Raw genomic sequence first — 72,089 nt, forward strand, 5'->3', positions numbered from 1 at the left:
TTCAATGCTCATCCTTGAGTATACTCCTTTTCTACAACGAAGACATCCAATCTTCCATTATTCCCCAATGCTCAAACTTGAGCATTTTTCCAAACGAAGGATTTACCACCTTCAATAGTTTTGAAAAATATTTCCATGTTTTTAAAGAGTAACTCACCCTAAAAATATGCTTCAAACTTCTGTCATTGTACCAACAATGACTTGGAATCCCTAAACCTTTATAAAACCCAAAAATTTGAAGTTTTGAGGTTTAAAAGATTCAATATTGAAACTAACCTCGTCCTAAACTTCAACCTAGTGTTCCTTAACCATTGCTCCTTGTTTTCATCATGAAAACTACCCTTAGATGTATATAAATATATTCCAAGGGTTTAGGAATGGTTAAAGGGGCTAAAAATGGCTTAAAGTGTTGAAATCAGACTTTTCCAGCCAAAATTAGTCTTTTCAATTGATTGGGTTGGGGCTCAATCGATTAACACTTGCTCAATCGATCCACTGATCAATTCAGCAAGCTTCTGCTCGCAGAAAACCTACTTGAATCGATCAACTGATCGATTTAGCTGGGGTTGAATCAATCAGTTGATCGATTCAACGAGCTTCTACTCGTGACTTACCTCTCTCAATTGATCGCCTGATCGATTGAGACACTCCAATCGATCGGGTGATTGATTGAAACTCTAATTTCTTGAAATTCAATTTCAGCGAAATTCGGAAATGCCCTAAGAATTCTAAAAAATTTTAAAAATTATAAAAATTGTTATAGATATTATTTAGGGTGTATACTATCAAGAAAAAATAGTTTTCTAAGAAAATACTTCCTATTTTCAAAAATTGACATAGAATAGGAAACTTTTAAAAACTTCAATATTTCTTCCAAGTTTGTATCTAACTTTTCAATGATGAATACTATCAAAAGATAGTCTTCACCAAGGTTTTCCAAAGTATATTTAAAATATTTTTCAAAACTAATTTATAACCATGTTTTTTGGGCTCAATGCACATGACTTGTACATTAACTTTCCCAATGATTGGAGTACATATAACTATGTGTTTAGATGAATTCAAAACTCAATAAAATGCACTAAATCAACATCTTTAAGTCTTGTTCATTATCCTAACATCTCACTTATATCTAATGTGTACTAAAACAAATACAAGTCATCTTATAGTTTTTGTGAGATGTAGATTTTGGTTTTGCCATAAACTAGGGATCATGCATATCTATCTAGGCATTTTAGAGATTTTGAACATCTACCTAGGATGTCACTTGTTAGTAAATGTCATTGTCCTTAATTGTAAGGAAATTAAAATAATGCATGATGATTTTATGGCATACACTAAAAAGAAATAATTTTCAAAAGAAAATATACTATTGCTACATGATGTATGTATTACATGACATGATATTTTATTTATTTTTCGTAATAAATATGAATGCAAAATATGATGTCATGGAATATGATGGCCAAACAAAGTATGGCAAATTAGCATAAATAAACTATACCTAGATAATCTATCTAAGTATCCTTAATCCTTAGCTAAACCTAAAATTTATCCTAGATTTGCCCATATCTTCACAAGAAAATGTCAAACTCCAACTTGGCATTTCTTTAGCCTTTCCTTAGTTGTGCCAATTTAAATTAAGTTAAATTCCTCAAATTTTGGCACATTTTACTCTTCCAAAGAGTAAACAATAATCCATTTTATTATCAAAGATTAACAAAAACCTTGAAAATGTCTCCAAGTGCCAACCTTATCAAGGTTGGGTTAACCACCCTACCCTTTTAGAGTTCACACTATCTAACCCTCTAGGGTGTAGCGAATATGCTCCTCAGAACCCAAAACCAATTTGTGCTCCTTGGATGATTTAGGCACTCACTAGGGATAACTTCCCTAGATACTTTCCTAATGACCTTTCTATGCTTCTTAGAAGCCTTGGTCATTTCCTCTCGATCAACTTGAGGGATAGCTTCCCTTGTAACCTTTTTGGCAACTTTCTTGGACTTCTTAGAAGTCTTAGTCACATTTGTTATTATAAAGATACTCCTAGGGATAACTTCACTTATATCCTTGACTTGACTCCTAGACCTAGGATTGGTTCCATAGGTATATGGAACCCTATGATATGACGTTACATCCCTCTTAGCCTTAGGTTTGTATCCCAAACCTCTATGGGCATTGGATGACTTTTGGTTTCCTAAACCTAGGTTATGCTCTTTTTGTCCTTTAAGGATACTTTCCATCCTTTTTAGGGTCTTTTCAATTTTGTCAAGCCTTGACCTTGATGTGCATAAATATTATGATCATTTATGCATGTTTTAACACACATTCACTTGATTTATATGTATATATTCTTGCATGATCATCTCTTTTATCATATACTCATCATATATACTCTTTTGTTTGGATATCTGCTCTTTGTTTGGTTTTGTGTTGATAGGAATAACTTTCGGAGCAAAAACAGTGATTGTCGATGCACTGGAACGAGCCAGAGAACACGGTCGTGCAACCTCGCACGCACGTGTGGCCAAACAGAAGAAGGAAAGTGCATGGCCATGCAACTCTTGCACTGTCGTGCGGCCAACCCAAAGGCAGATCAGAGCATGGTCGTGCATACTTGCACGGTCGTGCCCCCACGATCGAAGCCAAGCAAGGAACAGTCGTGCAACCTTTCACAGCCATGCCCCAGGAGCCGAGCCCAAAGTTCACATGGTCGTGCCAATTGGCACGGTCGTGCAGTGCAGCTAGAGACAAGAAAGGGCACAGTCGTGCCATATTGGCACGGTCGTGCCGCCGCAGTCGCGCCTTAGCCTATAAAAGGGTTTTAACCCTTTTCCTCAAGGGGGGGAGAGCCGGGAAGCGAGCCGTCAGAGAGAGAATCGGCTTGGTGTCGTTCCACGCCGTCTAGGACTTCTGTCCAGCGATCCTTTATCACCACATCAACCCCAGAAGCAAAGGATTGGATCTGAAGATCACTCATCATCGTTGGATAAGCGTCTTTTCTCTTTCTCTCTTCTTGTTTGAGAATTGTATGCTTAACATTATGTCTTCAGATTTTTCTCCGGCGTCTATGGAGTAGATTACTTGTTCTAGGATGAGGGAGTAGTTGTGGATTGGTTTGATGTACGACTCATACTTATGCCTCTATCTCATTGGATGATTTCTCTTGCTTTGTTTGGACTACTCGATCTCTATATCGTGTTAATTGATTGTGTAGGAATTGCCTATCTCGTAGAGAGAATATCTTAGATTGTACATGTTGGTTGGTCCTAGGAAGATCGTACCGGTTCCACTGTACAAAAATTTTGTATAAGTGTCGAACCTTTCCTAAATAACCTATTGTGTTCTTTAGAAGTTAAATTAGGAATAGCAAATGGAACTTAACATTATTGATTCCAAATTTAACTTATCTGCTCTTAATAGTTTAGACTTGGATCACAAGCGGAACTTACACTATTGATCCAAATCTACCTATGTTATAAATTCAATTAAATATTAATTTCCAAAATTGGCTTCCAGGACTGCATTGCGAGGCACATGACCTTCTTGGGTATGGGAGCATCCACCACCGCTTAGACAAAACCTTTTAAGGAAAGCTAATATTTAATTTCCTTATATAACTCTAGGTTTAACCAAAAAGAACAATCGAATCACAAATTCAAAAAACAAAGAAAAACACAAACATGAATTACTAATTCGAAAAACTAGATCTAATGCCTCTTGTGTTTGGAATTCATACAAAAAAAAATAACTAGCATGATGTGGAAAACAGTTGCTAATTATACCTTCTCTTTGTATTCTAATAACCTCGAGATCTTCTACCGTATTCCTCGCCTCGCCTTGGACGTCGTGTGGGCGACGATCCTCCAAGATGAACACCACCCAAAGAACTTCTCCTTCTTCTCTATGTTTCGGCCACCTCCACCACCAAGGAGCAAAAGAGAGCAAAGGGAAAAGAGAGGGAGAGAGAGGGTTGACCACCAAGAGGAACTCCACCAAGAGAATAAGAATTATTCTCATGAGGCCTCCCCTCCCCTTCTTTTATATTACTTGTCCAAGGCAAATAAGGAAAGACTTTTTACAAAAATTAAAATCTTCCTCTTATTTTTCCTTTTCCCTTTTTATTTTTCCTTTTCTTTCCTCTTGATTGATTCAATCACCAATCATTGATTGGTTTTATTTGGCCGGCCCCTTGCTTGGGCACCAAGCAAGGGTGGTCGGCCCCAATAGGACAGAAATAATAATTTTGTAAAAATTTTATAAGCCAAGAAGAAAACTTCTTATAAAATTTTACAAGCTCTCTTTTAATTTCCTAAAGTGGAAGTTAAAAAAGGAAAGTTTTAAAAAATTAAAACCATGTTTTAAAAATTTAAAACTTCTCTAAATTTTCTTTTTTAACATGGTTACAAAAATAGAAAATTTAATTTTAAAACTTCTCTTCCTTTTTCTAAAACCATGAGGATGGTTAAAAAAGGAAAATTTTAAAACTTTTAAAAATCTCTATTAAACCATGTGACCTAATTCAAATAAGAAAAGTTTTATATTTTAAAAACTCTCTTTTAAAACTTGTAGTTTTCTACAAAGAGATGATTTTAAAAATTCAAAACACCCCTCCTATTTGAATTAATCATGGCCGGCCCCTACTTGCTTGGTCACCAAGCAAAAGGGTTGGCCCCCATAGAGGAGGATGTGGCCAGCCCTTGCTTGGTCACCAAGCATTGGAACGGCCCCCTTCTTGGACACCAAGATGGGCTTATATTTGGATGGACTTGAGGCTTTAATGAGACTACGACAGGGACCTAGAGGAGAAATTGGTTTTGACCTTCCGATGAGCTTGAGTATCCCGTGTTCGCCCTGAACACACAACTCAAGTTCATCAACAATAACTCATTCCACTAGAGAGTTATTGTTGCACTACCGCACCAATCCCAAATTACATTTATGGGCTCCTTCTTATCATGAGTGTGTTAGTCTCCTTGTGTTTAAGATAACAAATATCCACTAATTAATTAAGTTACTGACAACTCACTTAATTAATATCTAAGTCCAAGAGTAGTACCACTCAACCTCATTGTCATGTTGGACTAAATCCACCTGCAGGGTTTAACATGACAATCCTTATGAGTTCCTCTTGAGGACATTCTCAACTTAGATAACTAGGACACAGATTCCTTCTATAATCAACAACACACTATAAGTAATATCATTTCCCAACTTATCGGGCCTATTGATTTATCAAACTAAATCTCACCCTTTGATAAGTTAAAAAAATAAATACTAAATATATGTGCTTATTATTATATTAGGATTAAGAGAACACACTTCCATAATAACTAAGGTCTAGTTCTTTTATTAAGTCAGTATAAAAAGAACTTACCTAAAATGGTCCTACTCAATACACTTAGAGTGTACTAGCGTAATTTATTAGTCAAGATAAACTAATACCTAATTACACTACGACTATTCCAATGGTTTATTCCTTTCCATCTTAGTCATGAGCAACTGTTTATAATTTATAAAAAACTGATAGCATGATCTTCTGTGTGTGACATCACACCATGTTATCTACAATATAAACTAATTAAACAACTACACTTAACAAATAAAATGTAGACATTTGACCAATGTGATTCTTTTTATTTTCAAAAATAAATGTTTACAAAAGCTTGGCTTTTAGTATACACTCTAACAGTACACCCGAGGGGCCCTAGTGACAGGTGTAACCCGTTCACTGACATCTAGGGTACTTCCTTGAAAGGAGAGGTGACTCCTCCACAAGGAAGTAAGAGACCAAACTAAGCTCATTATCTCTATCCTTAGTAACACCAATTAGAGTAGTGTTCTTGTGATCTACCGAGTTGCCCTAGTGACAGAGGTTAACCGTAATAGGATTTTATAGGGATCTTCTTTATTTGGTACCTAAGAATAGATACTTCAGCTTCCGGCGAATGCATGTTGATGGACAATGAGTAAAGGATAGAATGTGATACATCAATACCACCACAATGAAACCAAACTCCTAGGACTCTTCATAAACCAAGTCTGTTACTTCTTCTTTGCTAGTTCTCGTTTCTGTTTCCAAATCTCTTTTCTTTAGATAACCTACAACCATCGGTAGTTTAGCTAATCCTAAGTGAGACATCGCTAGTGCTTATAACCAATCCTAATGGGATCGATAATCTTTATTACTGACGATGAATCCGTGCACTTGCGTAGTCGTAACATGTTTTTGGCGTCGTTGCTGGGGACTGTGTCTATAACATTAGCGAAAGTCATATTAGATTAGACTAGACTTAGTTTCTTTTTCCTTTATCTTTCCTTTTTCTAGTATTTTGCATTTAGAGATAAATAATTTTATTCTTGCTTTTCTATTCTTTTTTGCATTTTTCATTAAAATGCTAAAAAAAATATTATTATTTTAACTCTCTTCTTTACTATATTTCATATCTTGTTTTTGCATGCGAAGAGCTAATCTTTCAGGGCAACTTCTAACATTCGATCTAGAGATCGATAGGAGTTTCTTGAGAAGAAGAAACCTTCAAAAAGCATTTCAAGCAGTACAAGAATCTTCATGGATTTCTGACAAACTGTTGAAGGACTATGCAGTACCTTATGCACGAGGGGTTCGGTCTAGCATCACTCGACCACCAATCGAAGCCAACAATTTTGAAATCAAGCCTGTAGTAATTCACATGGTTCAGCAGAATCAATTTGGAGGAGGACCACACGATGATCAAAACCACCACTTAGAGCTTTTCTACGAGATTTGTGGAACCATGAAAGTGAACAGAGTCCCTTCAGAATCAGTAAGGTTATTGCTCTTTGGATTTTCCCTGAAGGACAGAGCCAAGTAGTGGCTAAATTCCCTTCCAGCAAACAGTATAACATCTTGGGAGCAGTGTGAGCAGAAATTTTTAGATAAACTTTACCCGCCAAGCAAAACTGCCCACATGAGGAATTTTATTGCAAGCTTCAAACAAATAGACTCAGAATCATTATTTGAAGCCTAGGACAGATTCAAAAGTATGCTGAGACAGTGCCCCTATCATGGCCTTGAGAAATGGTTGGTTCTACACACATTCTACAATGGAATCAACTATCACACGAAGGTGTCCCTCGATTCTGTAGCAGGAGGAGCACTAATGAATAAGAGCCTTGATGAAGCTAAAGAGATCATAGAGAATGTGGCACAGAACCACCATCAGTGGGCAACTAAAAGATCTGGTAGTTATTTCTCAAGAAATCCAATAAAGGCATCAGGAAAATTTGACGTAGATGCAGTCACACTCATGTCTGCAAAGCTGGACACTCTGACCAAGAAGTTTGAGGCCATGGGAAACAACACGGCCAATGCCATAGTTTGTGTTTGCGAAACTTGTGGAAGTACGGATCATGCTCAAGATACTTACCCCCTAGGGCCAATACAAGCACAGATAAACCAACTTGAGCAATGCGATGCAATAGTTAGTTACAACCAAAAGCAAAATAATCCGTACTCCAACACATACAACCCCGGATGGAGGCCCACCCAAACTTTTCATATCGTAATAATCAAGACCAAGGGCCAGGAAAACAAAGCTATCAACCTGGGCAATAGAGCTACCCATCTGGACAACAGACTTATCAACAGCAACCTTCACAGCTGTCCAGAATCGAAAAGATGCTTGAAGAAGCCCTCTCAAAGCAAAAGAGATGAAGAATGAGATCAAGCAACTGACTCAAAGACTGGAAAATTCAGAAAAATATCAGAAGATGCAAGACAACTAGATAGCCCAGATAACCCAGTCTTTTGCAAGAGCATAGGGAACATTTGAAGGGAAGCATGATATAAACCCAGTAGAACATTGCAACCGCATCGAGCTGAGGAGCGGACGAACTTTGGGAGACCCCCAAATCACTATTTAGAAAGGACCTGACTCAGAGGAAGAGCCCTCTCCACCATTGCCCAATCAGATCCAGAACAGGGATGGAGAGGAGATCACCAAGAAAGTTGAAGGAACTTTTCAAATTCCCCTACAAAGTCAAACAATTCCTTTCCCTCAGAAACTGATAACATCCCAAAAGGAAATTTACATAGAAGTACCACTGATAGATGCACTACACCAAATGCCGAAGTTCACAAAATTATTAAAGGGTATTTTATCTAACAGGAGGCAGAAGGGCGACTTCGAGACTGTAGAATTAATAGAAAATTGTAGTGCTCTACTTATGGCAAATATTCCACAAAAACTTCAGGATCCAGGAAGTTTTTCCATACCTTGCAAGATTGGTTCTGAACTCATACAGAGAGCTTTCTGTGACTTGGGAGCCAGCGTTAGCCTACTTCCATACTCCTTATGTAAGAAGCTAGGACTCCAGAACATTAAACTGACTACTATGATATTGCAATTGGCTGACCATTCATGTAGATATCCAATGGGAATAGTGGAAGACATGCTAGTAGAAGTAGGCGGATGCATCATCCCCATAGATTTCATTATCCTGGATATGGAGGAGGATCCCAAGATACCGATCATCCTTGGAAGACTATTCCTTGCCACAGCTGGAGCCCTCATTGATGTGAAAAGTCATAATTTATCCTTGGAGATCGGCAAAGAAAGGATTGAATTTGATTTATCTGATTCTTCTATCTGCAACCCCTCTTCTCAGGGAAATTCTAGCAAGATGAACATACACAAAGTCGAGGAGTGCAATTTCCATGAGAAATCCCCTCCAGCAAGCAATAAGAAGTACGTTTGTCCTACACGAGCGAAACTAAAGGTGCAGACCAGAGCATTAACCCTAGGAGGAGAGTCATGCTTCCATGGGTTTAGTCCACATTAACTGAAATGAGGTCGAGCTAAAGACCTAAAACAAGCGCTTTTTGGGAGGCAACCCAAGGGTTTTCTTTCATTTTAGTTCATCATTCCTTTTATCATTTTATTTCTCTAATAAGTTCATGTTGAGCATTTTTATTATTTCTTTATTTTTGAGTATTCATTTTCAAGATGTGCAGAGCCTCCACAAGCTGGCCGTGAGCGTTTCATGAGCGTGGACATGTCAGAGGAATCAAAATGGTGAAAGGTGAGTCACCGTGCGCTTAAAGGAGTCAGTCGTGTGACCCCACACGGTCGTGTGAAGCTGACAGAGAGATAAAGGCCACGGGCAGTGCAACCTTGCACGACCATGTGGCCTATACAGAGAAGAGAAAGACCCTGTGCCAATTGGCACAGCCGTGCAAGAAGACCAGTGGAGAAGGGAGCACAGGCCGTGCAAGAAGACCAGTGGAGAAGGGAGCACAGGCCGTGCCGATTGGCACGACCGTACGATCAATGCAGAGAGGAAGAAAGAGCTGGTCGTGCCAACCGGCACGACCGTGCGACTTTAGCTGAGTAGAGAAGTGAGGGGGTCGTGCCAATTGGCACGGCCGTGTAGAAACCATACCTAACCTGGCCGTGTCTATAAGACACGGTCGTGCCCCTACCCGTGTCCGCCGCCCACCTCTCTAAAAAGCCCTATTTCCATCTCCTTCTCTCCCAAAAGCTCTCTCCTCCCCACTACACCTCACTAAACCCTAATCCCCACCTCTAGAGTTTATCTTTACTTAGATCTACACCTAGATCTAACACTTCTTCAAGCCAAAAATCTGGAAAGAGAGAAGCAACTCCCCTATTTTCCTTCTTTCTCCCTCCCCCTCCCATCCTCAAGATCCATCTCCACAAGAAATTTCTCAAAGCCTTGCACATCATGTTGCAAATCATGAAGAAACCTCGTCGAGGAAGTGGTGGATCTGGCGAAGGAGATGCGTCGGGAGGCGACAAGGGCAAAGGGAAGGCTTCTTCTTCAAAAGGCAAAGGAAAAAGGGTGGCATGCGACAAAGGTAACGAAAATGAGTTTAATATTATTTTTAGAAATCATAAACATAAAGCTAGATATGATATCCTTGTTGCTAGAAAAATTACATGCACTAAATATATGGATCACATTACTATGGATATGCTAGGAATTAGGGATGGTGTAGATTGGATGATTAGATCTTTAGACTGGAATGATATCATGTACGCCCATTCACCGACTTACCCCCGCCTAGTCCTTGAATTTTTGAGCTCACTTGATGTTAAATTTTCATCTGAGGATGACTACGTAGGGGTCATAACTTTTAGGATAATGAATAAAGAAGTTCAGTGGACTTTTAGTGATTTTTAATAATTGTTTTGGTTTACCCATTGGTGGTGCCCATGGATTTGATGATGAGATTAGATGGAATGAATTTTGGATGTCGATAACTAGATCAAAGGACCCTTACAAACCTTCTAGAGCTAAGGCATCCCGCATGCAAAACCCAACCTTTAGATACCTCCACTGAGTGATGAGCAAAACGATCTTTGGTCGAGGAGAGAGTGATGGGGTGGTTAGAAAGGTAGAGCTCTATTATCTTTGGGCGATGTTGAATAAGGTGGATTTTAATTCCGGATTTCATTTCTTACAGAATTTATTGAGAGTAGCTAAAGCATCTTTGGGGATGATAGTGTTTGGTGGATTGATCACCCAAATAGCATTCAATCTGGGTTGTGAGATTGATGGATTAGAGGTCATTCATGGCAATGACAAGATCGACATCGATTCTTGTCTTGCAATGAAGATGATTTGTCGGGATGAGAATGGGTTTGCCTTCCCTCGGAATAATGGTTTTCCATTACCCCTTCCTTACCCCGAGTGCACTTCAGTTTGCAACCCCGCGAACTGGGTGATTATTGATTTACACCCCGAGATTGTTCCCTCCATTATAGAAGAAATCGAGTACCACTAAGAGCCCTCATCATTAGGATTCCCGCACCCTTCCGAACATCCGGAACCTCCTAGGCACTCTTTTACCTATGGTACGGGACCCTCTAGATTTATTTTTTCTGACTTCCGTGCCTCTTTAGACTCCCTTAATGAGAAGCAAAATACCCAACAATGATTGTTAGAGGGTCACTTCAAGCTATCTGACGATCAGTTTAGGGAGGTACATGATCATTTTTAGTTTACTAGGGACTTTCATAGTCAGGTGACAGGGTTCATTCAGGACTATGAGGTTGACCAGGAAAGAATGAGGAATTTCATGGATGATATGGATATCACTAGACAACAAGTAGATACCCTTTATCAATATCATCAACACCTTGGCCATCTTCCTGGTATGCCTAGATTTTTCCTTGGCACACATCAGGGACCCCCTTATCCCCCACCCCGCCACCGTATTGATTTCATCGGGACAATGAAAAATCTAAGTCTGGGGGGGGTGTTGTGTCTGGCTGCACAACCTGAGTCGAGTCGAGTTTTCTTTTCTTTTTGCATATTTTATTTTTTTTCTATTTTGCATATTTTATTAGTCTGCTTTATTTATTTATATTATATTAGTTTCATATTTCTATTTGCATCTCATTTGCACTTTGCTTTATTTATTTGTTTCATGTTTCTAAAAAAAATAGTTTTGAGGAATATTTGAGAACATCAAACCTTCTACTTTTTCTGCTACTTGTCCGATAGCAAAATGTCTAGCATTTTCTTAGTTCATGTGTTGTCAAGATAGTGTTAGTATGTTTGGTATATCTCCTTTCTCTATCTTTAGTAGCATGAAATAAGCTAAGTATTGTATGGAATTTGGTATAAGTTTTGGCCTAACCTTAAGGATCTTATTTTCACTGCACTTAAGTACTTAAGCTTAAATAGTAGAAATATTTTTGAAATAGTTATGATTCATCCAAATTGTTTAGTACTTTTGTTCTCATGGTAATTTCTTATTTACATTTTGGTTACTAGATAACCTCAGATCATGGAAGCTCATTTGGAAAAATCTAAATCCCAACATATGCATCTCGCATTTGTGACTAGTGCTACACCTCTTTAGCACCAAAAAAAAATTATAATATTGAATAAGGAATAAAAAAAATAGTTGTCATGAGTGGAAACTAACAATTCACCCCTTTGAGACCGAGTTAGGTTACTGAGGAAATGAATGTTATGTTTCTCTTAATTTCGAGTAGTATCCTTTGAGACCTTATGTAATTTAAGGAAAACAAACAAAGTGTGTGGCAGGTAAGTGCCTATCACCGGGAACATTAGGAACTCAATTGTATGACGACTTAACTAGGACAGAGAATTGAAACTTGAAGAGTTTGAGTTACTTATTGCACCGAGCATAAAGAACTTATGATTAGGTCATACTTAGGTTACTCCACAATCGACCTTATCAATGAAACTAGTTGATAGAGTTAGATGAATGCACTAGGGATTATGAAATACTGCCAGGAGCTCATGAACATAGTTTGCAGCATTTTTCTTGAGGGCAAGCAAAGGTTCAAGTCTAGGGGTATGATGTGCATAAATATTATAATCGTTTATGCATGTTTTAATACAAATTCACTTGCTCTATATGTATATATTCTTGCATGATCATCTCTTTTATCATATAATCATCATATATACTCTTTTGTTTGGATATCTACTCTTTGTTTGATTTTATGTTGACAGGGACAACTTTTGGAGAAAAAATAGCAATTGTCGATGCACCAGAATGAGCCAGAGAACATGGTCGTGCAACCTCGCATGGTCATGTGACCAAACAGAAGAACGAAAGTGCACGACCGTGCAACTCTTGTATGACCGTGCGGCCAACCCAGAGGCAAATCAGAGCATGGTCGTGCCCCCACGACCAAGCCAAGCAAGGAATGACCGTGCAACCTTGCACGATCGTGCCCCAGGAGCCTAGCCCAAAGTTCACATGGTCGTGTCAATTGGCACAGTCGTGCAGTGCGGCTAGAGACAAGAAAGGGCACAACCGTGCCATATTGGCACGGTCGTGCCGCCATTGCCACACTCTAGCGTATAAAAGGATTTTAACCCTTTTCCTCAAGGGGGGAGAGCTGAGAAGCGAGTCATCAGAGAGAGAATCGACTTGGTGCCATTCCATGCCATCCAGGACCTCCGTCCAGAGATCCTTCATCACCACATCAATCCCAGAAGCAAAGGATTGGATCCGAAGATCACTCGTCATCGTTGGATAAACGTCTTTTCTCTTTCTCTCTTCTTATTTGAGAATTGTATGCTTAACGTTATGTCTTTGGGGTTTTCTCCGACGTCTATGGAGTAGATTCCTTGTTCTATGATGAGGGAGTAGTTATGGATTGGTTTGATGTAAGACTCATACTTATGCCTCTATTTCATTGGATGGTTTCACTTGATTTATTTTGACTACTCGATCTGTATATCGTGTTAATTGATTGTGTAGGAATTTCCTATCTCGTAGAGAGAATATCTTAGATTGTACACCCGAGGGGCCCTAGTGACAGGGGTAACCTGTTCATGAACATCTAGGGTACTTCCTTGAAAGGGAAGGCAACTCCTCCATAAGGAAGTAAGAGACCAAACTAAGCTCCTTATCTCTATCCTTAGTAACACCAATTAGAGCAGTGTTCTTGTGATCTACCGAGGCGCCCTAGTGATAGGGGTTAACTGTAACAGGATTTCATAGGGATCTTCTTTATATGGTACCTAAGAATAGATACTTCAGCTTCCGACGAATGCATGTTGATGGACAATGAGTAAAGGATAGAATGTGATACATTAATACCACCACAATGAAATCGAACTCCTAGGACTCTTCATAAACCAAGTCTATTACTTCTTCTTTGCTAGTTCTCGTTTCCGTTTCCAAATCTCTTTTCTTTAGATAACCTATAACCATTGGTAGTTTAGCTAATCCTAAGTGAGCCATCGCTAGTGCTTATAACCAGTGCTCGTGAGATCGATAATCTTTATTACTAACGACGAATCTGTGCACTTGCGGAGTCATAACAGATCACAAGACTTGATTTTCTTTCCATAAATGTCTAGATTTTGATTTATCATTAAATCCTTGAGCATTTCTATTTTGGGGCTTGTATCTATAGTCCTTAGTGTTTTGGCCCAGATGATTATCTACCTTCCTAATCCTAGGTGAGGTAGTCTTAGCATGATAGGCTGTTATGCTTCCACAAGTGCACGGATTCGTCGTCAGTAATAAAGAATATCGATCCCACGAAGACTGGTTATAAGCACTAGTGATGGCACGCTTAGGATTAGCTACACTATCGATGGTTGTAATGTTAGAGTATATACTAAAAGCCTAACTTTTGTATATAAACATTTATTTAGAAATAAGAATCACATTGGTCAAGTATCTACATTTATATGTACTGAGTGTAGTCATTCAATTAATTTATATTGTAGATAACACGGTGTGTGGTGTCACACACAGGAGATCGTGTTATCGGTTCTTTATAAATTATAAATAGTAGCTCATGACTAAGATGGAAAGGAACAAACCATTGGAATAGTCGTAGTGTAATTAGGTATTAGTTTATCTTGACTAATAAATTACACTAGTACACTCTAAGTGTATTGAGCAGGACCATTTAAGGAAAGTTCTTTTTATACTGACTTAATAAAAGAACAAGTCCTTAGTTATTATGGAAGTGTGTACTCTTAATCCTAATATAATAACAAGCACATATATTTAGTATTCATTTCTTTAACTTATTAAAGGGTGAGATTTAGCTTGATAAATCAAAAGGCCCGATAAGTTAGGAAATGATATTACTTATAGTGTGTGTTGTTGATTATAGAAGGTTGATAATGTCTCCAAGAGTAGCTCATAAGGATTGTTATGTTAAACCCTGTAGATGGACTTAAGTCCGACATGACGATAAGGTTGAGTGGTACTACTCTTGGACTAAGATATTAATTAAAATGAGTTATCAGTAACTCAATTAATTAATGGGCATCCGACATCTTAAACACAGGGAGACTAACACACTCATAATAAGAAAGGAGACCAAAATGTAATTTGGGATTGGTGCGGTAGTTCAATAATAATTCTTTAGTTGTATGAATTATTATTGATGAAATTAAGTTGGGTGTTCGGGGCAAACACGGAAAGCTTAATTTCATCGGGAGACCAAAACCAATTCCTCCTCTCGGTCCCTATCGTAGCCTCTTAATTATAGAGAAATATACCCACCCTTATCCACCTTCTTACCCATCCTAATGGGGTCGGCCAAGCTAGCTTGAAGCCCAAGCTAGGGTCGGCCAAGAACAAAGGATTGAGCCAAGTTAATTGGTCGGCCATGGCTTGGAGCCCAAGCTTGATTGGCCGGCCATATTAAAAGGAATTTTATTTTTAATCTTTTCTTAATGTGGATATCATGGTTTTAAGAGAGAGTTTAAAATTTAAATCTTTCCTTTTATAGCTTTCTACAAAAGATTAAGAAAAGACTTGAAATCATTCCTTATTTGTAGATTGAAAGGTAGATTTTAATTTTGATAAAACTTTCCTTTTTGTAACCATGTTCATGATTTAAAAGAGAGTTTAAAAAAATTAAATATTTCCTTTTATAAGTTTCTACAAAAGATTAAGAAAAGATTTGATATCTTTCCTTATTTGTAGATTGAAAGGAGATTTTAATTTTAGAGATAACTTTCCTTTTTGGAAATCATCCACATGTTTTAAAATAGAGATTTTAATTTAAAGAAATTTCCTTTTATAACTAACCATGAAAGGATAAATTATTAGAGAAATTTTTTATAAATTTCTGGAAACAAAATTAGGAAGTTTTAATTCTTGTGTTTTTAAAACTTTCCTTGCTTGGAGATTTGGTTGTGGCTAACCATGTTGTTTAAGAAAAGGGAAATTGATTTTAAATCAATTAAAATTTTCTTTTCATGGTAAAGGAATTAAGGAAGTTTTTATTTAAATTTCCTTATTTGCCAAGGCCAAGGATTATAAAAGAGAGGGTAGAGGTGCCTTCAAGGGTAACAACTCTATTCTATTTTTCCTCCCTCTCTTCCTTGGTGGTGGTCGGCCCTAGAGCCTCTTCTCCTTCTCCTTCTCTTCTCTTCCTCCTTTGTGGCCGGCAGCATCAACACAAGAGGAGTCCATGGTGGCCAATTCTAGCTAGGAGAAAAAGGAGAGAAAGGAGGTTTTGTTTCTAGCATCCCTTGGAGCTTGGTGGTGGTGGCCGAACCTCACATCTCTTGGAGTTTTTGTGGTGGCCGAAACTTGCTTGGAGAAGAAGGGTTTGGGTGGTTCTCATCTCGGAAGATTGTTGCCCACACAACGTCCAAGATTAGAAGAGGAATACGGTAGAAGATCAAGAGGTTATTTGCTTACAAAGAAAGGTATAACTAGTCATTGTTTCCCACATCATACTAGTTTTCTTTGTATAGTTATTTTTGGAAATACCAAACACAAGAGGCATATGATTCTAGAGTTTCGAATTTGTAATTCAAGTTTATGTTTTTTTTCGATCTTGTGATTTGATTGTTCTTTTTGGTTAACCCTAATGTTATTTTAGGAAATTAAATATTAGCTTTCCTTAAAAGACTTTGTCTAGGAAGTGGTGGTTGCTCCCATATCCAAGAAGGCCTAGTGCCTCGCCATGTTTAACCTGAAAGCCAATTTTGGAAATTAATATTTAATTGAATTTATAACATAGGTGGATTTGGATCAATAGTGGTAAGTTCCGCTTGCGATCCAAGTTTAAATCATTAAGAACAGATAAGTTAAATTTGGAATCAATAATGTTAAGTTCCGTTTGTGATTCCTAATTTAATTTCTAAAGAACACAATAGGTTGTTTAGGAAAGTTTCGACACTTGTATAAAATTTTTGTACAGTGGAACCGGTACGATCTTCCTAGGACCAACCAACATGTAAGTCATCTAAGAAAAGTGATTAGAAAGCGGAAACAAGAACTAGCAACGAGAAGTAATCAACCTGGTTAATGAAGAGTTCTAGGAGTTCGGTTTCATTGTGGTGGTGTTGATCTCATTATCCATCAGCCTGCATTCGTCGGAAGCTAAGGTAATTATCCTTAAGCACAAAACAAAGACAATCCTTATAAAATCCTGTTACAGTTAATCCCTATCACTAGGGCGCCTCGATAGATCACAAGGACATAACTCTAATTGATGTTATCAAAGATAGAATTAAGGAGCTTAGTTTGGTCTCTTACTTCCTTGTGGAGGAGTCGCCTTTCCTTTCAAGGAAGTACCCTAGATGTTCGTGAACAGGTTACCCCTGTCACTAGGACCCCTCGGGTGTACGATCTAAGGTATTCCCTCTACGAGGTTGGCAATTCCTACATAATCAATCAACACGACAAAGAGATCGAGTAGTCTAAACAAAGCAAGCGAAGTCATCCAATGGATATAAACTTAATATGAGTCTTACATCAAAACCAATCCACAATTACTCCCTCATCCTAGAACAAGGACTCTACTCCATAAACGCCGAAGAAAAACCCAAAGACATGATGTATATAAACATACAAATTCTCAACACGAAGAGAGAGAAAGAAGAAGTATGTTTATCCAACGACAACGAGTGATCTTCGAATCCAATCCTTTGCTTCTGGGGTTGATGTGGTGATGAAAGATCGCTGGACCGATGTCCTGGATGGTGTGGTACGACACCAGAGTGATTCTGCTATTGACGGCTCTCCTCCCAGCTCTCCCCTTTTTGGAAAAGAGTTAAAACCCCTTTTATAGGCTAAGGTACAGCGCGGTGGCACAGTCGTGCAAGGATGGCACGGTCGTGCCCTTTCTTGGCTCTGGGTGCACTGCACGACCGTGGTCTCGGTCATGGGGGGCACGGTCGTGCAAGTATGCACGGCCATGCTCTGATCTGCCTCTAGGTTGGCCGCACGGTCATGCACTTCTCCTCTTCTGTTTGGCCACACGGTCGTGCAAGGTTTGTACGGTCGTGTTCTCTGGCTCACTCTGGTGCGTCAACAATCACTGTTTTCGCTCCAAAAGTTATCCCTGTCAATACAAAACCAAACAAAGAGCAAATATCCGTAGAAAATAGTATATATGATGAGTACATGATAAAAAAGACGATCATACAAAGAATATGTAGATATAAAGCAAGTGAATGTGCATAAAAATATGCATAAACTATCATAATATTTATGCACATCACACCCCCAGACTTGAACCTTTGCTTGTCCTCAAGAAAAATACTACAAACTATATTCATGAGCACCTGACAGTGTTTCATAATCCCTAGTGCATTCACCTAACTCTATCAACTAGTTTCATTAGTAAGCATGATCGTGGAGTTACCTAAGTATGGCCTAAGCATAAGTTCTTTGTGCTCGGTGCAATAAGTAGCTCAAACTCTTCAAGTTTTGATTCTTTATCCTAGTTAAGTCATCATACAATTGAGTTCCTAAGGTTCCCGATGATAGGCACTTACCTGCCACACACTTGGTTCGTTTTTCTTAAATTACACAAGGTCTCAAACGATATCTCAGAATCAAGAGAAACATAACATTCATTTTCCCAGTAACCTAACTCGGTCTCGAAGGGGTGAATTGTTAGTTTCCACTCACGACAACTGTTTTTTATCCCTTATTCATTTTTTTATTTATTTTATTATTTTTTTTGGTGTTATAGTGTAGCACTAATCACACATGCAGGATGTATATGTTGGGATTTAAATTTTTCCAAATGAGCTTCCATGATCCAAGGTCATCCAGTAACCAAAATGTAAATAAGAAATCAACATGGGAATAAAAGTACTAAACAATTTAGATGAATCATAACTATTCCAAAAGTATTTCTACTATTCAAGCTCAAGTACTTAAGTGTAGTGTAAATAAGATCCTTAAGGTTAGACCAGAACTTATACCAAACTCCGTACAATACTTAGCTCATTTCATGCTACTAGAGATAGAGAAAGGAGATACACCAAACATATTAACACTATCTTGACAAACATAAACTAAGAAAATACTAGTCATTTTACCATCGGACAAGTAGTAGAGAAAAGTAAAAGGTTTGATGTTCTCAAATAAATAAAGCAAAGTGTAAATATAAATATGAAACTAGAAAAATGTAAAACAAAATAAAATACAAAAAGAAAAGAAAACTCGAAAACTCGACTCAGGATGTGCAGACAGACACAACACCCTCCCAGACTTAGACCTTTCATCGCCCCGATGAAATCAATACGGTGGCGGGGGCGGGGGATAAGGGGGTCCCCGATGTGTGTCAAGGGGAAATCTAGGCATACCAAGAAGATGGCCAAGGTGTTGATGATATTGATAAAGGGCATCTACTTGTTGTCTAGTGATATCCATATTATCCATAAAATTTCTCATTCTTTCTTGGTCAACATCATAGTCCTGAATAAACCCTGTCACCTGACTATAGAAGTCCCTAGTGAACTGAAAATGATCCTATACCTTCCTAAACTAGTCATCAGATAACTTGAAGTGACCCTCCAACAATCGTTGTTGGGTATTTTACTTCTCATGAAGGGAGTCTAAAGAGGCACGGAAGTCAGAAAAATCAAACCTAGAGGATCCCGTGCCATATGCAAAAGAGTGCCTAGGAGGTTCTGGATGTCCGGAAGGTTGTTGGAATTCTGATGATGAGGGCTCTTGGTGGCACTCGATTTCTTCTACAATGGAGGGCACAATCTCGGGGTGTAAATCAGTAATCACCCAATTCGCGGGGTCGTGAACTGAAGTGTGCTCAGGGCAAGGAAAGGGTAATGGAAAATCATTGGTCCTAGGGAAAGCAAATACATTCTCATCCCAACAAATCATCTTCATAGTAAGACAAGAATCAATATCGATCTTGTCATTACCATGAATCACCTCTAATCCATCAAGCGCACAACCCAGGTTGAATGCTATTTGGGTGATCAATCCACCAAACACTATCATCCCCGAAGATGCCTTAGCTGCCCTTAACAAAGTTTACAAAAAATGAAATCCAAAATCAAAAACAATTTTATTCAACATCACCCAAAGAGAATAGAGTTCTATCTTTCTAACCACCCCATCACTCTCTCCTCGACCAAAGATCATTTTGCTCATTACTCAATGAAGGTATCTAAAGGTCGGGTTTTGCATGCGGGATGCCTTGACTATAGAGGGTTCATAAGGAATTTTGATCCGGTTATCGACGTCCAAAATCATTCCATCTTATTTCATCATCAAATCCACGGGCGCCACCAATGGGTAAACCAAAACAATTATTGAAATTACTAAAAGTCCACCGAACTTCTTTATTCATCATCCTAAAAGTTATGACCCCTACGTAGTCATTCTCAGAAGAAAATTTAACATCAATCGAGCTCAAAAATTCAAGGATTAGGCGGGGGTAAGTTGATGCATGAGCGTACATAATATCATTCCAATCTAAAGAGCTAATCATCTAATCTATATCATCCCTAATTCCTAGCATGTCCATAATAATGGGATCCATATATTTAGTGCATGTAATTTTTCTAGCGACAAGGATATCAAATCTAACTTTTTGTTCATGATTTCTAAAAATAATATTGAACTCGTTTTCGTTACCTTCGTTGTGTGCCACCCTTTTTCCTTTGCCTTTTGAAGAAGACGCCTTCCCTTTGCCTTTGTCGCCTCCCGATGCCTCTCCTTCGCCAGATCCACTGCTTCCTGGACGAAGTCTCTTCAAGATCTACGACATGGTGCAGGGTTGAGGAATTTCTTGTGGAGATGGGTCTTGAGGATGGGAGAGGAGGAGAAGAAAGGAAAATAAGGGAAGTTTCTTCTCTCTTTTCGGATTTGTGGCTTGAAGAAGTGTTAGATCTAGATGTAGATCTAAGCAAAAATGAGCTCTAGAGGTGGGAAATTAGGGTTTGATGAGGTGTAGTAGGGAGGAGAAGGCTTTTGGGAGAGAAGGAGATGGAAATAGGATTTTTTGGAGAGGTGGGCGGCACGCACGGGTAGGGGCACGACCGTGTCTTATAGACACGACCGGGTTAGGTAGGGCTCTACACGACCGTGTCGATTGGCACGACATCCTCTTTTCTCCCCTCGGCCAAGGTCACACGGCTGTGCTAATTGGCACGGCCCAGTCCTCCCTCTTCTCTAGTCATGTCTCATGGTCGTGCCAATTGGCACGACCTGAGCCTTCTCCTTCTCTAGCAGTCTCGCACGACGTGCCAATTGGCATGGCCTATGTCCTTCTTCTCTCTGCATAGGCCACACGGTCATGCAAGGTTGCACAGCCCGTGGCCTTCATCCTTCTGTTGGCTTCGCACGACCATGTGGGATCACACGGCCGACTCTTTTAGGCTCACGGTGACTCGCCTTTCGCTCCTTCGGTTCCTCTGACGCCTCCACGCCCATGAAACGCTCATGGCCAGCTCGTAGAGGCTCTGCACATCTTGAAAACGAATACCTAAAAATAAATAAATAATAAAAAAATACTCAACTAAACTAAAACAACAAACTAGAATGAAAAACCCTTAGATTGCCTCCCAAGAAGCGCTTATTTTAGGTCTTTAGCTCGACCCCATTTCAGCTAGTGTGGACTAAACCCGTGGAAGCACGGCTCTCCTCCTAGGGTTAATGCTCTAGTCTGCGCCTTTAGTTTCGATCATGCAGGACAAATGTATTTCTTATTGCTCGCTGGAGGGGAACTCTCATGGAAACTGCACTCCTCGACTTTGTGTATGTTGATCTTGTTAGAATTGCCCTGAGAAGAGGGGTTGCAGATGGAGGAATCAGATAAATCAAATTCGATCTTTTCTTTGCTGATCTCCAAAGATAACCTATGACTTTTCACATCAATGATGGCTCCAGCTGTGGAAAGGAATGGTCTTCCAAGGATGATCGGTATCTTGGGATCCTCCTCCATATCCAAGATAATAAAATATGTGGGAATGATACATCCACCCACTTCTACTGGCACGTCTTTCACTATTCCCATTGGGTATCTGCATGAATGGTCAGCTAATTGCGGTGTCATAGTAGTCAATTTAATATTCTAGAGGCCCAGCTTCTTACATAAAGAGTACGGAAGTAGGCTAACGCTAACCCCCAAGTCACAGAAAGCTCTCGGTATGAGTTCAGAACCAATTTTGCACGGTATGGAGAAACTTCCTGGATCCTGAAGTTTTGGTGGAGTATTTGCCATAAGGAGAGTGTTGCAATTCTCTGTTAGTGCTATGGTCTCGAAGTCGCCCTTCTGCCTTCTATTAGATAAAATACCCTTTTAGAACTTTGCAAACTTCGGCATTTGGTGTAGTGCATCTATCAGTGGTACTTCTACACAAATCTCCTTGATCCTCTTCAAGAATCGGTTGAACTCTTCATCCTTCTGGGAGATTATCAATTTCTGAGGGAAAGGGATCGTCTGACTCTATGGGGGTACTTGAAGAGTTTCTTCCACTTTCTTAGTAACCTCCTCTCTATCCCTGTTTTGAGCCTGATTAGGCATTAGGAGAGAGGGCTCTTTCTCTGAGTCAGGTTCCTTCTGAGTAATGATTTGGGGGTCTCCCAAAATTCATCCGCTCCTCAGCTCAATGCGGTTGCAGTGTTCCACTAGGTTTATATCTGACTTCCCTAGGAATGTTCTCTGTGCTCTCGAGATGGATTGGGCTATCTGGCTGTCTTGTATCTTTTGATGTTTCTCAAAATTTCCCATTCTTTGAGTTAATAGCTTGATCTTATTCTTCATTTCTTTTTGCTCTGAGATAGCTTCTTCAAGCATCTTTTCAATTCTGGACAGTTATGAAGGTTGTTGTTGAAAAGTCTGTTGTCCAGATGAGTAGCCCTGCTACCTAGGTGAGTAGTTCTATTGTCCAAGTTGATAACTTTGTTTTGCTGGCCCTTAGTCTTGATTGTTCCGGTATGAGAAGTTTGGGTGATTCCTCCAACCAGGATTGTATGTATTGGAGTACGAATTATTTTGCCTTTGGTTGTAGCTGACTATTGCATCACACTGCTCAAGTTGGTTTATCTGTGCTTGTATTGGCCCTAGGGGGCAAGTATCTTGAGCATGATCTGTACTTCTGCAAGTTTTGCAAACATAAACTATCACATTGGCCATGTTGTTGTTGTTCCCCATGGCCTCAAACTTCTTGGTCAGAGCGTCTAGCTTTGCAGACATGAGAGTGACTACATCTACGTCGAATTTCCCTGATGCCTTTATTGGATTTCCTGAGAAAGAACCACCAGATCTTTCTGATGTCCACTGATGGTGATTTTGTGCCACATTCTCTATAATCTCTTCAACTTCATCAAGACTCTTGTTCATCAATGCTCCTCCTGCTACAGAATCGAGGGATACCTTCATGTGATAGTTGATTCCATTGTAGAAGGTGTGTAGAACCAACCATTTCTCAAGGCCGTGATGGGGACACTGTCTTAGCATACTCTTAAATCTGTCCCAGGCTTCAAATAATGATTCTGAGTCTACCTGTTTGAAGCTTGCAATCAGATTCCTCATATGAGCAGTCTTGCTTGGTGGATAGAATTTTTCCAAGAATTTCTACTCACACTACTCCCAGGATGTAATGCTATTTGTTGGAAGGGAATTTAGTCACTGCTTGTCTCTGTCTTTCAGGGAGAATCCGAAGAACAATAACCTTACTGATTCTAGAGGGACTCCATTCACTTTCATGGTGCCGCAGATCTCATAGAAAAGCTTTAAGTGGTGGTTTGGATCATCATGCGGTCCTCCTCCAAATTGATTCTGCTGAACCATGTGAATTACTGCAGGCTTGATTTCAAAGTTGTTGGCTTCGATTAGCAGTCAAGTGATGCTAAACCGAACCCCTCGTGCATAAGGTGCTGCATAATCCTTTAACAATTTATCAGCCATCTCTGAAGATTCTTGTACTGCTTGAAATGCCTTCTGTAGGTTTCTTCTTCTCAGGAAAGTTCTATCGATCTCTGGATCAAACGGTAAAAGTTGTTCTGAAAGATTAGCTCTTCGCATGTAAAAATAAGATATGAACTATAGTAAAGAAGAAGAAATGAAATAATATTATTTTTGGTGTTTTTAATAAAAATACAGAAAGTAAAGAAAAACAAGAATAAAATTATTTATCTCTAAATGCAAAATAAAGAAAAGATAAAGGAAAAGAAAACAAAGTATAGTCTAATATAGTATAACTATCACCAATGTTATAGACGTAGTCCCCGACAATGGCGCCAAAAACTTGTTACGCTTCCACAAGTGCACGGATTCGTCGTCAGTAATAAAGAATATCGATCCCACGAGGACTGATTATAAGCACTAGTGATGGAACACTTAGGATTATCTACTCTATCGATGGATGTAAGTAATCTAAGAAAAGAGATTAGAAAGTGAAAACAAGAACTAGCAACGAGAAGTAATCAACCTGGTTAATGAAGAGTTCTAGGAGTTCTGTTTCATTGTGGTGGTGTTGATATATCACATATTATCCTATACTCATTCTCAATTAGCCTGCATTCGCCGGAAGCTAAGGCAACTATCCTTAAGCACCAAACAAAGACAATCCTTATGAAATCCTATTATAGTTAACCCCTATCACTAAGGCACCTCGGTGATCACAAGGACACAACTCTAATTGATGTTATCAAAGATAGAATTAAGGAGCTTAGTTTGGTTTCTTACTTCCTTGTGGAGGAGTCGCCTTTCCTTTCAAGGAAGTACCCTAGATGTCTGTGAATGGGTTACCCCTATCACTAGGGCCCCTCGGGTGTATGATCTAAGGTATTCCCTCTACGAGGTTGGCAATTCCTATACAATCAATCAACACGACAAAGAGATCGAATAGTCGAAACAAAGCAAGTGAATCATCCAATGGATATAAACATAATATGAGTCTTACATCAAAACCAATTTACAATTACTCCCTCATCCTAGAACAAGGACTCTACTGCATAGACGTCGGAGAAAAACCCGAACACATGATGTATATAAACATACAAATTCTCAACACGAAGAGAGAGAAAGAAGAAGTATGCTTATCCAACGACGACGAATGATCTTTGGATCCAATCCTTTGCTTCTAGAGTTGATGTGGTGATGATAGATCGCTGGACCGGTGTCCTGGATGGTGTGGTATGACACCAGAGTGATTCTCCTATTGACGGCTCACCTCCCGGCTCTCCCGTTTTCGGAAAAAGGGTTAAACCCCCTTTTATAGACTAGGGTGTGGCGCGGTGGCACGGCCATGCCCTTTCTTGGCTTTGGGTGCACTGCACGGTCGTGCCAATTGGCACGACCGTGTGATGCTGGGACTCGGCTCTGGGGACACGACCGTGCAAGGTTGCACAGCCGTGTGCTACTTGGTCTCGGTCATGGGGAGGCACGGTCATGCAAGTATGCACGGCCATGCTCTGATCTTCCTCTGGGTTGGCCGCACGGTCGTGCAAGGGTTGCACAATCGTTCACTTTTGCTCTTCTGTTTGGCCACACGGTTGTGCAAGGTTTGCACGGCCGTGTTCTCTGGCTCGCTCCGGTGCGTCGACAATCGCTATTTTCACTTTGAAAGTTGTCCCTATCAACACAAAATCAAACATAGAGTAGATATCCGTACAAAAGAGTATATATGATGAGTACATGATAAAAGAGGTGATCATACAAAGAATATGTACATATAAAGCAAGTGAATGTGCGTAAAAATATGCATAAACTATCATAATATTTATGCACATCATAGGCCACATAATTTTCCTTAATTCTATCATGTTTTCTGTTTTCATGATAAATAGCATTGTCATGATATAAGTTAGAACTAGCTTACTTTTTACCATGATTTAAAGGGATAGACTCAATAAATGATACCTTGGATTTTACCTTGGAAGCTTCCCCTTAACTTGTGCTTCCTCCTTTAGGCTTGACCGATTTCTTCCCCTTTGAATATTGGCTCCGGTAATGTCCTTTTTGATGGCACAAGAAACACACAATGTGTTCCTTGCTCTTCTTTGTCACGGGGTCTGTCCTTTTGAGCTTCTCCTTGTCCTTGGATGCCTCTTAGCCTTTCTTCTTGGCCAATTTAGGGCATTTACTCTTGTAGTGCCCATGTTCTCTACACTCAAAGAATATAATATGATTTTTATTATTAATAATTGAAATTATTATAACTTTGTTTATAGAGGTGGCACATGATCCTCCATTTGATTTTTCTTGACTTGTGGAGGTGGCACCATCTTCTTCTTCACTTGATCCGGAGGTAGAGGCTTCTTCTCATTCCGGAGTCAATGATCTACACTCCCCCTCAATCCCAGAGGTAGAGGCTTCATCATCTTCATCCTCTTGCACATGAAACAAAGAGTATGCTCCCTCTTTGCTCTTTTGGTTGCACTCCTTTGAGGATGAAGCTTCTTGGACTTCTTCTTCGGAAGTTGAGCATCTCTCAACTTCGGAGTCCTCTTCCTCTTGGTCTTGCTCCAATGAGTCACCCTCTTTGTATTTCTCTTGATTTGGTGTAGTGGAGGATTCTTCATGAAGCTTGGCCAATTTGCTCCATAATTCATTTGCAAACTTGTATTCTCCAATTTTGCAAATGATTGTGCTTGGCAATAGACTAACCAATAATTTGGTTACCTTGTCGTTTGCCTCGCACCTTTGAATTTGCTCCTTGCTCCATTTGCTTTTCTTGAGAATTTTGCCCTTTGAGTCTTTTGGAGCTTCAAAGTCTTCCATTAGAGCAAACCATTGTTCTATCTCCATCATGAGAAAATTTTTGATCCTTGATTTCCAAGAATTGAAGCTCATTGATATGAATGTGGAGGCACCCTCGTGTCGAATCCAAGTCCATCTTGGAATTCCATTTAAAGTTGATCCTTTGATGAATCCTTCGACTTGTTGAAATTTGCTTCAACTTCTTCTCCCTCTAGCTTGTTGCCCCTTTCGGTGATGATTCCGGTGAAGAGCGACCTCTGATACCACTTGTTAGGGTCAATTTGTAGCTAGGGGGGTGAATTGCTCATCACGCTTCGTTGCTTGCTCCTTGATGCTAATATGCAGCAGAATGTAACTGAAGCAATACTAACACTTGGATTTACTTGGTATCCAACTCAAGATAAGGTGCTTAATCCAAGGATCCACACACGTGAGCACTCTCCACTAAGAAAACACTCCTTCTCAGTAACTACCGGAGGTGGAGAAACCTGGTACATGACTCACACAATAATATACACTCAAACAAGAAGAAAATACACAAGTGTATAAATAAAAACCTTCTCGTGCTTGATCTTGTTGATGTAGATCGCCTCTAGACCCTTTGGAAAGTGCAACAGCACTTCTCTTCCAAGCTTGAAGTCCGACGGTGAGTGTCGGAGAGAATCGTAGTAAGATCGGGGAAGAAGCGTTGTGGAGAAGAAGCTCGCCAACGATTATATACTTCATGCTTCTAGGGCTCCCAATCGATTAGACATGCTCCCAATCAATTGACACATCATATATGCGCCATCTCAGTCGTCCATCGCTCACTACCTATGCAACGGTCACATCCCAATAGATCGGTTGATCGATTAGGGAGGCTGAATTGATCGGCTGATCGATTCAGCCTTCTTCTGTGCTCTTACGTCTGTACGAGAAAACTTGCCCCAATCGATTGACCAATCGATTGGGGAGCCTAATTGATCAGCTGATCGATTGAGGAGCATTCTATGCTCATGATTTCACTTCCTAATCGATCGGTCGATCAATTGGGCCAGCCTTCCTTGCAGCACACCTTCAATCAATCGAATGATCAATCAAACCACAGTTCAATCGATCGGTTGATCGATTAACTTCTCTTTGACTTGCTTAAATCAAGTCTAGGGTCCCCAATTCCAACATCTGATCAACCATGATCTATTGGAACTCCTCATACCTAGCATCCGGTCAACCATGACCTATCGAGACTTCTTCGCCAAGTATCTGGTCAATCCTTTGACCCACTTGGACTTTTCTCCTTGTGCCATGTGTCCGGTCAACCTTGACCCACTTAGACTTACCATCTCATGCCAAGTGTCCAGTCCTCCATGACCCACTTAGACTTCCACCAGATGTCCAGTCACCCTTGACCCATCTGAATTTCCTCATGTCTGGCTTCACTCACCAGGTCTTTCCATCTACCTAGCTTCACTCACTAGGGCATTCCTTTTGCCTAGCTTCACTCACTAGGGCTTTCTATCTGCCTAGATTCACTCATCGGGACTTTCACCTAGCTTCACTCACTAGGATTTTCATCTGGCTTCACTCACCAGGATTTTCCCACTACCCGGCTTCACTCACCGGGACTTTCACCTGTCTAGCTTCACTCACTAGGTCTTTCACCTTGCTTCACTTACCATAATTTTTACCTGCTTAGCTTCACTCACTAGGTCTTTCACCTGTTTTACTCACCAGGATTTTTCAACTGCCTAGCTTCACTCACTAGGTCTTTTACCTAGCTTCACTCACCAGGATTTTCCAACTGCCTAGCTTCACTCACTAGGTCTTTCACCTGGCTTCACTCACCAGGATTTTCCCTTAACTAAGATCTAGTTAGGACTTTTCCAATCAAGTATCTAGTCAATTTCGACCTACTTGACTCTTCTTCACATCAAACTGGTCAGTCCTTAACCAAAGGGAAATTGTATCAATTTTTTCTCTCCAATTGGACAATGACATCTGTAATCTCCATCTATTGTCAAACATCGAAACCCAAACATCAAGACTCAAGCTTGAGCCAAATCAAGCTTAGTCAACCATGTCAAACTTGACCTAGGGATATTGCACCAACAAAGGGAACTTATGGGTGAGTGCCCTATGACATAGTTGAGTTTCATGTTATTGTCAAAACTAAACCAACACATTTTTCCACTCATGGAAATCTCATGTGACAACAGTTACCTCGCTCCGGAGTATGCTTCTACTGGGAAATTTACTGATAAATCTAATGTTTACTCTTACAGGGTGTTGCACGTGGAGTTGATCACTAGAAAAAAAGCCTTTAGGTTTGGCTGATTCGGTCAGTTGTAAAAGAAAAACAGTTTCTTCTTATTCATTTCAGTCTTAAGTTTCAAAATTGCATGAACAACCTCTTGATATATATATCCTCTAAGAATACTATTTGATATGTTCAACTCAGGTGAGACCCTTGCTATAGATAGCAATGGAAGATGCAGTATACGATGCCCTTATCTATCCATTCTTAGACAATGACTACGGCCCTATTAAGGTAGGGAGAATGGTGGCATGCATTGCTGCTTGTTTGTGACATGTTGCAGCTCTTCGTCCAAGCATGAGTCAAGTATTTTGCTCAAACTCTTTCTTGTTTCTCATTCCATTTATTAAACTAGTCTTTCTACTCGATCTGTATCATTGTCTCCTATGTTCTTGTGCATCGCTAGTTGTTTTCATCATGCTTGTTGAAGATATATGACTAGAATCATTTAGTTTTAGATTCTATGAAAGGTATAATTTGTTGGTACTCCATAACATGTTTAAAAAGTTATTGAACAAGGTCCAAGAAGAAGTTTCTTACCCAATCTAATGTCATCAACATTAAGTTGAAACTTTTTTCAAACAAATTTTTGTTGTTTGCTACAAAATTTCTACTTCAGAAGTCATCTTTTCTCAAAGAAGCAAGAATACATGTTCCTGATGGAGTGTGTTTAAAGCGGTGTATCCAAAACCAAATCATTCAAATGGATTTCTCTCAATTTATAGCAAACAACTTTTGACTCAAATAGGATTTCTCCATTCGGAGACTAAGTTCAACATTTAGTTCCTCAATCAAATCTACAATATTCATCGACAACCATTTCCTCACTATTTCTCTTTTAACTTTTTGCAAAAAAAAAAAATTATATTGAACAGATTTGTAGGGCATTGGAAGGATGCATTTCATTTGGAGATTAGAATACTATTTAATCTCTACCAGGATCATCATCTACCGATACTTTGTTCCAATTAGTACATTGCAAACAACTTTGCTCGTGTTAGTATAATATTATGAAACTTTTACATGGTTCTCATTTTCCACAGGTTCTAACTCCGTTCTTATTTTGCATAGGTTTCTAACTCCATCAACAACAAATCTTTAAAAACTCCATGCAAAGAAACAATTGAGATTTAAGTTGCAACTAATTCAAATGTCATGAGATTATTAATATTCATCAAGTTTTGTAATATTTATTCAAAGATATTATGTAAACAATAAAAATGTGGTTCTATAATTTTTAGTCTCAAGCCATATTTCAGAGTCAAGATAGGGGTTTTGAACAATTCTGGGTGTAATTAATTAAAATATATATACCAAGCAATGTGCTTTATTGTGAATATTAGAGAATATTTTATATCATTTTGTTTCTATGCATTAGTGTGTGGTTCATTGAATCTTTGGCCAAATTTTCACACACATGAATAAAATAAAATTAAATAAAACAATGATCTTTTTTTAAAAAAAATATTAGGTATCACTTTTTTCGTAGCGTGCTTTGCACACTACAGATTATATTTTTCACGATGTGCATTGCGTGTTGCGGATAATATTTTTTGTAGCGTGCATTGCGCGCTGTGGATAATATTTTTCATGGTGTGCATTGTGTGTTACAGATAATCTAAGACTTTCAACAGCTTTTAATTGTACAGCATGCAATGTGTGCTGCGGAAAGCGAATTTGTACGCTACAAAAAACCATTTTTCTTGTAGTGGAGTTTATATTGATGAGGGCAGTCAACTGATACCAGTCTGAAACTATTTTTCAACACTGATTTTAACTAGGTCAACTCGCATAGGTGTATGAGATCCTAGGGGGATAAATACACAAGTTTAGGATCAGTTTGGATGATCAAGTTTCGACAATTGGGATATTGTTGGAGCTTTTTAATGTTAGGCAAAAGCGGAGACGTAAGGTTCAGTTGGGAAAATCTTATGTGTCTTTGTGTAGAGGGAGCCTTGTGATAGGTTCTTAAATACCCCTGTGGTAAAATTCCTAGCTCAATGGGGAGCTTAGGTGTAAGGGGAGCATTGTGATAGGTTTTAATGTATGTTTGCATTTTTTACTCGACGGTGTAAGTCCAAGTGTGTAGCCTTAGCTTTTCTCAACGGTGTAAGTCCAAGTATGTAGCCTTGGAAATGTAAGTCCATTTGTTATTAGCATATTACGTTTGCTATTATGTTTTCCCTAACTGCATGTATTGTCAAATATCAAAAAGGGAGAGATTGTTGGAGCAATCCCAATGGTCCATGCAACCATATGTTTTGATGTTTAGGCAAAGGGTTTAAATTAGGTTCACCCTTGTATTTAATATGTGTATATGAGTGTGTAGGTTTGCAGAATACACATATGACTTAGCTTGATGGCTTCAGGTTCGGTGAAGGATGGGACATTCGAGGGACCGTGGACAAGGCAGCAAGGACAAGGGTCGAGGGAAGGACTTCGAGGCATATGCGAATGATGGAATTAGGGATAAGCCATGGGCTTTAACGCATCTGAGGGACAAGAGCCAAAGGAAGTAGGATTGAAGGCGAGAGGTCAAAGCTACAAAGAAGAGTCAAGTGAGTCGTGAGGGTCCGAGTGCAAGAGAAATGTACTCGGGAAAGAAAACCCTATGTTTAGGGTTTTACTAGTCAAATGGTACTGGGACCAGTCAACTGTGGTAGAGCACAAAGAATTTCTATACCTGAATGGCAGGGATCAATCGACTGGTGCAAGGACAAGTCTATTGGTAAAGAGCCATTGGAGAGCAGTTGGCCAGGCACCAGTCGACTGGTACAAGGGCCAATCGACTGATAATGGTAAAAATAGTAAGGTTGTTTCTTCCAAGCTCTATATAATGGAGCTCAAGGTTAACAAAACTAGAGGTAGTTAACATTAATTAGTAGTCACTAAGTGCTCAAGGTTTTCTTTGTGTCCAAGAGATCTTGGTTGGATTTATGGTGAGATTTCTCCACCTACAAGAAGACTTGAGATAAGCGGAGTTTGTCAGGGGCTAATCCATCGAAGAATTGAGCATCCACCTTACAGACAGTCGTGGAGTAGGAGTAAGTTATCTCCGAACCACATAAATGATCGTGTATCTTAGTTTGCTTTCTTATCTTTCCTTTAGCTTTCATATTTTATATTCGTATTTGTATTTGTTTATTTTTCACTGTGCACTAACGAATACATAGGAAGCGATCAACTTGGGGTCAACGTCTATTCAACCCTCCTTCTAGCCGGCCATCGATCCCCAACATAATCATCAGTAATCACTGGGATCAGCAATAGATATGCTCGTACTATATAGTAACATATGATCGCATATACATGTAAGATAAATGAACATGTATGAATAATGTTAGGCATATGCAACAACCATAGCTCAAACAAATGTGGCATATCATAGGCAAATACATAATAGTATGTCTAATATATGCAACATGCATCATTTGCATATGATCATGTAGTGTCACTCCTCCTGCTCCGACGTGACTAGGCTATGATCACAAAAGTAAGCTTGCGACCACTATGGTCATTATTTCTACTGGCACCAGGGCCAACACCACTGCCTAACCACCGTTGTTAGGGGTAAGAATTCTAATTAAGTTGATTTCGATTGAAATAGCCTTCGATCATTAACAATGAGTTGCTGGAGTAATATATGGATTAATTAAAGGAATGGATTTGTTATTTGATTAAGAAAATGATTAGTGCATCGGAGAATTTGGGCAACTAATTTGAGATGGGGCTAGTTTAGGATTGGTGATTTATAAAATGAGTAACTCACTTAGGGTTAATTGAATTATTTAGTGAAAGATTACTAGATAATTAGGATGGAGTAAATTAGGGTTTCCCATAATTGATTGGACTTAAGGAGGGTTATTTGATTTATGTTAGAGCATTGTAATAACTTGTGTTTTTGCTACAAGATTTGAGCTCTTGGTAGACACTGACATGTGGATGTTTCGCATGATCTACATTTGAGGCGGGTATTTCTTGCTTTGTCTTCTTTAGATTTTTTATCTTAGTGCATGAGTTATGATTTGATTGGTAGTTTTATTACCTTGACTCTTTTCATATCATTTCTTAAGCTTGATACTTATGTTGCTTAACCTTAAAGATGATCTATTTTATATCTATGCAGTCTCATTATTCTTCATGTTTGATATTATTATATATGTATCATATTACCATACCATAGTGTAGGATATTGGATATCCTACTAGACCCCTAGTTTATGATTTGAGTTTACGCTTATTATTCGGGCGATCATACCGTAGTATAGGATATTGAGTATCCTACTAGACCCTTGTTTATTATGTAGACTCATGCCTATACATTAGTAATATCATACTATGGTGTAAGATATCGAGTATCCTACTAGACTCTTTTTGTTATTTAGGCTCATGCCTATACGCTAGTGAGGTTAAACCAAGGTGTGGTTATAGAGTGGTATATTGGAGGAGATTATTCATTTTCTTCTTATTGTTATATTGTTATGTCCTGATGATCATTGTCTCTCATTCATAGTTGAGAGAATCATCAGCAACCATTAGTATATCATGTCGACCATTGTCTCTCATTCGTGGTTGAGAGAGTTGTTAGTGATCATGATGTATATGACTGTCCACGTGACCATCAATGGTAGCATGTTCACCCTTACCTCATAGATAGATAGCCATGTACAAATTCTATCTCGTCACAGGATCCATCCGTGGTAGAGTATTCTCCTATAGATAGTGGCCACTTATAAATCTTGTTTGTCGATGGGGCCATCCATGGAAGAGAGTTCTCCCGCAAATAGTGACTGTTTACATATCCTGACTGCGTACAGGACCATCTGTGGTAGAGAGTTCTCTCGTAGTCAGTGGTTGAGGAGCTAGATAGCTACCTCATCCTGTCTGCCCATAAGACCATCCATGGTAGAGCATTCTCCTATAGATAGTGACTATTTATATAGTCTGACTGTCCATGAGACCCATTCATGGTAGCACGTTGTTACATGTATTCTGTGCTTGCTCTATGTTTGATATATGTTAGTTGTGTATTTATTTGTATAGGATCTACATGTACTCCCAATTTATTGGTCTTACTTGGTTGAGTAGGTTAGTAGATGGTTATGTAGTTGTTTATGCTTTATTAGTGGTTACTTATATTAACTCTCTTACTTTTATAGTAAGTATTTCACCTAAGATTGCATCCTTTGATCTCCTTATATATAGTATCATGCACTATCTTGTTATACCCGCTGAGTATTTTGTACTCACTATCCTTTGCTTCCCCTTTATTTCTATGTTAGTAGGTAGAGGATATGTTGTATCACTCAGAGATCCTAACTATCGGTCCCACATCACATCCGAGGATGTTTTTTCTAGTTTTGTTTTATGCTTTATTTGCATTTTAAATTGTGGACTTGGCATTGTATTGATTCAACTTGGACTTGGAGTTTAGCCTTAAGGCTTCTTGTATTTGCTTTGATGTTGTTGTGTCATGCCAAGATGACACGCGATCAGTTGTTTTGGCTTATATGTTTTATGTTATGTCTTTCACTTTATTTGATTCCAGTCGTGAGAGCTACATATTATCTTACATGGTGGTGTTTTTGTTCCTACCGTATGAGTTATAGATACTATACTTGTACTATCTTGTGGCATTGTATCCAGGTTTCATATGTTGTCATAAGGGGGGAAATGTTATTTGTTTGTGGGGCAAGGACTTCTTCAAGCCGTGATATATGTGTTCTACCTAGTGCATTAGATTTAGTAGATCTGGCCAAAGCTAGTCTAATCAAACATAAGTTAGTTAGACCAAAATCTAGTATTCAGTTCTTTGAGTTGGTTATTTTTAGAAAGTTATCTTAGATGTGGTTACTCTAATGATGTTCATTGTGACTCACCACAGTGTTAAATTTACTCAACAAACTCTTTCTTGATGAACTCAAAGTTAAGTTTGAATCTAACAAAGGTTAAACAAATAATTCAAATCAATTTAATACAAACCTTATAGTAACTTTAATTAATTAATTAAACAAAATTAACTAAGAAAATTGATAATTGATCAAATTTATAACTAATAAACAATTTTAAACAAATCAACAAATTAAATAGATTTAAAATTAATTAATAAAATTTAAATTTGAAATTAATTAAAATTTAACTTGTCACGTCCTAGAGGAGACCCGACAAACGGGCAATATCTCCCCTATAATAGTGACAAATAAAACCTAGATACATAGCCACTTGGCCTTCAGTCCACACGGCTGGAAATAAAACACAACCACACAGTTTAATATACAGCCCACATGACTGGATCAACAACCACGTAGTTGTATACATAGGATCCACATGATTAGAATAGAAAATAAAATAATAAATAGCCCACTCAGTTGTAACAAAAACCACAGCAGAAGACATAGGAAAGCCACACAAACTAAAATGATATAATGCATGTCGGCATGGCTTAAACACAACAAAAAATCAAACATAGTAAAGTAGCATCATGGCTAAACATCAATACAATACTGATACCATAAGGAAAACATGTAAGAAATAAGAGTGAAGTAAACACCATCTTCTAATATGATGTGGGATCGACATACAGGATACTCCAAGCGACTCCACATTCATCTACCTGCTATCTGAGAAAAAAAAAAGATAATACGCAAATGGGGTGGTGAGTGCGGGTCACTCAGCGAGTAATAGGCAAGATAGTGCATGGTCTATATAAAACATGAAGATCAAAGTATACAGCCTCAACAGGAAAATAAGAATACGATTGTATAGGACATAATCAATACACATAACCATAACTGACATAATCAATGTATATACCCAATCTGGAACCAACACATATGGTATAGTGATAAGTATACTCAGTAGGAATCAGCAACAAATCTGCTCGTAACACGTGAGCAATATAATCGATAGTATATACATGTATGATAAATGAACATGTATGAAGCATGGAAATCATATGCAATAATCATATTTCAGTCATGTCCAATAATCACAAGAAAATACAGATATATCTCTGAAAAATGCACCACGCATCATATGCATATCCATGCATGCATCATGGTCACCTCTGAAACCTATCAAGACACCACGACCCCTGTGTGGCCGAGAGGAAGGATCCATGACAATTGTACTACCCTCTAGCTATCACTATAGAGTGGGTGAGACGGACAATTTGTTAAGTAGCTATCTCACTACATAACATCGGAGTCCCTGATTGCTCACAACGTCGAATATCGCTACCACTAAGTGGCTAGGTGGTACGTCAGGACTAGCTCCACTCCAAGCTACCACTCTTCCTTAGTGGTCGAATGGTCAGCTACCATTATTAAGGACTAGCTCATACCGCAAGGGAGTAATGGTCATCAAACTAGTTCATACTGTAAGGGAGCAATGGTCGTCGAATTAGCTTATACCACCTGGGAGTAATGGTTGTCAACATGCATATATATGACTGTCGACTAGCTCATACCACAAGGGAGCAATGGTCGTCAGTATGCATATGGTGCAATGATGAACATGATGTAATTAATAATGATACTGACATGATCATCATCAATGCAATATCTCAATCCACATAAGTACCACTAGTACATGATCTATCAATCACCTAAGTCTATAAGTTCGAGTAGATCCAATAAGTGTCTGCTAATCAACAAATATAATAAGTAGCAACACCAGACACGTATATACCAGACATGCACATACCCTACAACATAAGTATAATCATCCCGATACCTCCCAGAATCACACCAGACACATGTGCTCACCCAACATAAGTATAATTGACAAGATTCCTCTGATAATACACACTAGACATGTTTGCACACATAACATAGATATAATCAATATGATTCCTCAAATAATACACATCAGATACGTGTGCACACACACCACATTCAAAATGAACAATCAACATGGTATCTCCTAAAACACATACCACAAACCACATATACATAATCGACATGTTAACTTAGTCAATAAGACATCTCCTACAATATATACTCTAAATATGTATACACAACAGAGTATAGATATTCAAAGTTAAGATTGTAAATAAAATAGCCAGATCATCACTAAGGTCAAGCAGATAAGTATCAACCAAGATAACAAATGAACAGATTTAAAATAAAGCAACCTAATTCATTAATAAAAAATAATCATGCACTAAGTTCAATAAACTAAGAGGTCAAGGAAGAATTACCCGCCTTAATCTGTCGATCATGCTAAACAATCTCACGTCGAGACGCTCATCTTGAATCAAAGTACAGCATCAATATATTTTATTTAGCTAATTTTGTATGAATTAAATAGCTAAATCAAATCCCTAAAATAAATTTGGGTGATCCTAATTAGAACGATTATTAATTAATCTTAATTAATGATTTAGGTCTCACTAATATAACCCACTACTTAAATTAGAGTTAAGACATCTTTAATCCTAATTAATCCATCCTCTTCATTAGATTAGGTTTAATACATGAATCAACTTCAAATCTCATCCAAACTATTCAGATTTAACCAAAATTAAACATCACAATCCATCACTAACACATCTGTTAATTATCTCAATTCAGAATGAACTCAATTTCATATTAATCCCATAACCAAAAACTAAAATAGATCTTGATTATTACCCAAACTACTTGGAGATGGTGGCTGCAATGGCCAGAGTTAGAACAAAGGAGCTCTACGAGAGGGGGTCGAAGTTGCTACTAGAAGTGCAAAGAGAAAACAACCGGCTGGCTGAAATGCTCACCAACAAGGATTGTCAGAGCTACATCAATCAGTCAAACAACTAATCACAACATTTCAAACAAAAGATGAGATCAAATCTCTACCAATCTAACACTAAGAATGTCTTACCCCTAAATTGAATCCACAGATTTCCCATAGATGAAATATGGATGTCGTTGTCATGGTGAGCCAAGGCAAAGGAAGGGTGACGATGGCTCTAGGGCATAGCAGCAATGAATCAAAAAGCGGCCCAGCGGTGGCTACCATGGTGCAGGAGTTGACGAGTCTGAAGGATCTGACACCAGGCTGAAATCTAGCTAGGTTTGAGGATCTAATAGTTGGTGTGAAGCTCAGATATGTCAAAAGGCTGACCTGATATTTGGTAGAAAGTCTGGTTGGGTCTGCAAGACCTGACGACCGCTAGAAGTCCAGTTAGGTATGCGAACCTGACAACTAGCATGAAGACCTAGTAGGTCAAGAGGCTAGTAAATAGACTATAAGTTAGTAAGTTAGGTAAGTCACTGAAGGAGAGTGACTCAGTGAGGACGTGTTCCGGTTGAGGGATAGTAAGCGTGGTCCAATTTAGGTCTATTTTTGACCCCCTAAACTAAGACATTGACTAGTTCCTGGTCTAGGGAGGACAGGAGCTAATTATTATTACTCATTATTATTATGCTAACACTTGTCTTACAAGTTATTATTTGGTTTATTGGACTAACACATTTTGTAGGGTAAAAATGTTGGGTTTTTCGGGCCGCGAAAACAGCTTTTTCGCGTCGCGGAAACCCCGAAACCCCCGCCACCGGATCCGTGCGAAGATAAAACTTTCGAAAAACTTACGAGTACGAGTTTCTAAACCTCAATCTACAGTAGATCTACAAAGAAGAAAGGTTATACCCTTGATGCAAAGCCCTTCGCAATCCCGCTCGTCCTCGGTTCGCCGGATCTCGAAAGTGTCAAAGTAGACATTTCTCTATGTGTATCCACACAAGCAAGAGATGGTGAAAAATCTCTAAGGATGTGCTAGCAACCTTAGAGATCAGTAATGGAGGAGAGGGAGAGCAAGAAGAAAGATAGAGAGGAAGAAGATGGGAGTTTCAGAAACAAAAATGAAACCTCTCAAGAGGTTGAATGTGGGCAGCCACATTAAGAGATGTTTTAACCTCCATGGGATACCAAGAGTCACAACTCTTGGTAACTCCCATGAGGTGGCATCATACTTAAGTAACCATGGTGATGTGGAGCATCATCATTGGCCCATTCATTGCCAACTCACCAATGAGGTGGCAAATGGTCAAGTCAAAATTGACCCTTCATCTTCCTCTCAAGTCAAGTCAAACTTGACCACTTCTCTCTCATGGTTGATCAAATCTAACCATTGGTTCAAATTAATTTTAATTTAATGAATCTCTATTCATTGAATTAAATTAATTCAATGAGCCTAAGTCCAAATTAGACTCATTTAATACAAGAACCAAATTGAGTCCAACTTAATTAGCCTTCTTTGGATTACTCTTAATCCAATTTGGTTCATCACATGAACCTAATCCTTTAGGTTCATCAAATGAACCTAATCTCCATCTAATTACCCTAAGTGTGTGACCCTATAGGTTCTTGTAACGTTGGCAATGCCCCTAAACCCATTTAGGAGCATAAGTAATGAGCGGTATCTAGCAACACATCATTACTACCCAAGTTACAAGAATGTTGAGATCCAACATCACCTTGTGACTACTAATTGTGACTCCTCACAATATATGACAAGTGTCCTTCTATCCTAGACATCTAGATTGATCAATGTGAGGCATAGACCGTGTCATCCTCTGACCAATCTAAATCTTGATCTCCAAGTAGACTCACTAAATCAAATGAGCTCAATATCTCATATTGACTCATTTGGGCATGGTCATGCATTTCATGGTCTCACTCTATCAAGAATATCGATGTCTCTCCCGTCATATAGGAGGGATAGATCCCAACTACATCACTCACATCCCTCTGCATAATTCGTTACATACCCAGTAATCGCCTTTATAGTACACCCAGTTATGGGTGACGTTTGACGAAACCAAAGTACATAACTCCTTATGTAGGGATCCATGGTGACTTCAGGTCCAAGGACTAGTAGTCATACTAATAGCCACATGAGAAAGTATATGACACTCATATAACGATCCATGATACTTTCTCATGGCGGGTCATTCAGTATACATTCTCCAATGCATACCCATGTGTCAACTTGATATCTCTATATCCATGACTTGTGAGATCAAGTCATCGAGTTGACCTAGATGCTAGTCTTATTGCACTAACATTGTCCCTGAATGTTAATACTCGACTAGGAATGATTAAGAGTAGTGTTCTCTATATCATCTCACTATCGATTCAACTAACCAATTGATATAGGTGAGAACCTTCTACTCAAGGACGTTATTATACTTAGTTTATTTGGCACCAATACAAGTAAGTATAATAACCAAAAACAAATGCCTTTATTTATATAAGAATATGATACAACAAGTCCATAATACAATCATTAAATGATTGGCTCTAGGGCTCTGACTAACAAAAAAGAGTACAAAAAATCTTAGGTGGTCAGTACCCGAGGCGCCTTTAAGCATTAAAAGGCACCTTGGCACTGTTCATAAAAGGTGCCTTCAGTGCATGGAAGACACCTTCTATAGGATAAAATTCTTATCTCTTCGGCGATAAGGAATAACTTTTTTCAAAATCAAGTTTTACACGCTGGAGGCACCTTCAATCCTATGGAAGGCGCTTTCCACAGCCTTTATAAAAGCATCTCGACCAAGTTTCAAACAACAACTCATACACAAGCTTCTAGTCGTCCGATTGAGATTTCAACTACTCCAACTTCCTGTTGTGACTTTGCTACAATGTTGCTACATCCATCTAACACTGAGAAGTCATCCAAACACCGAGCTTGAGCTTACTAACTCTGAAAAAAGTGTTTGGTAACTTTGAATTTTGTACATAAGTATTGTAAAAAAGGACAAGTGTAGTGTGTTGTACTTGTTTTGACTTTCTTTTGTACTCAATTCCCTCTTTCGGCGATTCCGAAAGAGGTATTTTAGTGGATTACCCATCAATAGGCCCGTGAAACTTGGATCTTAGAGTAGGAGTCGCCGAAAGCTCTAAACCAAGTAAAATTAACCGTGTCTATCTCTATCTTCTAACTTGTTTTTTTTTAATTTCCATGTTTTTCCACTACATACTTTCTTTTCAAAATAAAAAAGAACAATTTTTTCAAAATCACGTGATTCATCCTCCCTTCTCACATGTGACTCAATCCAATAAGTGGTGTTAGAGCCAAGTTCTGCTCTAAATTAGTGCAACCACCAATCAAGCCAGGGGGAGTTGTTTTATACTTTGGATTTCAGTTTTTCGTATTCTATTTGAATTGGTAAAAGTTTACCTCTTTAAATAATTCTTTCCTGTTCGATTTTTACTCGAAGTTGGTACAACACTTCTCGAGTTTCTCGATATTCTTTTTATTTACTTAAACTCTACTAATCCAAGATCAAGTCATGGTACCTCCCTCTAGTTCCCTATTTCAGTGATAAATGGTCGAAAATGAAGGATACATCATTGTTTTTCTACCACTATTCAAGAACCATCTTCACCTTGCTCTATAAATCATGGGCGTTCTCATATTCACTTACACGACTAACAACATCATTAGGCAAAATATCGATTAAAATTGATATTACCTTGAATTTTCCTTTGATCGTGAGGCTTGCTTTTTCATCCAATAACGTGATCAAAGTCTTTTCCCTTTCTTGTCTCTTAGGACTTTGAACGGCTCCTTGACAATCATCATGACATCCTAATCCATTTTGAAGAAAATCTCCATCTTTATCATCTAAAATGTGATGTCCTATAGAATTCCTCCTTCCTGCTTTAGAGGTTCAATCAAGTCGGTCATCCTTGAAAATTGCTCTTCTTGGCGGCCAGTTCAATGAAGTGCAACCTCACTCTGATACCACTTGTTGGAGATTGTTGGACCGACTAGAAGGGGGTTGATTAGACGTTGGCCCCAAATTGATCATTTCCTACATATTCATTGGCAAAGCAGAATATAAACAATACAAATATGAATACAAAAGCTAAAGACAAGAGAAGAAATGACAACCACAACACGATAATTTACGTCGTTTGAAGATAAAGCTCCTACTCTATGGATGTCCAAAAGGTGGATGATCCTTATCCATCAGTGGAATAGTCCCCGAAAAACTTTTGACTAGCACAATCCTCCTTATTGGTGGAGAAATCTTGCCACAAATTGACCAAGAATACACGGATTGCTAGAAGGCTTAGAGACTCTAATTAGACTTTAACCAGTCTAATTTTGTTAACCAAGGTCAGCCACCACCCTAAGTTCCATTATATAGAGCATGGGAAATCATTAAGATGATTTTACCATTACCAGTTGAATGATGCTTGCACCAGTCAACTGGTGTTGGCCAACGATTCTCTGCAGAATCTGCGATTATGCCAACGACTCTTTACTAGTCAACTTGTGTCATCACCAGTCGACTACTACCTTCAGCCTATTGGTGCAATATCCGCTAGGTCAAGGTTGACCAAGTTGACTATGCTTGAGTTGGCTCAAGCTTGAGTCTTGATGTTTGGATTTTGATGTTTGACAATACATGGAGATTGCAGATGCAATCGTCCATTTAGAGAGATTATTGATAAAATTCCTCTCTGATCTAGGTTGACCAGTTAGATATGAAGAAGAGTTAAGTAGGTCAAGGCTGACTGGATACTTGACTAGGAAAGTTCTGGTGAGTGAAGCCAAGTAGAGGAAAATCCTGGTGAGTGAAGCCAGGTGAAAATCCTAGTGAGTGAAATTAGGTAAAAAACCTAGTGAGTGAAGCCAGGCAGTGGAAAACTCCTGGTGAGTGAAGCCAGGTGAAAATCTTAGTGAGTGAAGCTAGGTGAAAGTCTTGGTGAGTGAAGCCAAGCACGTGGAAATCTAGGTGGATCAAGGTTGACCGGACACTTGGTGTTGGGAAGTCCAAGTAGGTCAAAGGATTGATCAGATACTTGGAACGTGGAAATCCAGGTGGGTCAAGGTTGACCAGACACCTGGTGTTGGGAAGTCCAAGTAGGTCAAAGGATTGACTAGATACTTAGCACGAGGAAATCCAGATAGGTCAAGGGTGACTGAACATCTAGTGGAAGTCCAAGTGGGTCATGGAGGACCAGACACTTGGCATAAGACGGTAAGTCCAAGTGGGTCAAGGTTGACTGAACACTTGGCACGAGGAGAAAAGTTCAAGTGGGTCAAAGGGATTGATCGGACACTTGGTGAAGGAGTCCTAGCATGTCAAGATTAACCAGATGCTAGGCATAAGGTTCCAACAAGTCACGGTTGACTGGATGTTGGATTTGAGGACCCTAGACTTGGTTTAAACAAGTCAAGGGGAAACCAATCAATCAACCGATCTATTGGACAGTGGTTCAATTGTTCAGCCGATCGATTGACACTGTGCTACGAAAAGAAGTAGCCCAATCGATTAGTCGATCGATTGTGATCCTTTGTCACAGGCACAGAACACTTCCCAATCGATCAGTCAATCGATTGGGCACCTCCAATCGATCGACTGATCGATTGGGGGCTAGTTTTTCTCGCATGATCGCTAGAAAGCCTGAATTGATTAGTCGATCGATTCAGGCCAGTTCCAGAGAGCACAGAGGTACTCTGAATCGATCGACCGATCGATTTAAGCCTCCCCAATTGATCAACCGATCGATTGGGATTTGACCGTTGCACAGGAAGCCAACGATGGATGGTTGGGATGGCGCAGATTTGACATAGCAATTGGAAGTATGCCAAATTGATTGGAAGCCCTAGGAGCATGAGGTATATAGCCGTTGGCGAGCTTTTTCTCCGCAACACTTCTCTCGATCTTCACACGCTCTTCCTTGACGCTCACAGCCAGTTCTTGGAGGCTCTTGGGGACAAGTGTTGGTGCACTTCCAAGGTTCAAGAGGCAACAACAAGCAACAAGTAAGCAAGAGGAGAGGATTTTACACTTGTATTCATTGTATTTTTTTCTATTTGTGTTGTGTGTTGTGTGTTGTATGTGTGAGTATTGTACGAGGTTTCTCCACCTCCAGTAGTTACCGAGAAAGAGTATTTTCTTAGTGGAAAATGCTCGTGTGTGTGGATCCTTGGATTAGTCACCTCATCTTGAGGTGGATACCAAGTAAATCCTTGTGTTAGTGGTGTAAGTTTGTTTCTTGTTCATTCCGCTGCATATCATCACGAAGTAAGCAATGACGAGCACGCGACAAGCTATTCACCCCCTCCCCCCTCTAGCACCAAACGACCCTAACAAGTGGTATCAGAGCGAGGTCGCTCTTTACCGAAATCATCGCCGGAAGGAGCAAAAAGGCTAGAGGGTGAAGAAGTTAGAGAAAAATTCATCAAGTCAAAGAATTCATCAAGAGATCAACTTCAAGATGGAATTCTGAGATGGACTCGGATTTGACACAAAGGTGCCTCCACCATTCATATCAACAAGCTTCGATTCTTGGAAATCAAGGATCGAAAATTTCCTTATGATGGAGATAGAGCAATGGTTTGCTCTAATGGAAGGCTTTGAAGCTCCAACAAATTCAAAGGGCAAGATTCTCAAGAGGAGCAAGTGGAGCCAAGAGCAAATCCAAAGATGTGAGGCCAATGATAAAGTGACCAAGTTGTTGGTTAATCTATTGTAGAGCAACATCTTGGAGAAAATTGGAGAATTCAAGGATGCCAAGGAGCTTTGGAACAAATTGGCCAAGCTTCATGAAGAACCCTCCACTATACCAAACCAAGAAGAATCAAAAGAGGGTGATTCATCATATCAAGACCAAAAGGAAGAAGAAGAGGACTCGGAAGTTGAGAGATGCTCAACACCCGAAGAAGAAGTCGAAGAAACCTCATCTTCAAAGGAATGCAATGAGAAGGGAAAAGAGGGAGCATACTCTTTATTCCATATAGAGGATGAAGATGAAGAGGCCTCCACCTCGAGGATTGAGGGGGAGCGACCTTCGTTGCCACCGGATCGAGAAGAAGGAGAAGCTTCTACTTCCGAGTCAAGAGAAGAAGAAGATGATACAACCTTCAAAAGTCATGAAGAATCAAATGGAGGATCGAGTGTCAACTCTACACATGAAGGTATAATTAGTTCAATTAAAAATAAAAATCATATTATATGTTTTGAGTGTAGGGAATATGGGCACTACACGAGTAAATGCCCTAATAAATTGGCCAAGAAAAAGGGTCAAGTGGCACTTAAGGGCAAGGAGAAGCCCAAGGAGATTACCCCTACAATAAAGAAGAGCAAGGAACACATTGTGTGCTTTTCTTACAACCAAAAAGGACATTATCGGAGTCAATATCCTAAGGGGAAGAAAGTGATCAAAGTCAAAGGAGAAAGCACAAGTCAAGGGGGAGCTTCCAAGGTAAAACCCAAGGTATCATTTATTAAGTATATCCCTTTAAATCATAGTAAAAAGCATGCTAGTTCTAACTTATATCATTTTAATACTATTTACCATAAAAATAGGAGGCATGATAGAATTAATAAAAATCATATGGCTTTTCATGGTAAGACTACATCACCTAAGGTTAGGAAGGTAGATAAACGAGGCAAGAATACTAAGGACCATAGTTATAAGCCTAGAAATAAAAATACTCAAGGACTAAATGAAAAACCAAAATCTAGGGATTTATGGAAAGAAAATCAAGTCTTGAGGTCAAGGCTTGAAAAAATGGAAAAGACCCTAAAAAGGATGGAAACAATCCTAAAAGGGAAAAATGAGCTTAACCTAGGTCTAGGAGTACAAAAGTCATCCAATGGCCATAGAGGTTTGGGATACAAACCTATGGCTAAGAAGGATATGACTTCTTACTATAGGGTTCCATATAGTTATGGAACCAACTCTAGGTCTAGGGGTCAAGTCAAGGATACAAGGGAAGTTATCCCTAGGAGTATCTTTGCAATGACGAATGTGACTAAGACTCTTAAGAAGTCTAAGAAAGTCACTAAGAAGATCACAAGGGAAATAATCCCTAGAGTTGACCTAGAGGAGGTGATCAAGGCTTCTAAGAAGCCTAGGAAGGTCATTAGGAAGGTAACTAGGGAGGTTATCTCTAGTGAGTACCTAGAGCATTCAAGGAGCACCAATAGTTTTTGGGTTCCTAGGAACATTTCTCTACTCCTTAGATGGGTTAGAGAGTGTCAACTCTAATTGGAAAGGTAGTTAATCCAACCTCGATGAAGTTGACACTCGGAGAGCATTTTCATGGTTATTATTAACCTTTAAAATGAAGTGGATTATTGATTTACTCTTTATAAGAGTAAAATGTACCGTAATTTGAGAAATTTGATTTAAGTTTAATTGGCACAACAAATCAAAAGTAAAAGAAATGTCAAGTTGGGATTTTGGTATTTTCTTGAGCAGTTAAGGGTAAAAGTTAGACCTTAATTTAAAATGATTACTCTTTAAAAGAGTAAAGTGTGACAAACCTTGATGAATTATGCTTAATTTAAATTGACATAAATTAAGAAAAGCAAAATAAATGTCAAAATTGGGAGTTTGACATTTTCTTGAGAAAAATAGGGCAATCTAGGATTTAATTTTAAGTTAACTAAGGTTTAAGGATACTTAGATAGGTAATCGAGGTATATTTTATTTATACTAATTTGTCATACTTGTTTGCCCATTATATGTCATGATATCATGTTTAGCATTCATTTTTATTATGAAAAATACAAAAATACCATGGCATGTCATACATACATCATGAGCAATAGTGTAATTTCTTTTGAAAATTATTTCATTTTGATTTATGTTATAACCCATCATGCATTATTTTTAATTTCCTTGAAATTAAGGACAATGATATTTACTAACAAGTGACATCCAAGGTGGATGTTCATAATCTCTAAAATGCCTAGATAAATGTGTATGATCCCTAGTTTAGGGCAAAACCAAATCTACATTTTCACAAAGGACCATAAGGTGACTTGTATGTGTTTTAGTACACATTAGATACAAGTGAGATGATAGGATGATGAAAAAGACTCAAGATGTTGATTTAGTGTATCTATTTGAGTTTTGATTTCATCAAAACACATAGTTATGTGTACTCCAATTATTGGGAAAGCTAATGTGCAAATCATGTGCATTGAGCCCAAAGAACATGGTTGAAAATTAGTTTTGAAAAACACTTTAAATATACTTTGGAAAACCTTGGTGAAAACTATCTTTTGATAGTAATCATCGTTGAAAAGTTAGACACAAACTTTGTAGAAACATTGAAGTTTTTACAAGTTTCAAATTTTGTGTCAATCTTTGAAAATAAGATGTATTTTTTTAGAAAACTATTTTTTTAATGATAGTATTGTTACGCTTCCGCAAGTGTACAGATTCGTCGTCAGTAATAAAAATATCGATCCCACAGGGACTGACTATAAGCACTAGCAATCGCTCACTTATGGTTAGCTAGACTACCAACGGTCTTGATCAGACTAAGGGAAAAGAAAGGTCGAGGGAGAGAGTCAAGAGTCACAAGGTTGAAATATTACTTGGTGATGAGGAGTTCTAGGGGGTCGGTTTCATCGTGGTAGTATTGACGTGTCTCGGTTTGTCTTATTCTCGCTGTCCTTATTCCTGCTATTGCCGAAAGCTAAGTGGGTATTCTCAAGAGCGAGAATAGGGTAATGCCCTAAGAAGTCCTATCACAGTTTACCCCTATCACTAGGGCACCTCGGTAAATCTTGATGACATAACTCTAACTGGTAAATTAAGAATGGTGAGTAGAGTTAAGCCTGGTCTCTCGCTCCCTTAGGGAGAATTTTCCTTCCTCTCAAGGAGCTATCCTAGATGTCTGTGAACGGGTTACCCCTATCACTAGGGCCCCTCGGGTGTACGATCTAGTGGTAATCCTCTACGAGGCTGACAAGTTCTTCACAATCAAAAGTAAACAATTAACAATTGAAACAAAGCATAAAGGTTCATCCAGCAAGTACAAACATAATTCGAGTCTTACATCAATCCGTACCATGACTACTCCCTAATCCCAGAACAAAGGGATCTACTCCATGAATGCTAGAGAGATGTCCGAAAACATAGTATAGACAAACATACAATTCTCAGCAAGTAAGAAGGAATATGCTTATCAAGTGTCGAAGAGTGGCCTTCGGATCCAACTCTCAGCTTTTGGAGTCGATGTGGTGGCGGAGTTTGCTGAATGGCGGTCTAAAGTGGCGTAGAATTGCTCCAAGATCCTTTTCACCCTGACGGCTCGGCTCCCCCCTTGGCAAAAAGGGTTAAACCCCTTATATAGCCTTAGGGTTTGGCCGTGGCGGCACGGCCGTGTAAGGGCAGCACGGCCGTGCCCTTCTATGGTTCGGTGCGTGGCTGCACGGTCGTGCAGGGTTGCACGGCCATGTAGCCCTTGGGCTCTATCTCCTGGGGCACGGCCGTGCAGGGGTGCATGGTTGCGCAAGTCTCCTTCTTTGCCTAGGGTGGCACGGCCGTGCAAGGTTGCACGGTCGTGTGCTGACTGGCTACTGTTGTGGTCACACGGTCATGCAGGGTTACATAGCCATGTGCTCTTCCTCTCCTGTTTGGCTACACGGCTGTGCAGGGTTGCACGACCGTGTCGTCTGGTTGGTTCCGGTGCATCAATGTCCTCCGTTCAAGCTCCGAAAATCTTTCCTGTAAACATAAAACCAAACAAATAGCAGATATCCGAACAAAACAATAGATATGATGAATACAAGATAAAAGATGTGATCATGTGAAGAATATATATGCATAAGTCGCGTGAATGTGCGCTAAAACAAGCGTAGAAGATCATAATATTTGCGCACATCATTCCCCCAGACTTGAACCTTTGCTTGTCCTCAAACAAAATGCTATAAACTATGTTCATGAAATCCTGTAGTGTTTCATAATCCTTAGTGCATTCACCTAACTCTATCATCTAGTTTCATTGATAAGCATGACTGTGGAGTAACCTAAGTATGTCCTAAACATAAGTCCTCTGTTCTCGGTGCAGTAAGTAGCTCAAGCTCTTCAAGTTTACATTCTCTGTCCTAGTTAAGTCATCATACAATTGAATTCCTAATATTTCCGGTGATAGACACTTACCTGCCACACACTTGGTTCGTTTTCCTTAAATTACACAAGGTCTCAAAGGGTACTTCTCGGAATTAAGAGAAACGTAACATTCATTTCCCCAGTAACCTAACTCGGTCTCAAAGGGGTGAATTGTTAGTTTCCACTCACGACAACTATTTTTTTATCCCTTATTTATTATTATTTTTTATTTATTTATTATTTTTTTATTAAGCATAGTGCTATAGAATAGCACTTATTATACATGCGATGCATATGTTGGGATTTAGATTTTTCTGAATGAGCTTCCATGATTCGAGTTTATCCAGTAGCCAAAATGTAAATAAGGAATCACCATGGAAACACAAGTACTAAACACTTTGGATGAATCATAACTATTTCAAAAGTACATCTACCATTCAAGCTTAAGTACTTAAGTGTGGTGAAAGTAAGGCCTTAAGATTAGGCCAAAAACTTATACCGAACTCCGTACAATACTTAGCTTATTTCATGCTACTAAAGATAGAGAAAGGGGATACACCAAACATACTAACACAATATGGATCACTCATGAACTAAGAAAAAGTTAGACATTTTGCTATTAGACAAGTGGCCGAAAATGTGGACGGTTGATGTTCTCAAATATGCCACATATAAGAAAATGCAAATAATGTGCAAGAAGAAACAAATAAAATGAAAATAGATAAAACTAAACTAAACAAATAGAAGAAAGTAAATAACATATGCAAAACAAAAGAAAGACTCTCAACCAGACTCAGGTTGTGCAACAACACCCCCCCAGACTTAGACTTTTCATCGCCTCGATGAAATCAATATGGTGGTGGGGGTGGGGGATAAGGAGGTCCTTGATGTGGCCCCGGGGGAAATCTAGGAAAACCAAGGAGATGGCCTATGTGCTGATGATATTGATACAAAGCGTCTACTTGCTATCGAGTGATATCCATATCATCCATAAAGTTCCTCATTCTCTCCTGGTCCACCTCATAATCTTGTACGAACCCCGTCACCTGACTATAGAAGTCTCTAGTGAACTGAAAATGATCTCGCACCTCCCTAAATTGGCTGTCAGAAAGCTTGAAGCGACCCTCCAGCAATTATTGTTGGGCATTGTGCTTCTCATGAAGGGATTCTAGGGAGATATGGAAGTCAGAAAAATCAAAACTAGAGTCCCGTGCCATAGGCAAAAGAGTACCTAAGAGGTTCCGGATGTCTGGAAGGCTGCGGGAAATCCGATGGCGAGGGTTTCTGGTGGTACTCGGGTTCTTCTACTATGGGAGGCACATTTTGAGGGGTTGGATCAGTGATCAACCAATTTACAGGATTGCAAAATGAAGTGCACTCGGGATAAGGAAGGGGTAGAGGGAAACCAAAGGCCCTAGGAAAGGCAAACTCATTCTCATCCCGACAAATCATCTTCATTGCAAGACAAGAATCGATGTCGATCTTGTTATTGCCATGAATAACCTCTAGCCCATCAAGCTCACAACCTAAATTATGTGTTATTGGAGTAATCAATCCACCAAATACAATTGTCCCCGAAGACGCCCTAGCTGCTCTTACTAAGGTTTGTAGAAAATGGAACCCGGAATCAAAATCAAATTTCTTCAACATTGCCCAAAGACAATAAAGTTCAGTCTTTTTAATTACCCCGTCACTATCTCCTCGACTAAAGATTGTTCTGCTCATCACTCGGTGCATGTATCTAAAGGTCGGGTTTTGCATGCGGGATGCCTTAGCTCTAAAGGGTGCATAGGAGTTGTTTGATCCAGTTATCGACCTCCAAAATTCGTTCCATCTAATCCCACTATCAAATCCTCGAGCCCCTCCACTAGGTAAACCAAAATAATCATTAAAATCATTAAAAGTCCACCGAACCTCTTTGTTCATCATCCTAAAAGTTATGATCCCTATGTAGTCCTCTTCAGATGAATATTTAACATCAAGCGAACATCAACCTTGCATGGTCGTGTGTGGCACACGGTCGTGCAACCCTGGCCGAGAGGGAGAGGGTTGGGGCCATGTGACACCACACGGCCGTGTCATGGTCGTGTGAGGGTCATGCCCTGCACCCAAAAAGGAGTGATTCTCCCCCTTTTGTACTCCTTCTTGACTTATCATTTTATCCCACAACCTTAGGCAGAATATTTGACACTTCATCTACTACCAAACTACAAATTCATTGTACACCATTTGCAATAGTACTTTTATAATAAGCAGAGATAAGAACATATGTCCATCAGCACCAAAATCTAACATGATCAGTCACTAGCAAATTCCAGGATCACTTCCCACTGTTCCGTCACCCATACCATCAAACATTGCTCCTACTGCCCCTTCTTACTCCAGCTTTCCTTTACCTTTATCTACAGTATAAGGAAAATGCAAACTATAAGCAAAGGCTTAGTAAGTACCATCTACTCACAAAACTACGCATTGAAGAGAACATTCCTTTTTATTGTAAAACTGCTTGAGAAGAAAACAACAAACATGCACTTGAGTATAGTTCACGCTAAAACATATGCTTTGTAAATAAGCACATGATATGTATTTTTAAACAATTTTAGAAATGCTAAACACCAACTTAAACCTTGCTAGTAATGTAACGAAACAGAAATCTTGGCATATCATAGAGTTCACCAGCACTACACTTTATAACTCAAGTTCTCCACTTAATGATGGTTTCACTTCAATAAAACAATGCACTTTGAAAACTTTATCATACATATTAGTGAACATAATAATCAACTTTCTTGGGCCCGGTAATGTACCACTTGCGCGCATCCTTAATAAAATCTGAGGTAGCTAATACCGAACCTATTAAGGTACTACTAGGCGAACTTATGCCTAGGGGCAATCTAGGAGCCCATCCCATGGACCTTGTATCCAGTACATGTCATTTTAAAGTAAAATACTTTCTTCTACTCAATACTTTCTTATAATTGCACTTGTTGTCATTTCGACAAACACCTTATGTGCACTTAATCCCCCACACATATAGGGAAGCATCTTAGGGCACTTGATTATGCTTCTTAGTCCCAGAAACTTAAGGGAAAGCAAATCAAAGTACTCACATGCTCTTAATCCCAAAACTTAGAGGGGCATCTTTACATATCATGCATTATATCTTCTTTAACATGCACTTTAACATGAAACTTCTTAATCATGCATACAACCATACAAACCTACCACAAATAGGTTCCTTCATGCATAATCGAAACAACTTATACTGCAGGTGAGGAGTACTTACCTCCTTTCGCTAGATCTTACTCTTATAGGGTGTAAGAAAAGCAACACTCTCTTTTGTATGCCTTGATCTCCAAACCACCCACCTCATACGTACAAATCCTGATGAAAACTCCCCTCTAGATTCTCTTCTTGAAGAACCTAGAACCTTGGAACCCTAGAGTTCCTGGCCAAAACTACAAGAGAAGAAGAGGGAAGGAGTTTCGGCTAGGTATGGGAGAAGGGAAAATGAAGAGATTTAGGTTTTGATCTCATCCCTCAACTTTTATATTAAATGGAAGTTGAAGCATATCTTCTTCCAAAATATGCTTATAAGGAATTGTTTTCTATTACTAGTGTGATGCTTTACAACCACCTTAATGGAAACTCTAACCAATCATATATAAGAGGTCTTGGGTTCAATCCTGCCGAAGGCCATTTTAAAATCTATTTTTTTTATTTCTTTTTCTCTTCTTCTAGTTCTTTTTGCCTTTCTGAATAGAGAAAATTTATGGGTGTTACAAGAAATTAGGGTTACATGAGGTGTATTGGGGAGGGGGAGGTTTTTGGGAGAGAGGAAGGTAGAGGCTAGGGTATCTTGGAGGAGGTAGGCGGCACTGCATGGGGTGGGGCACAGCCGTGTCTTATAGACACGGTCGGGTTAGACCGGGTTCTGCATGGTCGTGATGAATGGCACGACCTCCTCCTTTCTCCTCTCGGCTGGGGGCACACGGTCGTGCCGAGTGGCACAGCCCAGATCTCCTTCGCCCCTGATTTCTCCGCACGACCGTACCTGATGGCACGGCCAGCCCCCTTTTCTTCTCGGCTCAGGCCACACGGCCGTGCAGGGTTGCACGGCCTGTGGCTTTTGCTCCTCTGTCGGCTACGCACGGTCGTGCAAGGTTGCACAGCCACCTCCTTTTAGCTCGGGATGACTCGTCTTTCTTTGTTTCGGCCCCTCCGATGCATCCACGCCCATGAACTGCTCACGGCCAGCTCGTGGAGGTCATGCACATCCTGAAAAGGAACAATCGAAAATAAAACACTTGACTAAACTTATCAAAGAAACAGAACACATAACAGAATGATCAACTAAAATGAAAAGGGAAACCCCTTGGGTTGCCTCCCAAGAAGCGCTTGTTTTAGGTCTTTAGCTCGACCCGTTCCGGTCAGTGCGGGCTAAACCCATGGAAGCATGGCTCTCCTCCTATGGTTAGTGTTCCAGTTTGCGCCTTTAGCTTTGATTGCGCAGGACATATATATTTCTTGTCGTCCGCGGGAGGGGAATTCTCGAAAGGTGCGCTCCTCAACCCCGCGTGCGTCTATCTCGCTAGGATTTCCCTGGGAAGAGGAGACGTAGTTAGAAGGGTTGGACAAATCAAATTCAATTCTTTCTTTACCAATCTCCAATGATAGCTTGTGATTCTTCACATCAATGAGGGCTCCTGCCGTGGCAAGGAATGGTCTTCCAAGAATGATCGGGATTTTGAGGTCCTCCTTCATATCCATGATGATGAAGTCCGTGGGGATGACACAACCCCCCACTTCTACTGGCACATCTTCCACTATACCCATTGGGTATCTACATGAATGGTCATCCAACTACAGTGTCATAGTAGTCAGTTTAATGATCTGGAGTCCCAACTTCTTGCACAGAGAGTACGGGAGTAGGATGACACTAGCCCCAAATCGCAGAAGGCTCTCGGTATGAGTTCAGAGCTAATTTTGCACGGTATGGAGAAACTTCCTGGATCCTGAAGTTTTGGTGGAGAATTCGCCAAAAAAGAGTACTGCAACCCTCTATCAATGCTATGGTCTCGAAGTCGCATTTTTGCCTTCTATTGGATAAGATTCCCTTTAAAAATTTTGCGAACTTAGGCATCTGGTGCAGCGCATCTAACAATGGTACCTCAATGCAAATCTCTTTAACCTTTTTCAGAAACCGGTGAAACTCTTCATCCTTTTGGGATGCTATAAGCTTCTGAGGAAACGAGATCATCTGATTCTGTGGGGTGGTCTGACAAGCTTCTCCAATCTTTTTAGTACCCTCTTCTCCATCCCTGTTTTGAGTCTGATTTGGCATTAGGAGAGTGGGTTCTTTTTCTGAGTCAACCTCCATCTGAGTGATGATTTGAGGGTTTCCCACAGTACGTCTGCTCCGCAGCTCAATGTGATTGCAATGTTCCACCCGATTTAAATCCGGTTTCCCTGGGAATGTACCTTGTGCTCTTGAGACGGACTGAGCTATCTGGGCTATCTGGCTGTCTTGCATCTTCTGGTGTTTTTCCGAGTTCTCCAGCCTCTGAGTCAGTTGCTTGATCTCGCTCCTCATCTCCTTATGCTCCGAGAGAGCTTCCTCAAGCATCTTTTCAATCCTAGACAGCTGTGTAGATTGCTGCTGTTGATGAGCCTGTTGTCCATGTTGGTAGGTCTGATGTGTCGGCCCTTGGTCCTGATTATTTCGGTATGAAAAGTTGGGGTGGTTCCTCCATCCAGGGTTGTATGTGTTGGAGTATGGATTGTTTTACCTCTGATTGTAGCCCGTTATTGCATCGCATTGCTCAAGCTGGTTTATCTGTGCCTGCATTGGCCCAAGGGGGCAAGTATCCTGAGCGTGGTCCGCACTTCCGCAGATGTCGCAAGCACAGACTATTGCATTAGCTGTGTTGCTACCCATAGCTTCGAATTTCTTAGTTAGGGCGTTCAACTTCGTAGACATGAGTGTGAATGCATCCACCTCGAATTTTCCTGACGCCTTCATCTGATTTCCTGAGAAAGCACCGCTAAATCTTTCAGATGCCCACTGATGGCGGTTTAGTGCCACATTTTCTATTATCTCTTCAGCTTCATCAAGGCTTTTGTTCATCAGTGCTCCTCCTGCTACAAAATCCAATGATACCTTCGTGTGATAATTTATTCCATTATAGAAGGTGTGTAGGACCAGTCACTTCTCAAGGCCATGATGGGGGCACTGTCTCTACATGCTCTTGAACCAGTCCCAGGCTTCAAATAGGGATTCTGAATCTATCTGCTTGAAACTGGCAATCGGGTTTCTCATGTGGGCAGTCTTGTATGGGGGTAGAACTTGTCTAAGAATTTCTACTCACTTTGCTCTCAAGATGATATGCTATCTGCTGGTAGAGAATTCAGCCACTGCTTGGCCCTGTCTTTCAGAGAGAATCCGAAAAGAAGCAGTCTCACCGATTCTGGAGGAACCTCATTCACCTTCATCGTGCCACAAATTTCATAAAACAGCTCTAGATGATGATTCGGGTCTTCGTGTGGTCCCCCTCCAAATTGATTTCGCTGGACCATGTGGATTACTGTGGGCTTGATCTCAAAGTTGTCAGCATCGATGGGTGGTCGGGTGATACTGGATTGGACCCCTCGTGCGTATGGTGCCGCATAATCTTTCAGCAGTTTATCGACCATTCCTGAGGGTTCTGTTGAAATGGTAGCAGCTTTCTGTAAGTTCCTTCTCCTCAGAAAGGTCTTGTCAATCTCTGGATCAAATGGTAGCAGCTGTCCTGAAGGGTTAGCTCTATGCATGCAGAAGAAAAGAGGACAAGATAGAAAATATGTCAGCAAGAAATGAAAAAGAATGAATGCAGTATGGAAGAAGAGTGAAAATATTTTTTTTTCTATATGCAGAGAATAAAGGAAACAAAGCCTAGTCTAATCCAATCTGACCTAGTTAGTGTTATGGACGCAATCCCCGCTAACCGCGCCAAAAACTTGTTACGCTTCCACCAGTGTACGGATTCGTCGTTAGTAATAAAAATATCGATCCCACAGGAACTGGCTATAAGCACTAGCAATCGCTCACTTATGGTTAGCTAGACTACCAACGATCTTGATCAGGCTAAGGTAAAAGAAAGGTCGAGGGAGAGAGTCAAGAGTCACAAGCTCGAAATATTACTTGGTGATGAAGAGTTCTAGGGGGTCGGTTTCGTTGTGGTAGTATTGATGTGTCTCGATTTGTCTTATTCTCGTTGTCCTTATTCCTGCTATTGCCAGAAGCTAAGTGGGTATTCTCAAGAGTGAGAATAGGGTAATGCCCTAAGAAGTCCTATCATGGTTTACCCCTATCACTAGGGCACCTCGGTAAATCTTGATGACATAACTCTAACTGGTAAATTAAGAATGGTGAGTAGAGCTAAGCCTTGTCTCTCGCTCCCTTGGGGAGAATTTGCCTTCCTCTCAAGGAGCTATCCTAGATATCAGTGAAACGGGTTACCCCTGTCACTAGGACCCCTCGGGAGTACGATCTAGTGGTAATCCTCTACGAGGCTGACAAGTTCTTCACAATCAAAAGTAAACAATTAATAATTGAAACAAAGCATGAAAGTTCATCCAGCAAGTACAAACATAATTCGAGTCTTACATCAATCCGTACCACGACTACTCCCTAATCCCAGAACAAAGGGATCTACTCCATGAATGCTAGAGAGATGTCCGAAAACATAGTATAGACAAACATACAATTCTCAGCAAGTAAGAAGGAATATGCTTATCAGGTGTCGAAGAGTGGCCTTCGGATCTAACTCTCAGCTTCTGGAGTCGATGTGGTGGCAGAATTTCACTGAACGGCGGTCCAAAGTGGCGTAGAATTGCTCCAAGATCCTTTTCTCCCTAACGGCTCGCCTACCCCCTTAGCAAAAAGGGTTAAAACCCTTATATAGCCTTAGGATTTGGCCGCGGCGGCACGGCCGTGCCCTTCTTCGGTTCGGTGCATGGTTGCACGGTCGTGCAGGGTTGCACGATCGTGTAGCCCTTGGGCTCTGTCTCCTGGGGCACAGTCATGCAGAGGTGCATGGCCGCGTAAGTCTCCTTCTCTGCCTGGGGTGGCACGGCCGTGCAGGGTTACACGGTCGTATGCTAACTGGCTGCTGTTGTGGTCGCACGGCCGTGCAGGGTTGCACGGCCGTGTCGTCTGGTTGGTTCCGATGCATCAATGCCCTCCGTTCAAGCTCCAAAAATCTTTTCTGTCAACATAAAACCAAACAAAGAGAAAATATCCGAACAAAACAATAGATATGATAAATACAAGATAAAAGATGTGATCATGTGAAGAATATATGTGCATAAGTCACCTGAATATGCGCTAAAACAATCATGAAATATTATAATATTTGCACACATCAAGTATATATCCTAAATAGTGTCTACAAGAGTTTTCATAATTTTTAGAATTTTGTAGAATTTTTAGGGCATTTCTAAAATTCGGATGAAATTAGATTTCAGAATTTTAGAAACTCAATTGATCAGCCGATCGATTGGGAAAACTCAATCGATCAACCGATAGATTGAGATGCATTTCTTCATGAGCAGAGCCTTGCGGGATCGATCAGCTAATCGATTCAACCTACCTGGATCGATCAGTGGATCGATTCAGAGGCAATTTCTGCCAACAAAAGCTCGCAGAATCGATCAGGTGATCGATTGAAATGGTTTTAATCGATTGAGACTCAACTTCAATCGATTGGGAATGCAGATTTTAGATAGGAAAGCCTGATTTCAGTATTTTAAACCATTTTTAGTCTAGGTAATCATTCCTAACCCCTTGGAATACTTTTGTACACATTTAGGGGGAGTTTTCATGTTGAAAGCAAGATTGGATTGGTTTTGGAAGACTAAGTTAAAGTTTAGGTTGAAGTTTGGTTTCAATATTGAATTTTGAACCTCAAAACTTCTAATTTTGGATTTCCTAAAGGTTTAGGGATTCCAAATCATTGGTGGTGCAATGATAGAAGTTACGAGCATGTCTTTAGGGGAGTTACTCGTTAAGGACATGAAAATTAATTTTTCATACACCTTGAAAGGTGGTTAACCTTCCTTAGCGTAAATGCTTAAGGTTGAGCATTTAAAATACAATGGAGAGTGGATATCTTCATTGTTTAGTTGTGTATGCTCAAAGGCGAGCATTGGATACAATGAAGGGTATGGGACCTTCATTGTGGTTGAGAAGAGGTTAATGCTCACGGATGAGCATTGGATACAATGAATATGGGACCTTCATTGTGGTGTTGTGAATAACATGTAAGGTTGTGAGCAACGTTCGATAACTCTTCAGGGGGAGAGTTTTTGATGTGTGCCAATAGGGGGAGAATGTAGGGTTTAAGTTAGTCGTTTTCCCCTCTAGGAAAGTTAGGGGGAGAATGCAGGGTATGTACTATGCCATCATTACCTTAAGAGGAAGTTTGCCATCTAGAAAAGGGAGAGAATGAAAGAAACCCTCATTTATGCTTTGGCATGAGGAAGAAGTTGAGGCTATGGATAAACCTAACTTAAAGGTATTATCAAACATCAAAAATGGAGAGATTGTTGGTGCAATATCCCCTGGAACGAGGTTAACCAGGCTGACTAGGCTTCAGTTGGCTCAAGCTTAAGTCTTGATATTTGGTTTCGATGTTTGACAATACATGGAGATTGTAGATGAAATCATCTATGTTAGTTAGAGCCCTAGAGCCAATCATTTGATGATTGTTGTATGGACTCATTATATCATATTCTTGTATATTAATAAAGGTATTTATTTTGGTTATTATGCTTACTTGTATTGGTGCCAAATAAACTAAGTATAATAGCGTCCTTAAGTAGAAGGTTCTTACCTATATCAATCGATTGGTTGAATCGATAGTGAGATGATATAGGGAACACTACTCTTAATCATTCCTAGTCGAGTATTAACATTCAGGGACAATGTTAATGCGACGAGACTAGCATGTAGGTCAACTCGATGACTTGATCTCACAAGTCATGGATATGGAGATATCAAGTTGACACATGGGTATGCATTAGAGAATGTATACTGAATACCCCGCCATAAGAAAGTATCATGGATCGTTATATGAGTGTCATATACTTTCTCATGTGGCTATTAGTATGACTACTAGTCCTTGGACCTGAAGTCACCATGGATCCCTACATAAGGAGTTACGTACTTTGGCTTCGTTAAACGTCACCCGTAACTGGGTGGACTATAAAGGCGATTACTGGGTATGTAACGAATTATGCAGAGGGATGTGAGTGATGTAGATGGGATCTATCCCTCCTATATGACGGGAGCGACATCGATATTCTTGATAGAGTGAGACCACGAAGTGCATGGTCATGCCCAAATGAGTCAATATGAGATATTGAGCTCATTTGATTGAGTGAGTATACTTGGAGTTCAAGATTTAGATTGATTAGAGGATGACACGGTCTATGCCTCATATTGATCAATGTAGATGTCTAGGATAGAAGGACAATGTCATATATTGTGAGGAGTCACAATTAGTAGTGACAAGGTGATGTTGGATCTCAACATTCTTATAACTTGGATAGTAATGATGTGTTGCTAGATACCGCTCATTACTTATGCTTCTAAATGGGTTTAGGAGCATTGCCAACGTTATAAGAACCTATAGGGTCACACACAAAGGATAATTAGATGGAGATTAGGTTCATATGATGAACCAAGAGGATTAGATTCATGTGATGAATCAAATTGGATTAAGAGTAATCCTAATTGAACTAATTGACTTGGACTCAATTTGATTCATGTGTTCAATAAGTCTAATTTAGATTATGACTCATTGAATCAATTTAATTAAATGAATTAGATTCATTATATTAAATTGGCTCGAATCAAATGATTTGATTAGATCAACCAAAGGGAGAGAAGTGGTCAAGTTTGACTTGACTTAAGTAGGAAGATGAAGAGTCAAGTTTTGACTTGACTTTGACTTGACCAATGCCACATCATCAAAGCTTCTTCATTTGGTCAAGTTTGACTTGACCAAATGCCACCTTATAGAGGAGATCAAGAGACTTGACTCTTGATATTCCATGGGGGTTACAAGCCATTATGTGGCCGGCCACCTTTAGTGTGGATGAGTTTTTGATTTTTCATTCAAGGCATTCATTCAACTCATCTTCCTCCTTGCTCTCAATCTTATTCTCCCTCTCCTCCCTTGGCCGAACACTTCATAGGTGCTAGCACACCTTTGTTTGGTCTTCTCCACCTAGTTTGTTCGTGTGGATACTTCTAGAGGATCGTACACTTGATGATCTCGAGATCCGGCGAACCGTTGGACAAGCGGGATTGCGAAGGGCATCGCATCGAGGGTAAATTCCTTCTCCTTGTAGATCTAGTTTAGAACTAGCATAAGAAACTCATACTCGTAATGTTTTTTGAAAAATTTACTTCACACAGATCCGGTGGCATGGGAATCGGGGTTTTCGCAACGCAAAAAAGTGATTTTTGCGGCCCAAAATTCCCAACAATCCATTTTGGGAGATTGTTGATACAATTCCCCTTTGGTCAAGGTTGACCAGTTAGATGTGAAGAAAAGTCAAGTAGGTCAAGGCTGACTAGATACTTGACTAGGAAAGTCCAGGTGAGTGAAGTCACACAGAGGAAAATCCTGGTGAGTAAAGTCAGGTGAAAATCATAGTGAGTGAAGTTAGATGAAAGTCCTGGTGAGTGAAGCCAGTCACATGGAAATCCAGGTGGGTCAAGGTTGACCGGACACTTGGTGTTGGGGAGTCCAAGTAGGTCAAAGGATTGACCGAATACTTGGCACGTGAAAATCCATGTGGGTCAAATTTGACCGGACACCTAGTGTTGGGAAGTCCAAGTAGGTCAAAGAATTGACCGGATACTTGGCACGATGAAATCCAGATGGGTCAAGGGTGACCGGACATCTGGTGGAAGTCCAAATGAGTCATGGAGAACCGGACACTTGGCATGAGATGGTAAGTCCAAGTGGGTCAAGGTTGATCAGACACTTGGTACGAGGAGAAAAGTCCAAGTGGGTCAAAGGGATTGACTGGATACTTGGTGAAGGAGTCCTAGCAAGTTAAGATTGACCAGATGCTAGGCATGAGGTTCCAACATGTCACGGTTGATCGGATGTTGGATTTGGAGACCCTAGACTTGGTTTAAGCAAGTCAAGGGGAGACCAATCGATCAACTGATCGATTGAACAGTGATTCAATCGATTAGCCAATTGATTGGCACTGTACTGCGACAAGAAGTGGCTCACTCGATCGGTCGATCGATTGGGAGCCTTTGTCACAGGCACAGAATGCTTCCCAATCCATCAGTCGATCGATTGAGCACCTCCAATCGATCAACTGATCGATTGGGGGCTGGTTTTTCTCACGCGGTCACGAAAAAGCCTGAATCGATTGGTCGATCGATTCAGGCTAGTTCTAGAGAGCACAAAGGCGCTCTGAATCGATCAACCGATCGATTTAAGCCTCCCCAATCAATTAGTCGATCAATTGGGATTCGACCGTTGCGCAGGAAGAGAGCGATGGATGGCTGGGATGGCGCAGATCTGACATGGCAATCGATTGGGAGCATGCACAATCGATTGGGAGCTCTAGGAGCGCGAGGTATATAACCGTTGGCGAGCTTTTTCTCTGCAACACTTCTCCCGATCTTCACACGCTCTTCCTCGACGCTCATAGCCAGTTCTTGGAGGCTCTTGGGGACAAGTGATGGTGTACTTCCAAGGTTCAAGAGGCAACAACAAGCAATAAGTAAGCAAGAAGAGAGGGTTTTACACTTGTATTCATTATATTTTTCTTCTTGTGTTGTATGTTGTGTGTTGTATGTGTGAGTATTGTACAAGGTTTTTCCACCTCCGGTTGTTACCGAGAAGGAGTATTTTCTTAGTGGAGAGTGCTTATGTGTGTGGATCCTTGGATTAGTCACCTCATCTTGAGGTGGATATCAAGTAAATCCTTGTGTTAGCGGTGTAAGTTTTTTTCTTGTTCATTCCACTGCATATCATCACGAAGCAAGCAACGATGAGCACGCGATGAGCTATCCCCCCCCCTAGCACTAAATGACCCTAACACAGTCGTCGGGCACAGAAGAATTTTGTGCCTTGTCCTAGTTAACTACTCTCATAACCAATCGACTGGTACAACCCTAAACCTAAGGTTTCCCTTTTTTAGTACATTTCTCTCGCACTCAGACCCTTACGACTCACTTGACTCATCTTTTGTAGCCTTAACCTCTTGCCTTCAAGTCTCCCTTCCTTTATCTCTCATCCCTCAGATGCATGCAAGCTCGCAGTTTTACCTAATGTCATCCTCCACATATGCCTCGAAGTGTGCTTTCCTCAGCTTGTCCTTGTTGCCTTGTCCAAGGTCCTTTGGATGCTCTATCCTTCACTAGATCTAAAGCTATCAAGCTAAGTTATATGTGTATCCTGCAAACATGAAAAACTCAAATACACATATCAAATACAAGGGTAAACATAACTTTAAACTCTTTGCCCAAACATCAAAACTCATGGTCACACCGGACCCTTAAGATTACTTCCAACATATATCGTACACTACAAATGGTCTTAACTACAGCGTGTAGTGTGTGCTGTGAATACTCTTATCCTTAGCATGCACTGCGAATGCTCTTAACTGCAACATATGGCATGTGCTGTTGATGCCTTATGACTTTTAATAGTTGTATTTATGCAACATGTGGATGCGCATTGTGGATAGGATAATTACGTGCTATAGAAAGTTAAGTTTAGTGTAGTGAATAAAAACTATCAATTGTTTAATTTGATACTTTTGAAATATCTCTCGATCTATTGTACATCTTGACTCCACTACATTATAAAAAATAAAATTATTTTTCATCTACTACCTTCTTGGTTATAATAGTTTTCCATGTATCGACTCGGTTCTTGTTACCCATAGAGCCCAATAAATATATCATATTTTTTTTCTTCATTTAAAATAGTTAGGATCCAATGGTACCGGTACAAATGAGAATATAGCATTGATTAGTATGGAGTAGGAATTGATAAATAATTAAAATCTTATCCAGTGTTGTATGGGATGAACTAGATGTTATCTCTATTTGATGCTTCAAACTGAGCAGTAGTATGTTGTGACAATTTACTACCATCTTAGTGCACACCTCATGCAGGTATGTCATCGGGATTCACAAATGAGACACACTCAGCCTTATTTTCTTCCTTCAAATATTTATAGAGGTAACTGTTGGAGCAATATATATGACTCTAAGTTTGATGTTTGAGTAAAGGTTTAAGTTAGATTTATTATTGTATTTGATATGAATTATGAGTATGCAGGAGGTATAATAAGGAAAAGTCCGAGTGTGATCTTGGCAATGGTGAAAGTCCAAGTGGAGTCTTGGCGGTGTAAATCCAAGTATGTAGTCTTGCCAATGTAAGTCCAAGTGTGACTTAGCAAGGTTGAAGTCCCGGAGCGAGGAACACTTGTCAAAGGATGAAGTCCCGGAGGTGAAGAGTCTCTTAGCAATGGAAGACCCAACAATAAAGAACAAGATTAAAGGAAGCTCTTGAAGGCAAAACATGAAGGATGGGGAAGCATCTAAGGGACACAAGGCTGATGGAGGAGGCTAGAAGGCAAGGTCGAAGTTGTGCGAGCAAGGACGAGTGCATGAGAGATTGTACTCAGTAAAAATCCTATGTTTAGAATCTTACCAGTCGACTGGCAACTGGACCAGTGGACTGGCACAGGGTACAAAGTATTTCTGCGCCCGACGATTGTGAAAACCAGTCTACTGACACCGTAGACAGACAGCTGACACTGTAGTAGTCAACAATTACTGTAGTAGTCAACTGATAATATAGCAGTTAATGTAGCAGTCAACTGTAAGTTTGTCAGTTGACTAGTATCAAGCTGTTGGAGTGTAATGGTCAATTTTTTCATAGAGGTCAATCAACTGGTGACTTTACCAATTGATTAGTGGCGGAAAACACAGCTTGTGTTTTCTCCCGAGCTCTATTTAATAGAGCTCGAGGTGGCCGACCATGGTTGACAAAATAGATTTGGTTAAAGTCTATTAGAAGTCTCCTAAGTAATCCAAGATCTTCTTGTGATCTAAGGGTTTTGGATCAATGTTGTGATGAGGTTTCTCCACCGAGAAGGAGATTTGAGCTAGCCAAATTTTTCTAAGGAGTCATCCACCAATGGATCGGGATCGTCCATCTTACGGACAAGACATAGAGTAGGAGTAAGTTATATCTGAACCACGTTATATAAACGTGTTAGGTTTGTTTGTTTTCTTCTTATTCATTCTCTTATAGATTAGCTTTCTTCTTGATAGTGTTGTTTGTATTTCTGTTGTGTACTAACAAGTTGAAGGAAGCGATCAAAGTGGGTGATCAGCTATTCACCCCCCTCTAGTCAAGCATAAAGGTCCCAACAGCAATTGCACTCGAATAATAAATTGATAGGATCGAGTAGCGCGATAGAGGGGGGGTGAATATCGCTTCTTTTTTAAAACTATTCTTTTCTTTTTTAAGTCAGAATCGTGCAGCGGAAAATAAGAAAGGAGACACAATCATTTACTTCGTTCGGAGCCTAACTCGACTCCTACTCGAAGGCTCGCGGTCCTTGACCGCACCGGTGAGCAAACCACTATAACTCTTCTTTCCGAAATTCTTCGGAAAGAAGCAGAACGTACAATGGAGCAAGATAGTAACACCCTACTATCTTGCTTAAATGAATTATAAATGCAAGCTTTAAAATAAAATTTTACCGACAAATAAAATGGAGATTTTAGCTTAGGTTGGCACTTCCGGATGATGTAGCTTGCTGCACAGATGAAGACAAGACGATTGCAGAGCAGGAATCTTGATCAAAAAAGTTGTTCTTTGGCCTCTGTCTTCGAGTCTGAATTTATAGGTGAACTGAGGTTCGGTCGACCGATCCCTCTGTTCGGTCGACCGAACCAGCTCCGATCACCCCCAGCTGGTAGTCTGATGCTGGCTCGTAATTATGCATTAATTGGCCTTCAATGGTTCGGTCGACCGAACCCTTTTATCGATCGACCGAACAAGGTTTTTCCTTGTTCGCTGATTTCTTCCGAGATCACCCTTTAATGTTGATTAAATGCTGATTGGATCGGTCGACTAATCCTCTGGTTCGGTCGACCGATTAGCCCTTCTTTCCTTTGCTTGCTGATTTGGTGCTGATGAACTAGCTTGCTGAGTCAACAGGTTCGGTCGACCGATCTTACTTTTCGGTCGACCGTTAAAGCTTCGACCGGACTCTGGCTCAGTTCTGATCTGGACTAACTTTTGTGCTGATCTTACTTGGTTCGGTCGACCGGTCCTCTGGTTCGGTCGACCGATCCGCCTAGACCTGCAAAACAGTATTAGAACAAAAAAACACCCTGCAACACAGATGTTAGCATAACAGTATAATAATGCATGAGTAATAAAAGAACAGTAGAACTGTTCTTGATCTCAACTTGGAAACCTTCTCAGTTTCTTCAGTTGGATCAGCGACCTAAGGTTGTCCCCTCCGGGAACCCGACCTCACTGTCGCTCCTCCAGTTTGCTTACCTCAACCTACCTGCCAAACTTTGATCCTCCAGATCTAGTTTGGACTTCTCACTCAGCCTTGATCGGCTCCCCAGGACTTTTCTTTTGATCTTCGGTCCTTCAGACCTCTCGATCACACTGCCAAGCTTCGTCTCCCCTCGACCTTCTTGGACTTTCACCTGGGTTCCACGATCTGCTAAGATTTCTCCTGCCTAGCCTCCAACTAGGTCTTTCTCGGTTGAGTAAACATTCTGCACACTCAGTAAACTTGTTAGATCACAACAAGACTTAACTTGAACCTTCGACAACATCAAAACTCAGGTTTGATTCTGGTGCAGTTTGCACCAACAATCTCCCCCTTTTTGATGTTTGGCAACCAAGGTTCAAAGTTAATTTTAAAAATATGCAACAGGTAAATAAACAAGCATACAAATATGCAACAAGTAAATAAGCAAGCAATTTAAATTCTTATTTCTCCACCTGAAATAAACCTCTCCCCCTGAATACACTATCTCTCATCCTTTGACACACATCAAAAATAGGGGAAGACAAAACAAACAAAAATTTAGAAAACTAAATGTTAGAAAAAGTAAAAAAGTAAAAAAAGAAAACTCTTAGTAAAAATAATCATTCAAAAATTTACTAAGGTAAAATAATTTTACTAAGGTAAAAAGTCTAAAAAATTTTACTAAGTTATAAATTTTGAAAAAGATTAATTGAAAAATATTTTTAAGGAAAAAACAATTTTACTAAAGTGTTTTGTAAGTATATCTACTAAGTTAAAAATATAATAATAATAATTTTTTTTTAATTTTTCTATTTTTTAAGAATAACAGTTTAATAAAATTTTAAAAGTTTTTTTTTTAGAAATTATTATAAAAAAAAACTAAAGCAAGAAATATTTTGAAAAAAAACACTGAAGATTAAACATAGTCATAATTCAAGGTAAGTAATAGATACAATAAGTCACAAAAGATAAATCCTTAAATCACTCATCCTCATCCTCATTATCTCTCAGATAATCAAAAATCCTCTATTGCTCCTTCTGTAATGCATCAGTACGTTCTATCATCTCATGACGAATATCAGCAACTTGTCCCTGAAGAGAGCTGTACTTATCATCCATTTCTGTTTCCAATGAGTCAAAGCGACTGAAAATATCATCTCGCAGTCGGGTAAAGAAGTCACTAGTTGGAGGAGGAGGGGGAGCATATGAACTGCTTTGAGGAAAATCGAAGAAGGGTGTCATGGCAAATCCAAGATCAATGACCACAGGAGGAGGCGTAGCAACAGGAACCGGATCATCCTCATCAATAGGATCGTCAACAACCGGTGGGATGTAGTGTGGATGTGTTCGTTTGTACACAAGGCCTTCGGCGCTTGTCTTAATCCCAGCCAAGGATAATTGCCTAACCCCGACAAGATCAAAGTCAGACAACTCAATCAACTCGCCTCGATGAACTCCTACTCCGAGATTGGCAATATAAGCAGTAAGAACATGACACTGAATCATATAAACCTTAAGTGAAGTACTGTACCCTGAATAGTAAATGATAGATCTAAATACCCAGTAGCCTAGGTCAAAGTCTAGTCTGTGTTTAAGGGCGTACATCAGAAAAAGATGAACTGGACGCAAAACGCCCTGATCTCCAGATGATAAAGGATAAACACAAGACACAACCATCTTATAAAAAGCGTTATCTCTTGGACTAAGAGGTACAGTTGACATTTTTTTAGGACGAGGTCCCTCAAAGAAGTCAGCATACATGGGTCTAAAGTCAGATGAGAAAAAGGAGCAGGTAATGGATTAGGAAGAGACTTACTAAAAAAGATACAGTTAACTGACGGTCGGATCCGTAGAAATCGAAGAAACATGTCAAGATCAAACAACATGTCTCGAGTAGCAACTCTAGTCCTAAAATGATGGGAATCAAGTTTGCACAAGTTGTGGTAAAATTCCGAACAAAGAATAGGATTGTATGCATGTCTACAAAAGATGACGCTATCAAGTTGATAGTGTTGATTGATCTCTATGACCTCAGGACAAAAGGTTTGATAGAATTGGAGATCCAAACAACAAGTACCGATAACCTTAAATTTTTTATTAGGAAAGGATAGACGCAATTCTTCGGTAGAAAACCTAGGATCTTGGCTAGGATTAAGAGAGCTAGCCTCTCTTTGTGCAATAGCTCTACTTTTCTCACTATAAAAAAAATAAATAATAATGCAATAAGTAACTTGTGCAAAAATATTAAAAGGAATAGAATAAAAGAAAGTTACCGAGGCATTTTCGGATGGGAAGAGGCTGGAATCGGCGAATAGTATAGGAGATAAAAGAGTAGAAGAATGGATTTGGATGAGTTGTGAGGGTTGCTAGCTTCTGCTTTTATAGAAGATGATCGGTCGACCGATCAAGGGTTCGGTCAACCGATCCCTTAAATTTCTCGTCCTTTTGACCGGTGAACAGACGTTCGATCGACCGATAAAACGGTTCGGTCGACCGGAACTTTAATTTTGGCACGGATACAGGGTAGTTGAACAGATGAGAGTTATGTTTTCGGTCGACCGATAAAATGGTCCGGTCGACCGAATAATTGAACATTCGTCATGTGGCATATTAAAAGTGTTCGATTCGGTCGACCGAACAATGAACCAATTGTTCGGTCGACGGAATTTTAATTAAGTTTAAAATAATTTTAATTAAGTTTAAAATAATTTTAGTTAAGTTTAATTAAGTTTAAAATAATTTTAGTTAAGTTTAAAATAATTAAGTTAAAATAATTTTAATTAAGTTTAATTTAAGTTTAAAATAATTTTTAATTAAGTTTAAAATAATTTTAATTAAGTTTAAAATAATTAAGTTTAAAATAATTTTAATTTAAGTTTAATATAATTTTAATTAAGTTTAATAATTTTAATTAAGTTTAAAATAATTAAGTTTAAAATAATTTTAATTAAGTTTAAAATAATTTTAATTAAGTTTAAAATAATTTTAATTAAGTTTAAAATAATTAAGTTTAAAATAATTTTAATTAAGTTTAAAATAATTAAGTTTAAAATAATTTCTAATTTAAGTTTAATATAATTTTAATTAAGTTTAATAATTTTTAATTAAGTTTAATTAAGTTTAAAATAATTTTTAATTAAGTTTAAAATAATTTTAATTAAGTTTAAAATAATTTTAATTAAGTTTAAAATAATTTTAATTAAGTTTAAAATAATTTAGAATTAAGTTTAACATAATTTTAATTAAGTTTAAAATAATTTTAATTAAGTTTAAAATAATTTTAATTAAGTTTAAAATAATTAAGTTAAAATAATTTTAATTAAGTTTAAAATAATTTTTAATTAAGTTTAATAATTTTTAATTAAGTTTAAAATAATTTTATTTAAGTTTAAAATAATTTTAATTAAGTTTAAAATAATTTTAATTAAGTTAAAAAATAATTTTATTTAAGTTTAAAATAATTAAGTTAAAATAATTTTAATTAAGTTTAATTTAAGTTTAAAATAAATTTTAATTAAGTTTAATTAAGTTTAATTAAGTTTAAAATAATTTTAATTAAGTTTAAAATAATTTTAATTAAGTTTAATAATTTAGTTTAAAATAATTTTAATTAAGTTTAATAATTTTTAATTAAGTTTAAAATAATTTTAATTAAGTTTAAAATAATTTTAATTAAGTTTAAAATAATTAAGTTTAAAATAATTTTAATTATGTTTAAAATAATTTTTAATTTAAGTTTAATATAATTTTAATTAATTTTTTAAAATGATGTTAATTAATTTGAATAAAATTAATTTTAGTTCAAATTAGAATTAATTTTATTGAAAGAGGTTATTAAACCCATGTTAGATTCAAACTTAGCTTTGGGTTAATCAAGCAGGCGTCCTAAGGATAAGTTTCAGTTCAGTGGCGAAGCATATGGCCTACTTGAATATCATTAGACCACTTGCTGAAGACTTTCCAAACTGTTCCTGCCCAAAAAACTTAATACTAAATTTTGGTCTAACTAGCCCATGTTTGACTGGGGTAGCTTCGGTCAGATCCACTAAGTCTAGTGCACCAGGTAGAATTCCATATTCAACCTAGACATGCCTTCGACAGAGTTTCCTTGACGTACTATCATCCCAATCCATTCCGGTGCTATGTTATAGGGTTTGGTAAACCTTTTTCATCTAACCGTTCTAATAATCCTAATCCTAAGTATTGAGTTTGGTTTAATTAAGTTGGTTGGATTGTTTTTCTAGTTGCTCCCCCTGAGTCATAGCTTAGATAAGGTCTGTCTAAGTAATGGATTTGACTCTTAGGGACCAAGTAGTGGTTTGGTTTGATTGGTTTGGTTAAGTATTTTGTTTGAACCCATGCTTGGACTTGACTTCTAACATTTTGACTGATTAGAGACATGTATGATTTGTTTGTTTTGTTCGGTTTATAGCCAAGCCCCGATTTGTTGTACACGGCTCGTTGCGATCCAAGTACCATATTTAGACACTTGGATCCCATTTCGAACCTTTCAAAAGTTTTCTTGAGTCGCTCGACTTGACCTTTCAAATCGAAATTTTCTTCCTTGAGTTGAAGTTCCGACTTGAACTTGGTTAGTCGAGTCACTCAAGCTAACTTGTTGCTTAAGGTGGTCTATTTCCTTAAGTAACAAGTTATTTTGTTTTTCCGAATTTGCTAATTTTTTAAACAGACATTTAACTACTTTAAGTAAATTTGACTTTGAATAAATTGTTACCATATTCGGATCTTTCGATCCGGGGCTTCTCTCGGAATCGAGGTCGATCTCGGACTCGTATTCTTCATCGGACTCAGACTCGGAATCTTCGTTCCTTGCCATAAATGCAAGGTGACTCGAGTGCTTCGTTTGCTCCGTGTTGGATTCGTCGGAAGAGGTTTCGTCCCAAGTCGCTTGAAGTGCCTTCTTTCGTCTTGTTGATTTGGGTCGTTCTTCTTTCCGATTTGGGCATTCGTTTTTGAAATGCCCCTTTTTGTTGCATCCATAACAAATCATTTCTGATTTGTTTTGGATCTGGTTCGGTGGAATCTTTTTGGTATTTCTTCTGAACTTTTTCTTAGTTAACAATCTTCGAACCATGTTGACTAGTTCTTCTTCGTTTGTTGAATCTGAGTCTGACTCGCTTGCAGGCTCGATCTTTGTTTTTGATTTTGTCTCTTTGCTTGAACCTGCATATAAAGCAACTCCTTTCTCGACATGGCTCATGTTAGATTGCTCGTGTAATTCCAACTCGCAAAACAATTCATCTAACTTAAGAATTGAAAGATCTTTGGAAACTTTGTATGCATCTACAATTGATGCCCACAAAGCATTCCTCGGAAAGGCGTTCAGAGCATACCTTATCGTGTCGCGATTTTCGAGTTCGTGTCCGATCAGGTGAAGACCGTTGAGGATGTCCTTTAGTCGGGCGTGTAGTTGCGAGGCCGTCTCTCTAGGAAACATTTTTATATTAAGTAAATTATTTAAAAGAAGATCTCATTTGTTTACCTTTGAGTCGTCGGTTCCTTCATGTAATTTGATTAGTGAGTCCCAAAAGTCTTTGGCGTTGTTGTAGGGACCAACTCGGTTTAATTCCTCCATTATGAGTCCACACTGAATGGTGTTGATAGCCTTGTAATTTAGTTGTGCCTTTTTGACCATTTGTGGAGTCCATTCTTCCGGTTCTAGAGTTGTTCCGTCCTTCGTTGGAGGAGTATAACCTTTCAAGATTGTGAACCAGAGTTCGATGTCAGACTTCAGGAAACACTCCATCCTATTCTTCCAGTAGCTAAAGTTTTCTCCTTTGAATAGTGGAGGTCGGACCGTGCTATAGCCTTCTTGATATGAATTCGACATCCTTGCAAAGCACATATTAAAATATTTCCAAGACATTTGTCTTGGGATTAGCAGTGCTTGAAAAAATAGAGATAATGAAAAATATTAAATAAATTTGAAGAAAAGAAAAGATTTTAAAGATGCTTAGAAAATCGGTTAAGAAATTTCAGAGCTAACCTTGCTCTGATACCAATTGATAGGATCGAGTAGCGCGATAGAGGGGGGTGAATATCGCTTCTTTTTTAAAACTATTCTTTTCTTTTTAAGTCAGAATCGTGCAGCGGAAAATAAGAAAGGAGACACAATCATTTACTTTGTTTGGAGCCTAGCTCGACTCCTACTCGAAGGCTCGCGGTCCTTGACCGCACCGGTGAGCAAACCACTATAACTCTTCTTTCCGAAATTCTTCGGAAAGAAGCAGAACGTACAATGGAGCAAGATAGTAACACCCTACTATCTTGCTTAAATGAATTATAAATGCAAGCTTTAAAATAAAATTTTACCGACAAATAAAATGGAGATTTTAGCTTAGGTCGGCACTTCCGGATGATGTAGCTTGCTGCACAGATGAAGACAAGACGATTGCAGAGCAGGAATCTTGATCAAAAAAGTTGTTCTTTGGCCTCTGTCTTCGAGTCTGAATTTATAGGTGGACTGAGGTTCGGTCGACCGATCCCTCTGTTCGGTCGACCGAACCAGCTCCGATCACCCCCAGCTGGTAGTCTGATGCTGGCTCGTAATTATGCATTAATTGGCCTTCAATGGTTCGGTCGACCGAACCCTTTTATCGGTCGACCGAACAAGGTTTTTTCTTGTTCGCTGATTTCTGCCGAGATCACCGTTTAATGCTGATTAAATGCTGATTGGATCGGTCGACCAATCCTCTGGTTCGGTCGACCGATCAGCCCTTCTTTCCTTTGCTTGCTGATTCGGTGCTGATGAACTGGCTTGCTGAGTCAACAAGTTCGGTCAACCGATCTTACTTTTCGGTCGACCGTTAAAGCTTCGACCGGACTCTGGCTCAGTTCTGATCTGGACTAACTTTTGTGCTGATCTTACTTGGTTCGGTC

General features: G+C 39.3%; 2 protein-coding genes, 1 non-coding gene and 1 pseudogene across 3 annotated transcripts; 2 read left to right on the forward strand and 2 right to left on the reverse strand.

Moving 5' to 3' along the window:
- Positions 1-23,172: 23,172 nt before the first annotated feature.
- Positions 23,173-23,244, forward strand: LOC122039333 (annotated as a pseudogene).
- Positions 23,245-53,036: 29,792 nt separating this feature from the next.
- Positions 53,037-54,723, reverse strand: LOC121998141. Its single transcript, XM_042552908.1, has 3 exons — positions 54,386-54,723; positions 53,541-54,343; positions 53,037-53,422 (listed from the first exon to the last, which is right to left on the reverse strand). The coding sequence occupies exons 1-3, from the start codon at positions 54,721-54,723 to the stop codon at positions 53,037-53,039; spliced, it is 1,527 nt and encodes a 508-aa protein (XP_042408842.1).
- An 88-nt stretch (positions 54,724-54,811) lies between these two features.
- On the forward strand, positions 54,812-54,917 carry LOC122039210. Its single transcript, XR_006128091.1, has one exon. It is a non-coding gene; the product is annotated as a small nucleolar RNA R71 (small nucleolar RNA).
- Positions 54,918-54,971: 54 nt separating this feature from the next.
- On the reverse strand, positions 54,972-55,406 carry LOC121998148. The gene has a single exon (XM_042552921.1). The coding sequence runs from the start codon at positions 55,404-55,406 to the stop codon at positions 54,972-54,974; it is 435 nt and encodes a 144-aa protein (XP_042408855.1).
- Positions 55,407-72,089: the final 16,683 nt, after the last annotated feature.

Source organism: Zingiber officinale, chromosome 1A (assembly GCF_018446385.1).
Source record: "Zingiber officinale cultivar Zhangliang chromosome 1A, Zo_v1.1, whole genome shotgun sequence".
NCBI lineage: Eukaryota > Viridiplantae > Streptophyta > Magnoliopsida > Zingiberales > Zingiberaceae > Zingiber > Zingiber officinale.

Bases quoted from the DNA above. Each gene is read 5' to 3' on its own strand.
- LOC121998141 (XM_042552908.1), bottom strand. From the start codon at position 54,723: ATGAACAAAAGCCTTGATGAAGCTGAAGAGATAATAGAAAATGTGGCA. The intron at 54,344-54,385 runs GTAAAACAATCC...CCCTGGATGGAG, and splicing joins ATAACGGGCTACAATCAGAG to GAACCACCCCAACTTTTCAT. The intron at 53,423-53,540 runs GCTAGTGTCATC...CAATGGGTATAG, and splicing joins AGAGCCTTCTGCGATTTGGG to TGGAAGATGTGCCAGTAGAA.
- LOC121998148 (XM_042552921.1), bottom strand. From the start codon at position 55,406: ATGCATAGAGCTAACCCTTCAGGACAGCTGCTACCATTTGATCCAGAG.